This window comes from Lucilia sericata, unplaced genomic scaffold (assembly GCF_015586225.1).
Source record: "Lucilia sericata isolate MDLA Ls3-8-SP2 unplaced genomic scaffold, ASM1558622v1 Contig000928F_arrow, whole genome shotgun sequence".
NCBI lineage: Eukaryota > Metazoa > Arthropoda > Insecta > Diptera > Calliphoridae > Lucilia > Lucilia sericata.
In genome coordinates this window covers 7,590-79,678 of record NW_023994915.1, presented here as the reverse complement: position 1 = coordinate 79,678, position 72,089 = coordinate 7,590, and the positions used below count along the sequence as shown (strand labels likewise).

General features: G+C 30.9%; 3 protein-coding genes across 13 annotated transcripts; all 3 read right to left on the bottom strand.

Annotated features, from left to right (window-relative positions):
* Nucleotides 1-478: 478 nt before the first annotated feature.
* Nucleotides 479-1,699, bottom strand: LOC119609099 (general odorant-binding protein 99a). Its single transcript, XM_037963787.1, has 2 exons — nt 1,457-1,699; nt 479-1,196 (listed from the first exon to the last, which is right to left on the bottom strand). Exons 1-2 carry the CDS (start codon nt 1,496-1,498, stop codon nt 813-815), a joined length of 426 nt encoding a protein of 141 aa, XP_037819715.1. The 5' UTR covers nt 1,499-1,699; the 3' UTR covers nt 479-812.
* Nucleotides 1,700-12,351: 10,652 nt separating this feature from the next.
* LOC119609103 (phosphatidate phosphatase LPIN1) lies at nt 12,352-49,680 on the bottom strand. Of its 9 annotated transcripts, none has more exons than XM_037963796.1 (14): nt 49,171-49,680; nt 48,706-48,951; nt 32,478-33,241; nt 29,962-30,167; nt 29,107-29,241; nt 28,805-28,934; nt 27,615-28,738; nt 27,453-27,549; nt 24,705-24,833; nt 24,274-24,496; nt 23,976-24,202; nt 22,180-22,680; nt 21,948-22,051; nt 12,352-13,749 (listed from the first exon to the last, which is right to left on the bottom strand). In XM_037963796.1, the coding sequence occupies exons 3-14, from the start codon at nt 32,655-32,657 to the stop codon at nt 13,482-13,484; spliced, it is 3,324 nt and encodes a 1,107-aa protein (XP_037819724.1). In that variant the 5' UTR covers nt 32,658-33,241; nt 48,706-48,951; nt 49,171-49,680; the 3' UTR covers nt 12,352-13,481. The 9 variants fall into 9 exon arrangements, with proteins under 9 accessions (XP_037819724.1, XP_037819727.1, XP_037819718.1 ...); XM_037963790.1 differs by lacking the exon at nt 12,352-13,749 and adding an exon at nt 19,007-19,333; XM_037963791.1 differs by lacking the exon at nt 12,352-13,749 and adding an exon at nt 19,007-19,333 and having other exon boundaries at nt 48,718-48,951.
* Nucleotides 49,681-56,443: 6,763 nt separating this feature from the next.
* Nucleotides 56,444-62,472, bottom strand: LOC119609097 (PDZ domain-containing protein GIPC3). 3 transcript variants are annotated; one of them, XM_037963785.1, is made up of 2 exons: nt 62,450-62,472; nt 56,444-58,233 (listed from the first exon to the last, which is right to left on the bottom strand). In XM_037963785.1, the coding sequence occupies exon 2, from the start codon at nt 58,173-58,175 to the stop codon at nt 57,162-57,164; it is 1,014 nt and encodes a 337-aa protein (XP_037819713.1). In that variant the 5' UTR covers nt 58,176-58,233; nt 62,450-62,472; the 3' UTR covers nt 56,444-57,161. The 3 variants fall into 3 exon arrangements, with proteins under 3 accessions (XP_037819713.1, XP_037819711.1, XP_037819712.1); XM_037963783.1 differs by lacking the exon at nt 62,450-62,472 and adding an exon at nt 61,435-61,899; XM_037963784.1 differs by lacking the exon at nt 62,450-62,472 and adding an exon at nt 61,587-61,899.
* Between the last annotated feature and the right edge of the window lie 9,617 nt (nt 62,473-72,089).

Genomic DNA, 72,089 nt, shown 5'->3' with positions numbered 1-72,089 from the left:
TTATTGAGGTCTTCTTTCAATGAGAAACGCACAAGACACCTTAAACCCGAAATAGGCAGGATATATCGATGATGATAGTAGTAATAATAGTAGTAATAGGCAGACATGCAAGTCGGCTTGGGGTCCTCTCCAATCATTACTGTCGCAGTTGCAAATACAGTGAAAACGAAGAAGCCATTTAGAGAAACAATTTTCTTGACAGTCACTTCATATCCAAACTTGTTAAGATATTTGGGTGTATACTTAAAGACATCTTGAGATTTATCACGATTACAAGCTGGATCTAATACTATTCAATACTACATCTGACGAGTAGATTGGTCCTGTCAAAACGGAGTCCCTTCGACTCTTCTTGATTTCTGTAAAGTTTAGTACATAAATAGGTCCCCTTTCGAAAATCATCCTTATGCTCACTTAAGGATTTTAGATTTTACTCTTTAATAATTTATAAAACTAAATAAAAAATCTTTGAAATAAATTCTTTTATAGAGATTGCATTTTATTAATAATAAAATTAACGAAAGTTTTTAACACTTTAATATAAAAAAACATATTATAATAAAAAATGACGATTGCGGGACGTAAGAGATGATTCATTTAACCATTTATCATTGTTTATATCAATTATTATTTTCGTTTTTTTGCCAAAATCACAGAGATGGACGTCGATGATTAGGCATATAAATTGCAGTTGTGTTGTTTTGTTGTGATCCTATAGTTGTTACTAGCTAGATGTTGACAATTGAATCCATTTTAAATACATATGTAAAAAAAAATCTAAAGTTAAGTTTCAAATTAAAGAAACTCTTTCCTTAGTTCTTCTTCAAACTCTCCATAACCAAGGGCATATTCTTGCTGATGAAGCACTTGAAGCCACGGAATGCCCAGGCGCATGAATCGGATTTTTGTTCATTCTTATCGGCACACTTTTCAACATCAGCCTTAACTTCATCCTTGTTTTCTTTGCCGTGTCCTAGTTGAGCAATTAGATTTTCATTTTTGAAACCATCCTTGGGATCGAACAATTGGAATTTCTCGAAAATACATTCGATATAGCAGCGGGTGACTTCATCATCGGGGAAATCGAATTTCTTGTATTTTTCAATCAGTTCGGGTGAGACTTTCTTAGCTTCCATGCACTCTTTACGTGCCTTCATAAGATCTTCTTGATTACGAAGTTTGTATTCGGCGGAAACCTGTGAATGGTAATAGAAATGTTTAATAAAAATTTTGGATGAATAGAAATTTGAAATATTCAATAGAAATTCAAAATTTCTATAATAAATTCTAAAATTTCTCATAGAAATCTGAACCGTCTAACAGAATATTGAAATTTCTGATAGAAATTCTAATACAATTTCAAAATTTCATAAATTTCAAATCGAAATTCATAATTTCGTAAAGAAATTTCTAATTTTCAATTACACTTTTATTTCACTGCAAGGATTTCACTTACCAAAGCAAATAGTGCGAATAAAATTGCCAGAGAAGTCTTCATTTTGTTTTATAAATCTTTACTAAACGTTCGGATATAAGGAATAAATCACAAAATTTATTTGTACGCTTGGATTACTGTTTGTCTAAGCTTGATCCGTTTAAAACTGATGACAATTGTCACAATGATCTGGGTTTTTATAGTCTCTTTCTCTCGCTAACATTTAATGTTCTCGAATAAGATCTCTACAACACAAACACTTAGGTTATTGTAGTATAATTTAAATACTGTATATCAACACAATAATAATCATTTAACTGTGGGATAAGGGAGTACAATTTAGGTTCCTATAGTCATAAAAACACCCGCACTTAGAGGGGTTGGGTAAATAGTAATATGAACAAACAGTCGTTGGTATTATAATAATGTCATGTTAAAAAATTAATCTGTGTTTTGTTTGTTTGGGTCATCATTCGAGTACAATAAATCTTGTTTAAATGTGCTTTAAACTGATTTATTGAGGATCCATAACCAGAAATGACATACGATGGGGTCAATTTAATTATTGTCAAACAGTTAAAATATATATACTCCTTTCCAGATATTTGTTCCAAATTTGATGTCATCGCTATAGTCTAGTCTATATAGTCTAGTCTGTATAGTCTAGTTTATATAGTCTAGTCTATAATCTAGTCTAGTCTATATATGTAGTCTAGTTTTTACAGTCTAGTTTATATAGTCTAGTCTATATGGTCTAGTCTATATAGTCTAGTCTATATAGTCTAGTCTATATTGTCAAGTCTATAGTCTGGTCTATATACATAGTCTAGTATAGTAGTATATACATAGTCTAGTCTATAGTCTCGTCTATAATCTCATCTATAGTCTCGTCTGTAGTCTCGTCTGTAGTCTCGTCTATAGTCTCGTCTATAGTCTCGTCTATAGTCTCGTCTATAGTCTCGTCTACAGTCTCGTCTATAGTCTAGTCTATAGTCTAGTCTATAGTCTAGTCTATAGTCTAGTCTATAGTCTAGTCTATAGTCTAGTCTATAGTCTAGTCTATAGTCTAGTCTATAGTCTAGTCTATAGTCTAGTCTATAGTCTAGTCTATAGTCTAGTCTATAGTCTAGTCTATAGTCTAGTCTATAGTCTAGTCTATAGTCTAGTCTATAGTCTAGTCTATAGTCTAGTCTATAGTCTAGTCTATAGTCTAGTCTATAGTCTAGTCTATAGTCTAGTCTATAGTCTATAGTCTAGTCTATAGTCTAGTCTATAGTCTAGTCTATAGTCTAGTCTATAGTCTAGTCTATAGTCTAGTCTATAGTCTAGTCTATAGTCTAGTCTATAGTCTAGTCTATAGTCTAGTCTATAGTCTAGTCTATAGTCTAGTCTATAGTCTAGTCTATAGTCTAGTCTATAGTCTAGTCTATAGTCTAGTCTATAGTCTAGTCTATAGTCTAGTCTATAGTCTAGTCTATAGTCTAGTCTATAGTCTAGTCTATAGTCTAGTCTATAGTCTAGTCTATAGTCTAGTCTATAGTCTAGTCTATAGTCTAGTCTATAGTCTAGTCTATAGTCTAGTCTATAGTCTAGTCTATAGTCTAGTCTATAGTCTAGTCTATAGTCTAGTCTATAGTCTAGTCTATAGTCTAGTCTATAGTCTAGTCTATAGTCTAGTCTAGTCTATAGTCTAGTCTATAGTCTAGTCTATAGTCTAGTCTATAGTCTAGTCTATAGTCTAGTCTATAGTCTAGTCTATAGTCTAGTCTATAGTCTGTCTATAGTCTAGTCTATAGTCTAGTCTATAGTCTAGTCTCTAGTCTAGTCTATAGTCTAGTCTATAGTCTAGTCTATAGTCTAGTCTATAGTCTAGTCTATAGTCTAGTCTATAGTCTAGTCTATAGTCTAGTCTATAGTCTAGTCTATAGTCTAGTCTATAGTCTAGTCTATAGTCTAGTCTATAGTCTAGTCTATAGTCTAGTCTATAGTCTAGTCTATAGTCTAGTCTATAGTCTAGTCTATAGTCTAGTCTATAGTCTAGTCTATAGTCTAGTAGTCTATTATAGTCTAGTCTATAGTCTAGTCTATAGTCTAGTCTATAGTCTAGTCTATAGTCTAGTCTATAGTCTAGTTCTATAGTCTAGTCTATAGTCTAGTCCATAGTCTAGTCTATAGTTTTAGAGTTCAACAACTTTCTAAACTTACAGTCACGGTTGGACATTCAATTTATCCTAAATATTATGTCAAACCTAGCTGTATATAACAGTTATATTTAAGGTAACATTAATACGATATTATACCTGGATCATATCGGTACTATTAAATGTAAGATCTTGTTCTCAATATAAATTGAATTTTTTTTATATGTATGTAGGATGACATGTTTATCACACACAAATTTCGTTGTGTGTGATATTCAGATTCAGTTTTCTTAATTTGCCGGTATTTTCTATTGTTATTCTCATTTTTTTTGTAAACAGTTGAGTCCGCCACAGAATTACTTTTTTGTTGTCATTAATGTGGTATTGTAGTCTCTCTAATTGTCAAATTAGGAGCAGGAGAGAATGAATATTGTTTTAATTTATTTAATAATAAAAAACAACAAAAAATGCATTCATTTTTTAATTGCATAAAATTGCGTGAATATGTAGAAAACAAGATATTTAACGTTTAATGCCCCGTTTTTAATTGTTATGAAAAAAATCCATTAAAATGTAGGAAATTGCTGCGCTGATAGTGTATGTGTGTTATTTGAGTAAATTAGTGATGATCATTCCACGTCATATTAACTTAAACTTAAGTGGTATGATTTGTTCACAGGTGTGAAATTGTAGACCGATTTATATTTTAGATTTCAGCGTCTATAAGGATTTAGGTTTCTTCAAGAATTCAATTATGAATTTCACTTTAGAACTTGATAAGGGAATAAAGACAAAGTAGAATTAACTCTCTAATAAAATCGGAAAATTTTAAATGTTTCTTTATAAAGAGTTTCCAAACATATCAATTACAGTAACATTTTTGAATTTAACCTAAAATTTCAGAATTCAACTTCTTAATAACTTCTCGAAATTTCCAAAATAAATAATATATAGAAATCATACTTATCACATTTTTTAATTGTTTAAAAACTTTTATAATGCTACTATTAACATAAAGAAGTCATATATTCTACATAAATAAAATGCACAATAAATCCACTTTTTAAAAGTTTAGTTTATATAGAAAATGGTACTTTTCCTTAATCAAAACTGACTGAGAGCCAATATAAACATATAAAACTAAATAGTCTTTATAACGCACTTTAAGTTGTTTTGTACACACAAGCGAAAAAAAAACTTTCCACGGAAGATTCTTTTATTTCTTTATTAGTGGGAGTGATAGTTTGCAAAGCAGAGTTTAAAATAGGAATTACAGTGATAATGTCCTAAAATTTCAATAGATTTAAACGTTATTTATAGGTTATTTTTATAGATAGATGATATTAGATAGATGATAAGATAATAGATATTTAAACGAGTAGCTTAGATAGATAGATAGATAGATGATATAGATAGATAGTAGAGATAGATAGGATAGATAGATAGATAGATTAGATCGATAGATAGATGATAGATAGATAGATAGATAGTAGATAGATAGATAGTAGAGTGATTAGATTAGTAGATCGATAGATTAGATAGATAGTAGATAGATAGATAGATAGATAGATAGATGTAGATAGATAGATAGATAGATAGATAGATAGATAGATAGATAGATAGATAGATCTAGATAGATAGTAGATAGATAGATCGATAGATAGATAGATAGTCTCGATAGATAGATAGATCGCTCGCTCTGTCGCTCTCTCGCTCGCTCGCTCGCTCGCTCGCTCGCTCGCTCGCTCGCTCGCTCGCTCGCTCGCTCGCTGCTCGCTCGCTCGCTCGCTCGCTCGCTCGCTCGCTCGCTCCTCTGTCGCTCGCGCGCTCGCTCGCTCGCTCGCTCGCTCGCTCGTCGCTCGCTCGCTCGCTCGCTCGCTCGCTCTCGCTCGCTCTGTCGCTCGCTCGCTCGCTCGCTCGCTCGCTCGCTCGCTCGCTCGCTCGCTCGCTGCTCGCTCGCTCGCTCGCTCGCTCCTCGCTCGCTCGCTCGCTGGCTCGCTCGCTCGCTCGCTCGCTCGCTCTCGCTCGCTCGCTCGCTCGCTCGCTCGCTCGCTCTCGCTCGCTCCTCGCTCGCTCCCTCGCTCGCTCGCTCGCTCGCTCGCTCGCTCGCTCGCTCGCTCGCTCGCTCGCTCGCTCGCTCGCTCGCTCGCTCGCTCTCGCTCGCTCGATAGCCTCGCTGCCTCGCCCTGCTAGAACTGTACTAGAACTGAACTAGAACTGAACTAGAACTGAACTAGAACTGAACTAGAACTGAACTAGAACTGAACTAGAACTGAAGTAAGTGTCGGCGTTTGAAACTTGCATATTGGTTCAAAAGTTCATGCATACATATATATTTTCGGTAGGTGTTGTCTTTTCTAGAGTTTTTATTTAAACAAGTTTTGTCAATAAATTCTTTTAAAATTCTGTCAACATAATGTTTATTTCTGTATCGGATAGTAAGTAAAAATCAGAACTAGAACTGAACTAGAACTGTACTAGAACTGAACTAGAAATGAACTAGAACTGAACTAGAACTGAACTAGTACTGAACTAGAACTGAACTAGAACTGAACTAGAACTGAACTAGAACTGAACTAGAACTGAAGTAAGTGTCGGCGTTTGAAACTTGCATATTGGTTCAAAAGTTCATGCATACATATATATTTTCGGTAGGTGTTGTCTTTTCTAGAGTTTTTATTTAAACAAGTTTTGTCAATTAATTCTTTTAAAATTCTGTCAACATAATGTTTATTTTCTGTATCGGATAGTAAGTAAAAATCAGCAAAAATTAAATACATATATCTACAATCTCCAAAAAGTATTAGGGGAACATTAAAAAAATCAATTTTGAATTTTTTCCCTAACTAAAAGAATTTTCCCCATCTATAAGAATTAACAATAAATTCAGAACGTATAAAGGCTTGGTGGGATCGTCCGTCAAATAAATGTCTTGAATGATTGTTCAAATGGGATTGCTCGTACTCTCAGAAAGGCATACTCAGGTGACAGACAGCACCAATTTGACTTAAGCGCCTTCGGATCTTACAGTTATCATTGCAGGAGTGTTTATGATCCTGAATATGAGAGATCTAAGAGTGTAATGTGCAAATTTCCTATATAAATCGTTCGATGGGCGACCGTTGAGTTAGAAAGCGTTCCAAGTTTGTTTCGCATTAGTTTGCAGATAAGTGCAACACTCGGGGGTATTTATTTGTGTGGACCTGACAAAATGCACGTACCTACGTGAAGCCAGGTCACCTCTTGGGCAGAGTGATTTGAGGAACGTTAAAAATAGTCCTAGTTACATATGAGGAAATCTAGAAAAAAGTGCATTGATCCTATGCAGATTACAACCAACTCCTTGAAAAACTGCTGGTAATATTACACAAATTAAAGTTCATATATTATTATATTTATTTTAGCACCACCCTAATGAACATATGTACTTAAGTTACTTTTCTCAATTATGCGCTTCACAATAGGCGGTAATGTATATTAAATGCAATCAAGTTGGAAATTCAGATCGTAAAATTTTGATGTATATAACTTGTTAAGAAAACCAGATGCTTTAATGTAAATTTTTAAAAAGATTTGAAAGGTTTCAGATGATTCTATTATAGCAGGAGTTCAGCTTAGTTTTATCTTATAGAAATAAAATAGGTAAAGTAATTCTAATATTCATCGGAATATAATTCTTTTAGAAATCGTTTCAAATTGTTTCCATCCAGCAGGGTACACTTATTATTCGCGTATATCCCTATTAATATATATTTTATTTGTTGTAAACAATGTCCATTATTATTGCTGCCAGCCAAGCCTACTGTCAACTGGTACTTAAAACCAATCATAATAATAATAATACTCAAATGTACTTCGTTACTCATATTCAATTTAATTGAAATTATATAGAAAAGTTTTGATTTTTGACCCCCTTAAATCTGATACCTACTAGAATTTTCTTTTATTGTAGCGAAAATGAAATTAAAGACAAATTTTATTATTGTTATTATAAGCCATACGAGTTTGTTTATTTTGTATTTATTCATATTTAATAGTAAATTAAATGCAATTATTATTTAAAATATTTATTTTGGTTACTTTTGGTTTATTTATTTATTTTTTATGTTGCATACATTTATAATAAATTATTAAAGTTTGTAATGAAATGATAATGAGATCTAAATAAATATGATTTAAATATTTATTTAGATAAAGTAAATAAGTACTAAATTAAATTGGTTTAATGCGAAAAAAAAGTCTAGAGTCTATACAGACTATTCTATAGTCTAGCCAATAGTCTAGTCTGTAGTAAATCCTGTAATCTTGGTAATACTCTAGTCAAAAGTTTAGTTTATGGTCTAGTTAATAGTCTAGTATATGGTCTAGTCTATAGTCTAGTCTATAATGTAATATATAGTCTATTCTATAGTCTAGTCTAAAGTCCAATCTATAGTCAAGTCTATGGTCTAGTCAATAGTCTAGTCTATGTCTATAATCTAGTCAAGTCTAGTCTATAGTCTAGTCTATAGTCTAGTCTATAGTCTAGTCTATAGTCTAGTCTATAGTCTAGTCTATAGTCTAGTCTATAGTCTAGTCTATAGTCTAGTCTATAGTCTAGTCTAGTAGTCTATAGTCTAGTCTATAGTCTAGTCTATAGTCTAGTCTATAGTCTAGTCTATAGTCTAGTCTATAGTCTAGTCTATAGTCTAGTCTATAGTCTAGTCTATAGTCTAGTCTATAGTCTAGTCTATAGTCTAGTCTATAGTCCTAGTCTATAGTCTAGTCTATAGTCTAGTCTATAGTCTAGTCTATAGTCTAGTCTATAGTCTAGTCTATAGTCTAGTCTATAGTCTAGTCTATAGTCTAGTCTACAGTCTAGTCTAAGTCTAGTCTAGTCTAGTCTATAGTCTAGTCTATAGTCTAGTCTATAGTCTAGTCTATAGTCTAGTCTATAGTCTAGTCTATAGTCTAGTCTATAGTCTAGTCTATAGTCTAGTCTATAGTCTAGTCTATAGTCTAGTCTATAGTCTAGTCTATAGTCTAGTCTATAGTCTAGTCTATAGTCTAGTCTATAGTCTAGTCTATAGTCTAGTCTATAGTCTAGTCTATAGTCTAGTCTATAGTCTAGTCTATAGTCTAGTCTATAGTCTAGTCTATAGTCTAGTCTATAGTCTAGTCTATAGTCTAGTCTATAGTCTAGTCTATAGTCTAGTCTATAGTCTAGTCTATTCTAGTCTAGTCTATAGTCTAGTCTAGTCTAGTCTATAGTCTAGTCTATAGTCTAGAGAATAGTCTAGTTTTTAGTATAGAGAATAGTCTAGTTTTTAGTCTAGTCTATAGTCACTTCTATAGTCTAGTCTATGGTCTAGTCTTTAGTCTAGTCTTTAGTCTAGTCTTTAGTCTAGTCTTTAGTCTAGTCTTTAGTCTAGTCTTTAGTCTAGTCTATAGTCTAGCTTATAGTCTCGTCTATAGTCTAGTCCATAGTCTAGCCCATAGTCTAGCCCATAGTATAGTCCATGGAGTAGTCCATTGTCCATTCTATAGTATAGTCTGTTGTCTAGTCTATAGTCTAGTATACAGTCTAGTTTATAGTCTTGTATACAGTCTAGTTTATAGTCTAGCAGACAGTCTAGTCTATAGTCTCAAGTATAATCTATAGACTATAGTATAGTCTTGAATATAGTTTGGACTTACTATTTGGTCTAATCTATGCCTTTATATGTAGTCTATAGTCTGGTATATAGTATTGACTATAAACATGACTATAGTCAAGACTTTAGTTTCGACGATAAACTAGAATAGAGTTTTGTTTATCATATTTAGTATTTAATACAGTTTCTGTAGAAACTAACTGGCTAACAAAAAGGTCAAAATAATAAAGTTTCTATGCTAAGAAATCTGTACGCATATCGTAATAATGGTCCTTCCAACCAAATCGTACTAATGATCCTTCAAACCAGACTTTTATTAAAGGACCTTACATTATAATGTTATAAATGTATGTTTTCTTTTGTTTATTGTTTTATTTTGTTATAATATATTATTAATAGACTTACATACTATTGTTTAAGTTAAGCATAATTTACAACACAAATTTTGTATTGAATATAGCAGAAAAAATTTTTAAAAATTATTGTTTTAAAGGTTTTGCTCAGCAACATAAAAATAACGATAATTAAGTGTAAAACTTTTCAAAAAAGTTTTGATGGTGTGGTGTGGTTTGATTTTTGGTGCACAAAAAAAATATTTCTTATATTATAATTATTAAATTCTATCGGTTTTCGCTATTTTTTTAATACGCTAAGAATTACAGAACTCTGTATTGCGCTTCTTTTGAAAAAGTAAAATGTGTTCATTTTGGATTCATGTGGCATTTAGAATTGATCGCATTATTGTTATAATAATTTTGGCAAATTAAAAAAATCAGAATATTACCAGAAATATTCTTGGTAATAATAATTATTAAACGAAAAATATTCCAAAATGGAATATGACTGATCTTGAGAGAAATAAGCGCATATATATGATCGAATAAGCTTTTGTAACAAATAGCAAATTTCGTTAGTGATTAACCAATTGCTTTAATAAATTTGTAATTCGTGTCTCTGTTGTAATAATAAGCTTTGTAATAAATATTAGTATTTTTTTTTGTATAAATGCTTAACATTTATAAATTTTTATTATAGTAAAATCTTTTTAGTGGTGCCTAGATTGTAGAATACCAAAGCTGCTAAATGTAGAAAATTTCGATTCGAATTGAAATGCAAAATAGGAATGATTAAAAAGTTTCATATTAAAAAAATAGTTTTAAGGGAATGTCTCTTAATCGAATAAAATGTGTTTTACATAATGCACCACAACTGGAACCATTGTGGGAAACTGGTGCCAGTTCAATGTTTAGTTAGTCTATAGTCTAGTTCATAGCCTTGTTCATACTGCTAGTCCATGGTCTAGTCCAAAGTCTGGTACATCGTCTATAGTCCATTTTAAATCTAGACCATAATCTAGTAAATAATATAGTTTTTAATTTAGAAATCTAGTCTAATCTAGATTTTAGTTTATAGTCTAGTCAATAGTATAGCCTCGACTATAGTTTAGTGTATGGTACAGTTTAGTCTAATGTGTAACCTATATTCTGGTCTATAGTAATCTAGTCTGTAGTATAGTCTGTAGGCTAGACTATAGCCTAGTGGAAAGTCTAGTCGATGGTAAAGTCTATATTCAAGTATAATATATAGTCTGAACTACAGTATCCTAATCTATTCGAATGTGTACCTGTGTCTAGACTATATTCTAGTCTATAGTCTAGTCTGTAGTATAGATTATAATATAATCTAGTCTATAGTCTGGTCAATAGTCTATTATATAGTCTAGCCACTACTTTTATCTATAATATATTTTATAGTCTATAGTTTATCTATAGGTTAGTCTAATCTGTAGTCTTTACTATGATATATTCTATGGTCTATAATCTAATGATTAGTCTAGTCTTCATTCTAATCGGTAGTCTATAGTCTAGCCTAATCTAGTCTATAGTCTAGTAAATAGTCTAGACTATAGTCTAGCTTAATCTAGTCTATATTCTAGTCGATGGTTTAGTCTATATTCTAGTCTATACTCTAGTCTATAGTCTAGTCTATAGTCTAGCCTATAGTCTAGTCTATAGTCTAGTCTATAGTCTAGTCTATAGTCTAGTCTATAGTCTAGTCTATAGTTCTATAGTCTAGTCTATAGTCTAGTCTATAGTCTAGTCTATAGTCTAGTCTATAGTCTAGTCTATAGTCTAGTCTATAGTCTAGTCTATAGTCTAGTCTATAGTCTAGTCTATAGTCTAGTCTATAGTCTAGTCTATAGTCTAGTCTATAGTCTAGTCTATAGTCTAGTCTATAGTCTAGTCTATAGTCTAGTCTATAGTCTAGTCTATAGTCTAGTCTATAGTCTAGTCTATAGTCTAGTCTATAGTCTAGTCTATAGTCTAGTCTATAGTCTAGTCTATAGTCTAGTCCATAGTCTAGTCTATAGTCTAGTCTATAGTCTAGTCTATAGTCTAGTCTATAGTCTAGTCTATAGTCTAGTCTAGTCTATAGTCTAGTCTATAGTTTAGTCTTTAGTCTAGTCTATAGTCTAGTCTATAGTATAGTCTCTAGTCTAGTATATAGTCTAGTGAATAGCCTAGTCCATAATCAATAGCCAGTCTAATCTATGATCTAGAGTGTAGTCTATTCTATAGTATAGTCATTAGTTTAATCTATAGGCTTGTCTATAGTCTAGTCAATAGTCTGGTCTATATTGTAATCTATAGACTTGTTTATAGCCTAGTTAAGTCTGTAGTATAGCTTATTGTATAGTTCATAGTCTAGCCTAAAATTAATAGAATTACGTTTTCTAGTCTAGACTACAGATTGAAGTTCATGCCTTTAGATCAGTTGAGGATCAATAAATTGAAAACTTGTGTCAATTGAATTTAACAAAGCATCCATTTGTCCAATTAAAACAGGACATATTACGATTGGAATGTGTGTCAGACATGTTAATTCATTTTATTATATTTGAAAAAAAAAAAAACAATTACATACAATTTTCAGTAAAATTTATAACAAAAACTGTCTTTTACCTTGAACCCAATTATTTGCAAAACAACTTTTATGAGTAATTTTCTGTTTATTAGTTCCAATTTTATTTCTTATTATTTATTCTACATGTCATTAAACAAAAATTGTTTACCATTAAAAAATCTATTTAATCAATTTTAAATCCTAAAAACAATTTGGAAATTTTGCAATAATTACTCACTAATTTGTTTAATAACAATTAAATTTGCAAAAATAAGTCAACTAACAGGCAGGTCACACACCACAGTACGTTGCCGATATCGTTTTCATTAGTCAAATTGAAAATGTGGATGAAATACTAGGCGCTCAGAATTAGCTAGTAGATGTTGGTTACTTTATTTTTGTTTTACGGGCCGCCTTAAGACATGCTTTGAAATTATAGATAATTTAGTAATCAGCAATAACAGGGTGTAACATATTACAGTAATTATCAAGGTAAAGCCCTAAAGTATGCAGTTTATTATATACCATGATTATATTCATTGTAAAATGATCGCAAATGTGTAATTTTGAATCTTTAAATGTTTTGATAAAATTTTACTCAATTTAGTTGTAGAATTTTCAAAATTTCTTTTATAGTTTTCAATCTACTTTTGGTAAATAAATTTTATGCTCCATTCCTAAAAAGATTTTACTGTTTTTCCTTTAATTTTAAAAGTTTCTTCTTAGAAAAGTGATTTATATTAATAGTATTTTTGTTTTATGTGTTTTTTTTTATTAAGAATTTGTAACTTCATTTAATCCATTACTTATTCCGATCAAGTTATGAAGTGTAATTCTCTTGCAATTTTTATCTGGATTTTAAAAATATTTATTTTTAATGTTTTTTTTTTATATGTTCTAAGTTGTTGGAACTTTTATTTATTTCTTGTTGTTTTTAATTATTATTTTATATATTATATTGTTTTTGGTTTTTTGCATAGTTTTTCTTTTTATATAGTTTACTAATTAAACATACAAATTTAAGATTTGTTTACTAATATTTAAGTATACATATAATTAAAAATAAAAAAAATAAGAAATCACCTAAAAAAATGACTATAAATAATAAGGTATTACTAAATCAATTTCTAGAATTCGAAATTATAAGTTTGTTTTTAAAAAAAGAATTTTGCCTAAAATGAAAATCTCTCTAATGATGACAATGATAATATTAAAAATATTGATGATAGCTAATGACGTTGACAATAATAACAAAAAAAATTTAACTGCAATATTATTTAACACAAATATATGTAAAAAAAAGATAAAATAAATACTACTGTCATGAAAGAAAAAATGCGTTTTTAAATATATCTGTCTGCTTGTTGTTTAATTTTCTGGAATGGTTGTTAATGTTTTCGAGTGTGATCCATTTAAGGTGGTATTACTTTGATCATTTGTTGTGCTACCACCGCCAATACTACCATTCAGTGTTGTATTGGAACCTGTTGAAGTATTAATGCTATCGACTAAAGTCAAATCGATTTCGGGTATGGGATCACGCCAATAATTGAAATGTGAAAATTCAACCGCTGCTACCTCGTCGGGTTTAATGGGCGGAAATAGTTGATCGACAATGAAGGTCATGCTACAGTAGCTGTAAGTAAAAAAAAAAAAATAAAAATTTTTTACTTTTGTGGTTAGTTGTAGTTAGTAGCTACTTAGACTGAATAAATAATTTATACTATAATAGACTAGTACACTGCACCATAGACCTATAAAATATATCATACACTAGAGTATAGACTATTCTATTGACTAGAATATAGCGTAGACTATAGACTAGACCATAGAATAGACTATAGCCTAGACTATATAATAGACTATAGACTAGACTACTGATTATCCTATAGACTAAACTATAGACTAGACTATAGACTAGACTATAGACTAGACTATAGACTAGACTATAGACTAGACTATAGACTAGACTATAGACTAGACTATAGACTAGACTATAGACTAGACTATAGACTAGACCAGACTATAGGCTAGACTAGACTATAGACTAGACTATAGACTATAGACTAGACTAGACTAGACTACAGACTAGACTACAGACTAGACTATAGACTAGACTATAGACTAGACTATAGACTAGACTATAGACTAGACTATAGACTAGACTATAGACTAGACTATAGACTAGACTAGACTAGACTAGACTAGACTATAGACTAGACTATAGACTAGACTATAGACTAGACTATATACTAGACTAGACTATAGACTAGACTAGACTAGACTATAGACTAGACTAGACTATACACTAGACTAGACTATACACTAGACTATAGACTAGATAAGACTGTAGACTAGACTAGACTATAGACTAGACTAGACTTTAGACTAGACTAGACTACAGACTAGACTAGACTATAGACTAGACTATAGACTAGCACATAGACTAGACTAGTCTATAGATATAGACTAGCCTATATAGCACATAGACTACGCTATAGGCTAGACTATTCTATAGTCTACTCTATAGTCTAGTCTATAGTCTAGTATATAGTCTAGTCTATAGTCTAGTCAATAGTCTAGTCTATAGTCTAGTCTCTTCTATAGTCTCTACTATAGACTAGACTATAGACTAGACTATAGTCTAGTCTATAATATAGTCTATAGTCAAGTCTATAGTCTAGTCTCTTCTATAGACTCTACTATAGACTAGACTATAGACTAGTCTATAGTCTAGTCTATTGTCTAGTCTATAGTCTAGTTTAAAGTCTAGTTTATAGTCTAGTCTATAGTCTAGTCTGTAGTCTAGTCTGTAGTCTAGTCTATTCTATAGTCTATTCTGTAGTCTGGTCTATAGTCTATTCTATAATCAATTCTATACTATCTAGTCTATAGTCTAGTCTATAGTCTAGTCTATAGTCTAGTCTATAGTCTAGTCTATATTCTAGTCTATAGTATTGTCTATAGTCTAGTCTAGTCTATAGTCTAGTCTATATTCTAGTCTATAGTATTGTCTATAGTCTAGTCTATAGTCTAGTCTAAAGTCTAGTCTATAGTCTAGTCTATAGTCTAGTCTATAGTCTAGTCTATAGTCTAGTCTATAGTCTAGTCTAGTCTATAGTCTAGTCTATAGTCTAGTCTATAGTCTAGTCTATGTCTAGTCTATAGTCTAGTCTATAGTCTAGTCTATAGTCTAGTCTATAGTCTAGTCTATAGTCTATATAGTCTAGTCTATAGTCTGGTCTATAGTCTAGTCTATAGTCTAGTCTATAGTCTGGTCTATAGTCTAGTCTATAGTCTAGTCTATAGTCTAGTCTATAGTCTGGTCTATAGTCTGGTCTATAGTCTAGTCTATAGTCTAGTCTATAGTCTAGTCTATAGTCTAGTCTATAGTCTATTCTATAGTCTAGTCTATATTCTAGTCTATAGTATTGTCTATAGTCTAGTCTATAGTCTAGTCTATAGTCTAGTCTATAGTCTAGTCTATAGTCTAGTCAATAGTCTAGTCTATAGTCTAGTTCATAGTCTAGTCTATAGTCTAGTCTATAGTCTAGTCTATAGTCTAGTCAATAGTCTAGTCTATAGTCTAGTCTATAGTCTAGTCTATAGTCTAGTCTATAGTCTAGTCTATAGTCTAGTCTATAGTCTAGTCTATAGTCTAGTCTATAGTCTAGTCTATAGTCTGGTCTATAGTTAGTCTATAGGTCTGTCTCTAGTCTAAGTCTATAGTCTAGTCTATAGTCTAGCTATAGTCTAGTCTATAGTCTAGTTCTATAGTCTAGTCTATAGTCTAGTCTATAGTCTATCTATAGTCTAGTCTAGTCTAGTCTATAGTCTAGTCTATAGTCTAGTCTATAGTCTAGTCTATATCTAGTCTATAGTCTAGTCTATAGTCTAGTCTATAGTCTAGTCTATAGTCTAGTCTATAGTCTAGTCTATAGTCTAGTCTATAGTCTAGTCTATAGTCTAGTCTATAGTCTAGTCTATAGTCTAGTCTATAGTCTAGTCTATAGTCTAGTCTATAGTCTAGTCTATAGTCTAGTCTATAGTCTAGTCTATAGTCTAGTCTATCGTCTAGTCTATAGTCTAGTCTATAGTCTAGTCTATAGTCTAGTCTATAGTCTAGTCTATAGTCTAGTCTATAGTCTAGTCTATAGTCTAGTCTATAGTCTAGTCTATAGTCTAGTCTATAGTCTAGTCTATAGTCTAGTCTATAGTCTAGTCTATAGTCTAGTCTATAGTCTAGTCTATAGTCTAGTCTATAGTCTAGTCTATAGTCTAGTCTATAGTCTAGTCTATAGTCTAGTCTATAGTCTAGTCTATAGTCTAGTCTATAGTCTAGTCTATAGTCTAGTCTATAGTCTAGTCTATAGTCTAGTCTATAGTCTAGTCTATAGTCTAGTCTATAGTCTAGTCTATAGTCTAGTCTATAGTCTAGTCTATAGTCTAGTTTATAGTCTAGTCTATAGTCTAGTCTATAGTCTAGTCTATAGTCTAGTCTATAGTCTAGTCTATAGTCTAGTCTATAGTCTAGTCTATAGTCTAGTCTATAGTCTAGTCTATAGTCTAGTCTATAGTCTAGTCTATAGTCTAGTCTATAGTCTAGTCTATAGTCTAGTCCATAGTCTAGTCTATAGTCTAGTCTATAGTCTAGTCTATAGTATAGTCTATAGTCTAGTCTATAGTCTGGTCTATAGTCTATAGACTAGACTATAGACTAGACTATAGACTAGTCTATAGTCTAGTCTCTTCTATAGTCTCTACTATAGACTAGACTATAGACTAGTCTATAGTCTAGTCTATAGTCTAGTCTATAGTCTAGTTTAAAGTCTAGTTTATAGTCTAGTCTATAGTCTAGTCTGTAGTCTAGTCTGTAGTCTAGTCTATTATATAGTCTATTCTGTAGTCTGGTCTATAGTCTATTCTATAATCAATTCTATACTATCTAGTCTATAGTCTAGTCTATAGTCTAGTCTATAGTCTAGTCTATTGTCTAGTCTATAGTCTAGTCTATAGACTACTCTAGTCTATAGTCTAGTCTATAGACTACTCTAGTCTATAGTCTAGTCTACAGTCTAGTCTATAATCTAGTCTATAGTCTAGTCTATAGTCTAGTCTATAGTCTAGTCTATAGTCTAGTCTATCTATAGCCTAGTCTATAGTCTAGTCTATAGTCTAGTCTATAGTCTAGTCTATAGTCTAGTCTATAGTCTAGTCTATAGGCTAGTCTATAGTCTAGTCTATAGTCTAGTCTATAGTCTAGTCTAGTCTAGTCTATAGTCTAGTCTATAGTCTAGTCTATAGTCTAGTCTATAGTCTAGTCTATAGTCTATCTATAGTCTAGTCTATAGTCTAGTCTATAGTCTAGTCTATAGTCTAGTCTATAGTCTAGTCTATAGTCTAGTCTATAGTCTAGTCTATAGTCTAGTCTATAGTCTAGTCTATAGTCTAGTCTATAGTCTAGTCTATAGTCTATTCTGTAGTCTATTCTGTAGTCGGCACTATAGAATAGTCTATAGGCCAGACTATAGAGTAGAGTATAGACTACACAATAAAATCTTAAACTAATCATCAGTTGAAATGAAAAGAAACTGCTTCTTTGTTTCTTTAAATTTTTTTCGATGATTGCGAAACTGAAATTGGAAACTTAATCGAAATGCAGAATTAGGGTGTTATATACTGAACATAACATTAATTGAATAAACTATTTATAATAAAAAAAATGCAAACACACTAAAAGAACTACATGGAATAAGTACTTGGAAGTAAATTGCACTTTTTAACATTTAGAAGTAAGTGCAACATATTTTTAGGAGAATATTTTTTTATTTATGTAGCCTACTTTTAGGCGCCCAGAGGGTGCAAAATCACTATCGAAAATATTTTATCTAAAAACGACATATCGACACATTTTCTGTTCAATTAAATAAACCCTTTTTAAGATTTAATGTAGAAATATCGAAACAATTTGCTTTGGTTAAAGTCTACTTTTAGGCATAAACGAATAATAATAACACATTTCGAGTATAGCATATGTTTAGGATCTAAAAATAATTCGATTTTAATGCCTAGTTGAGGTTAACAAGGGCACTTGTATGTTTCAAATAAAAATAGAAAACATTACAACAGATTTTATACAATAATATATATTATACATAAAAATTGGCACAAAAACGTAATCTATATTAGTAAAAATTTCTTTACAACACATACATAATTAACTATACATACAGTTTTTTCATTTGTACTTATACGAAATAAAACCAAACAACACAATTTTGTATATTTTATTTGCCAAATATGAAATTAAAATAGTTTTCATTTATTTTTGTTTTTGCTTAATGACAAAAAAATATATACATATATAAAGAATTTAAGATAATTTTTAAAATTTCATCACATTTATTTTTTGTTAAATTATATTCAACTAAAGAAATATGGATTTACAAATTTAATATAAAACAAAAAAAGGTACTAAATGTAACGCCTTTTTTTATAAGGATTAACAATATTATAAAACTTAAAAGATTAAATAACTAAAAGTATAGTATGGATAGATTTTATAATTTTTTTTTTATAAAGATAACAATAACAATACTTTTTCTTTACTTAAAACTAAATAATAGATTTTTTAGTTGTTATAACATTAGAATAATGTTCTAAACACACACAACTATTTAATAGCTTAAATACACTTCAAAAAATATATGTAGTTTTTAAATTGTTTTGTTAATTTAAATGTAAAAAAAGCAATTCCATTGCATACAAATAACCAGGTAATAAATATCACAATTTAGTTGTCGAAAAAAGAAACACACTAGATATAAATATGTAGGTACATTATAATAAAAATGTACAAATTTCTTAGTTTTGTTCATAATTTGCTCGTTTTATCTCGTATTTAGCCTCAATTGACATAGAGTGAGGTATTGATAGGCACAGCTGCTGTAACGGGCGTTGTATTGCCATCATTTCCAATGGGGGTTTGTGAATTAACCGATGCTGTAAGACTTAATGATTCTGATACATCTACGACTATACCATCATCTTGATCGTCAGCATATTCATCACTGAAAATTTCATCATCACTTTCGGTATCACTAAATTTGAGTTCCTCCTCCTCTTCATCGTCATCGAAAATGTCCGTTTTATAATCGTAATCATCATTGTCCAATAAAGGAAAATGTTCATCTACTTCTAGTGATTGATTGATATAACCACTATAGATGTTGTGATGATTGTGTTGGGTTTAAACAAAAGAATTTTGAAAAAATAAAATAGGTACAAGATTTTTTTTGAGTTTATTTCTTTCGAAAAAAAAAAAATGGGGAAAACAAAATCTTAACAAATAGGAAATAACAAAAAAAAAGTTTAATGGAAATTAAATGTTTAAGGTGAAGTAAATCTTAATGGGAGCTTTAGTCGAGGCTAGATTATAGACTAGAACATAGACCAGAATGTAGGCTAGACTATAGATCAGACTATAGACGAGAATATAGACTACACTATTGACTAGACTATGGACTAAACTATAGACTAGGCTATGGGCTAGATTATAGAATAGACTACATACTAGGCTACAGACTAGACTATAGACTAGAAAATACCATAGACTTTACTTTAGACTGGGCTACAGATTAGATCACAGACCAATCCACAAAACAGACTAAACTATAGACTACAAACTAGACAAAAGACTCGACTAGTCTACAGTCTGTAGGCTGTAGACTACATTAAATACTAAACAATAGACTAGACTATATAATAAACTATAAACTAGACTATAGACTAGATTATAGTTTAGACTTTAGACTAGACTATATAGACTAGACTATAGACTAGACTATAGACTAGACTATAGACTAGACTATAGACTAGACTATAGACTAGACTATAGACTAGACTATAGACTAGACTATAGACTAGACTATAGACTAGACTATAGACTATACTATAGACTAGACTATAGACTAGACTATAGACTAGACTATAGACTAGACTATAGACTATACTATAGACTAGACTATAGACTAGACTATAGACTAGACTATAGACTAGACTATAGACTATACTATAGACTAGACTATAGACTAGACTATAGACTAGACTATAGACTAGACTATACTAGACTATAGACTAGACTATAGACTAGACTATAGACTAGACTATAGACTAGACTATAGACTAGACTATAGACTAGACTATAGACTAGACTATAGACTAGACTATAGACTAGACTATAGACTAGACTATAGACTAGACTATAGACTAGACTATAGACTAGACTATAGACTAGACTATAGACTAGACTATAGACTAGACTATAGACTAGACTATAGACTAGACTATAGACTAGACTATAGACTAGACTATAGACTAGACTATAGACTAGACTATAGACTAGACTATAGACTAGACTATAGACTAGACTATAGACTAGACTATAGACTAGACTATAGACTAGACTATAGACTAGACTATAGACTAGACTATAGACTAGACTATAGACTAGACTATAGACTAGACTATAGACTAGACTATAGACTAGACTATAGACTAGACTATAGACTAGACTATAGACTAGACTATAGACTAGACTATAGACTAGACTATAGACTAGACTATAGACTAGACTATAGACTAGACTATAGACTAGACTATAGACTAGACTATAGACTAGACTATAGACTATAGACTAGACTATAGACTAGACTATAGACTAGACTATAGACTAGACTATAGACTAGACTATAGACTAGACTATAGACTAGACTATAGACTAGACTATAGACTAGACTATAGACTAGACTACAGACTAGACTATAGACTAGACTACAGACTAGACTATAGACTAGACTATAGACTAGACTATAGACTAGACTGTAAACTATAGTCTCTAGACTAAGAACTATATAATAGGATAGACTATTCTATAAACTAGAGGGGACAATAGGTCACTCGATATGCTGGACTATATGCTAGACTATAGACTGGATTAAAGACTACACTATAGACTAGAATAAAGACTAAACTATAGACATTCTAAAAGACAGACTGTAGACTAAACTATTGACTAGACTATAGGCTGGGCTATAGGCTACACCATAGGCTGGACTATAGACTATAATATATACTAGACTATAGACTAGGCTATTAAATAGAATATAAACTAGGTAATATACTAGGCTATGAAGCGGGCTATAAACATTGATGTAACTTTCCAAACTTTCCAAGCTTTATTTCATCCTTAACTTTTAAAATCCATTAAACGTTTTTCAAATAACAAAAAAGCTTAATAACTAAAATGCAATTGTTTTCAGTTTGATTGTAAAGGATAAAGAAAGAGTTCAACAATTTGTTTATGATTATTACATACAAAGAATTTAAATGATTTAATTTGTTTCTATAAGTTATTCATAAGTTAAAACATACTGTAATTGATAATATTTTTTTAATATAGATTACGTTTTCATAATTGCCAATTAATAAAATAATGTATTTGTATAAATAAGTAGTGAGTTTTAATGGAAAAATGTAAAATGAGTTTCTTATCGTTTCAATTTGAACTTTTAAAATATGTATATTAATGTTGTTATTAAAAATAAACATACACCTCTTGCCATTTGTTTTATTAATAGGGGTTTTGTGTTTTCTGGGATTAAAAATTGTTCGGTGATATTTAGCTATACAAGTGATACGGTTTAATGCACAATACACCATTAACTATTCGATTTTTAATACAAATACTCGCAACATTAATCAATGAAGAGATATGTTTAGCTTAGTTTATCAGGGTAAAATAATAAAAAAGAGATAAAACAAATTGGTACTTACGAAGATTGGAATGTTTGTGTTAATTCATGTTTCAATTCTCCTTTAGTGTTAATGGTGAATATGCGTTTAATGGGTATACCAACGGCACGATAAGCCCAAACATCCTGTAAAAGAAGAATATTTGCAGGTAATGTATTACTAACTCAAAATTAGTTACTAGCTTTACTTTTAATACTTTTAAATTAGTTTTTAGTTTTCTATAAATTTTCTTAATAATAAATTTATTACTTACATTGATACGATTACCATAACCCGCATAGAATGGATCCTTATTAGGGAATAAATCTCTAATATCCGATAAACAGGCAATCTTAAATTGTTCCGGTTTACGTTCAATTACCTCACGATGGAATGCCGATATCAATGATGTAGGATTTAATAATAATGGACCATCGGGTAGTTTAACATCACCCTGGCGAATGGAACGTAAATATTCACGTGTTGCTCTTGACTGCCCAATAGCACGTGCCGATAAATACAATAGCTTGTAGCCATTTTGTTCAATTTTCGAGAATAGTTGAGCGACACCCAATTGAGCCCAATCCTTACCGACCATCGGTAGAATATGTCCCAAGACATCGGATTTGGTGATGGTACCATCGATGTCGGAAATTACAACTTTATCATTGTGTTTCCAGCGGAATAAGTAGCATTTGCAGCGTGTGGTACCTTGGTAGGCGGTGGTAACACTAAATTCTATTTCGTTCATGCCCTCTTTAAGGTTGAGTTTTTTCTGCAAAGGAAAGAGGAAAGAGAAGGGATTTTTATTTTTGATCGATAGATAGATAGATAGATAGATAGATAGATAGATAGATAGATAGATAGATAGATAGATCGATAGATCGATAGATAGATAGATAGATAGATAGATAGATAGATAGATAGATAGATAGATAGATAGATAGATAGATAGATAGATAGATAGATAGATAGATAGATAGATAGATAGATAGATAGATAGATAGATAGATAGATAGATAGATAGATAGATAGATAGATAGATAGATAGATAGATAGATAGATAGATAGATAGATAGATAGATAGATAGATAGATAGATAGATAGATAGATAGATAGATAGATAGATAGATAGATAGATAGATAGATAGATAGATAGATAGTTCAGTTCAGTTCCAGCTCAGTTCTAGTTCAATTCCAGTTCAGTTCTAGTTCTAGTTCAGTTCTAGTTCAGTTCTAGTTCAGTTCTAGTTCAGTTCTAGTTCAGTTCTAGTTCAGTTCTACTTCAGTTCTAGTTCAGTTCTAGTTCTGTTCTAGTTCAGTTCTAGTTCAGATCTAGTTCAGTTCTAGTTCAGTTCTAGTTCAGTTCTAGTTCAGTTCTAGTTCAGTTCTAGTTCAGTTCTAATTCAGTTCTAGTTCAGTTCTAGTTCAGTTCTAGTTCAGTTCTAGTTCAGTTCTAGTTCAGTTCTAGTTCAGTTCTAGTTCAGTTCTAGTTCAGTTCTAGTTCAGTTCTAGTTCAGTTCTAGTTCAGTTCTAGTTCAGTTCTAGTTCAGTTCTAGTTCAGTTCTAGTTCAGTTCTAGTTCAGTTCTAGTTCAGTTCTAATTCAGTTCTAGTACAGTTCTAGTTCAGTTCTAGTTCAGTTCTAGTTCAGTTCTAGTTCAGTTCTAGTTCAGTTCTAGTTCAGTTCTAGTTCAGTTCTAGTTCAGTTCTAGTTCAGTTCTAGTTCAGTTCTAGTTCAGTTCTAGTTCAGTTCTAGTTCAGTTCTAGTTCAGTTCTAGTTCAGTTCTAGTTCAGTTCTAGTTCAGTTCTAGTTCAGTTCTAGTTCAGTTCTAGTTCAGTTCAGTTCTAGTTCAGTTCTAGTTCAGTTCTAGTTCAGTTCTAGTTCAGTTCTAGTTCAGTTCTAGTTCAGTTCTAGTTCAGTTCAGTTCTAGTTCAGTTCTAGTTCAGTTCTAGTTCACTTCTAGTTCAGTTCTAGTTTAGTTCTAGTTCAGTACTACTTCAATTCTAGTTCAGTTCCAGTTAGTTAAACAAATAAACAGATATATAAATTTATCTCTTTTCCAACTTACAATAGACTCTGAACTTAAACGCAATGACTTCTTATAACGTTCCAATTTATTTTTATTATCTGACGATTCACTCTTCGACGAGGCCTGTGATAAATCTTCCATATTATCCATAAGGGCCGATGTATTTTCTGCATTCATAGTAGAATCAGTTTTACTTAAAGTACGATCACTAATATCGGGAGAATTGGGACGTGTTGTCTGGGTAGCTACAGCATTTTGATCATTTTCTAAAAGGAAACAAAACAAACGAAAATTAAAAACTAGATTTATAAAACTTAACACAAATCCTATAACATACCTTTTTCTTCTTGTTTCTCATCTAGTTTACCAGTCTTTGAGGCATTGTTGACAACACTAGCGGTGTTGTTGACATTTTGTGAACGTCTCCAGTACCACCAAGAACGTTTGGCTTGATTTTGGGTACCAGTAGGAGTGCCACCATCAACTTCAGCCTTATTAACAGCGGCCGCAGCAGCTACTGCATCTTGTTTAGCATTAACCATTAACTGGTCAACTGCATCCTTTATATTTGTTTTAAAAAATAAATTTTATTAATTTTGTTTAATAAAGTTTTATAAAATTATTTAATATTATTAGTTTTTTTTAAGCTTTTTTGATGATATTATTTTTATATGTTGGTGTATGAAAGACGACAGAGTGTGTGTGTGTGTATTTGTGTACTTCTTTTCCTTTTGAAAAATAGTTTACAACAAGACAAAACAAACTTACATTAGTTAAAGGCTTCTGGAATGTTATTATGGTCATGACAATTGGACATGCAGCCGCCCAGCTGTAGTATTTACCATTTAGGCGTACAACTAAATTAGGCGATGAGAAGATGCTGGGATTTTCACAGACCTAAGACATTGTACATAATAAGTGATGATTATAGTAGTAGAGTTGTTGTTGTTTTGTTCAAATGTTTTAAGTGTAATTAAGTTAATTATAATATTAATTGTTTTCATATGATTTTGTTGTTTTTAAGGAAACTAAGGCAGGTTATTAGTAAGTGTAACCAAAAAAGATATATTTTAATTAATAAGTTGGTATTATAAATTATTGTTTTTATTTGAAATTGATTTTAGTTTTATTTTATATTTGCTCGCAATCCCATTTTGAATTATCTTCATAAATTTTAATTGATAATAAAGATTTTTAAGTGAAATAAAACTTTTCAACTGTGTTCCTTACAAACGTTTTTTTTTAGTTCAAAATTATATAGTTCAGTTCTAGTTAAGTTATAGTTCTAGTTCAGTTCTAATTAAGTTCTAGTTCAGTTCTAGTTCAGTTCTAGTTCCAGTTCAGTTCTAGTTCAGTTCTAGTTCAGTTCTAGTTCAGTTCTAGTTCAGTTCTAGTTCAGTTCTAGTTCAGTTCTAGTTCAGTTCTAGTTCAGTTCTAGTTCAGTTCTAGTTCAGTTCTAGTTCAGTTCTAGTTCAGTTCTAGTTCAGTTCTAGTTCAGTTCTAGTTCAGTTCTACTTCAGTTCTAGTTCAGTTCTAGTTCAGTTCTAGTTCAGTTCTAGTTCAGTTCTAGTTCAGTTCTAGTTCAGTTCTAGTTCAGTTCTAGTTCAGTTCTAGTTCAGTTCTAGTTCAGTTTTAGTTCAGTTCTAGTTCAATTCTAGTTCAGTTCTAGTTCAGTTCTAGTTCAGTTCTAGTTCAGTTCTAGTTAAGTTCTAGTTAAGTTCTAGTTAAGTTCTAGTTAAGTTCCAGTTAAGTTCTAGTTAAGTTCTAGTTCAGTTCTAGTTCAGATCCAGTTCAGTTCCAGTTCAGTTCCAGTTCAGTTCTAGTTCAGTTCCAGTTCAGTTCTAGTTCAGTTCTAGTTCAATTCTAGTTCAGCTCTAGTTCAGTTCTAGTTCAGTTCTGGTTCAGTTCTAGTTAAGTTCTAGTTAAGTTCTAGTTAAGTTCTAGTTAAGTTCTAGTTCAGTTCTAGTTCAGTTCTAGTTCAGTTCTAGTTAAGTTCTAGTTAAGTTCTAGTTCAGGTCTAGTTCAGTTCTAGTTCTAGTTCAGTTCTAGTTCAGTTCTAGTTCAGATCTAGTTCATTTCTAGTTCAGTTCTAGTTCAGTTCTAGTTCAGTTCTAGTTCAGTTCTAGTTCAGTTCTAGTTCAGTTCTAGTTCAGTTCTAGTTCAGTTCTAGTTCAGTTCTAGTTCAGTTCTAGTTCAGTTCTAGTTCAGTTCTAGTTCAGTTCTAGTTCAGTTCTAGTTCAGTTCTAGTTCAGTTCTAGTTCAGTTCTAGTTCAGTTCTAGTGCTAGTTCAGTTATAGTTCTAGTTCAGTTCTAGTTCAGTTCTAGTTCAGTTCTAGTTCAGTTTTGGTTCAATTCTAGTTCAGTTCTAGTTCAGTTCTAGTTCAGTTCTAGTTCAGTTCTTGTTCAGTTTTTAGTTCAGTTCTAGTTCAGTTCTAGTTCAGTTCTAGTTCAGTTCTAGTTCAGTTCTAGTTCAGTTCTGTTCAGTTAGTTCAGTTCTAGTTCAGTTCTAGTTCAATTCTAGTTCAGTTCTAGTTCAGTTCTAGTTCAGTTCTAGTTCAGTTCTAGTTCAGTTCTAGTTCAGTTCTAGTTCAGTTCTAGTTCAGTTCTAGTTCAGTTCTAGTTCAGTTCTAGTTCAGTTCTAGTTCAGTTCTAGTTCAGTTCTAGTTCAGTTCTAGTTCAGTTCTAGTTCAGTTCTAGTTCAGTTCTAGTTCAATTCTAGTTCAGTTCTAGTTCAGTTCTAGTTCAGTTCTAGTTCAGTTCTAGTTCAGTTCTAGTTCAGTTCTAGTTCAGTTCTAGTTCAGTTCTAGTTCAGTTCTAGTTCAGTTCTAGTTCAGTTCTAGTTCAGTTCTAGTTCAGTTCTAGTTCAGTTCTAGTTCAGTTCTAGTTCAGTTCTAGTTCAGTTCTAGTTCAGTTCTAGTTCAGTTCTAGTTCAGTTCTAGTTCAGTTCTAGTTCAGTTCTAGTTCAGTTCTAGTTCAGTTCTAGTTCAGTTCTAGTTCAGTTCTAGTTAGTTCTAGTTAGTTCTAGTTCAGTTCTAGTTTAGTTCTAGTTCAGTTCTAGTTCAGTTCTAGTTAGTTCTAGTTAGTTCTAGTTCAGTTCTAGTTCAGTTCTAGTTCAGTTCTAGTTCAGTTCTAGTACAGTTCTAATTTGTATGTTATTTTGGCAAAAACAATTAACATAAAGTAAAGCAAAAATGAATTGAGACAAAAATTTTTGAAAATTATATTTTAAAAACTAAAATGTAAAAATTTTCTAAAATTTTGTTAATTTTTTTTTAAAACCTTAAAAAAGGACTTTTTTGAAAATATTAACATAAAATGAAAAGCACATAAAATAAAGCGAAAATAAAAAATTTAAAAGCAGAGTGTAAACAGTGTTTTACTTTGTAAAGAAAAATACAGTGATAGCAAATAATAAATAACATGCCATTAGTATTTTAAGCAGAAAAAGAAAACAAAACTAATATGAGAAATGCTTTATAAAACGCTTTATAAAAATTAGGTTAATAAAAAACTTACATCTTTATATTTAATGCAGTGGCGTTCAAATTCCTCATCCGAAGGATCGCCTTTTTCCTGAAGACCACACAAGGACATGGCCACGAAATCTAAGTATCTAATAAAACATGTATGGAGTAATTAAAGTAATTGCAATGTTAGCTTAAGGAGGTATAAACTTACTTGCCCTCTTGCAGTTTGCCATCTTCATAATCAGAATCTAAACTTTTCTGACCCTCCAAAGAACTGGGCGAATGCGGCAAGGAGGTGCCATTACCACTCTCACGATCATCCTCATTGCAGTGTAGAGCAGGTATGGCTGGTGAAGTTTCTTTGGAAGAAGCTGAGGGGAAATACATGGCCATCATTTCCGGATCCATGGTTTCGGTATCCAAATCCGATAAATAGACACCACCATCTGTGGCATTTTTACGCAATTTATTATTATTTTTCATGAAATTGAACATATTGCTAAGCATTGAATTGCGCTTAGCCTGGGCCTGGGCAGCCTGATTGTCCGACTGATCTTTGGGCTCGGGTGTGGGTAATTCACCCCATTTCCAGGAGGCTGAGTTAGACATTAAATCACTATCGGTTTCTTTTTCACGCATGGAAATCTCCAATTCACTATCACTTTGTATGGGTGTAGAAGGGCGGCCAGCACCACGTCCAGCACCCAAGGGACCATTACCACCCGATGAGGTAACTTCAGTATCCGAAAAGAAATGTATATCCAAATCGGGTATACGTGTTGTGCTGGGTGTAACCGGCGACGTTTGACAAGTCTCCGAAATGGGACTTTCATCACCGCCCATGGCGGTTACCAAACCAGCTGAAACTTGTTCACCCGATTTGGGTGAGGCTTCATCATTCGATGAATTGGTGGTATTATTTGAGATCGATATAGAACTAGTATCAGCATCTTCGGCCTGTTTGTTGTTGTCATCGTTTGTGACGCCATTATCTTGGGGCGTATTACTGCCCACCGAACTACTGGAAGAGGATTTACGTTGGGCATTTTTCTTTTTCATTTGTGACTTCTTGCGGCGTTTCTTTTTACTCTTTGATTCATCCTTAATGCTGTTGTTATTAGAATTGATTAAATCTAATGGTTGCTGCTGCTGATTAGCTGCGCTAGTAATGGAAATGGAGGGTGGTGGTGTTTTAGTTTGTTCGGGAGTTTGGGGTGTTAGGGTGGTATCTATGTTTGTTGTTGATTGATTAGTAGTTTCCGGTAATATAGTTGTGTCTTCTTTGGCAACAAATTCTATAGGTTTATCTTCAGTTTGAGTGCTATTACTCCAGTCCTGGAAAATTTTTAAGGAAATAGTTAAATTATATGTAAATTATATTCATAACAGGTTAAGTTATACCTTATCTTTATCTAATGCATCAAATTGAAAGATTTCTTCATGTTCTGCCCATTCTTGTCTTAATTTTTGAGTGGTATACTCATTAATTTTCTTGCTCAAATTGGGTCTTTCCAAGACATTATCAGTATGTCTGCAAAAAATATGAAATTATTGAAAATTGAACTTTTAACTTAGAGTGTTTTGCTTATATAACATTAACCGCACAAACATTTATTTTATTTTAAACAATTAAACATGCTGTAGATAAATTAAATAAAAAAAATAAAATGCTAAATTTTTACATTTCATGTTTTTTTTACTACCTTCTGTGACTGTAATCAGAAACTTGATTTTCAAATTTATCTGAGGTTTCATCTTCCTTCGGGGACTCCTTGGAAAAATCTATGGAATTACGTCTAGGCAATGGTAATGGCAACTGTAGTTCATCACTAGCTTTTCTAGTTTGTTAAAATGATGAATTTGAAAATAAATAAATAAAAAAAATATTCAAATAAAATAATAATTAAACCAAAAAAAATTAAAAAAAAAAAAATCATTTCATTTCAACTACTAATTATATTAATCATACAAAATTTCTTTATTTAACAATCTAATTTTCAATAAAAAAAAGATTAAAATTAATAAAAGAAAAAAATTATTTAAAATTGTGATTATGAAAATGTGGTGTTATGTGTTTAAAGTTCAAAGTGCTACTAAAACATCGAACAATTATTATTATTTGAATAATATTATTAAAAGAAAACAAGCCAAAGTACTAAATTCACAAAAAAAAAAAACTTAATAACTACACCCTCCTTTATTAAAAAGAAAACAATTGTTTTTTATCTTTAAAGTTATAAATGACATAATTTTTAATAAAAAAAATAACACGTACTCTTAGTACAATATTACAATTATTGTGTATAAAGTACTCTACCAACAACAAAAAGTACTTCCAGAAAGTTCTATTTATAAAACAACAATTTTTTAATTATTCCCGTTTTGTTTCAATTGTTTAATTTAAATTAATTTTTAAAGGAGGGCATATAAAAAATATTGCAACCTCTACTAATATGTGCCGCATTTTTTTTGATTTTAAAATAATTTAAAATCTTGTGTGAACAACTACATTTTGAAATTGATTATAAAAACTATTTGTTTAAATTAAACAAACTTACTTTTCTTTGTTCTCATTATCATTTTCAATCTTATTGCTGTTTAAATATTTTTCAGGAAAATGATTTGATGGTATTGGCGATGTGGCCAAGTTATCGGGTAATTCTTCAACATCTTCTTCGGGGCATTCTTCTACAAAAAAAGCTTCACCAGATTCTCCCAATTTCATGTGAATATCTACGGGTTCTCCATTGATTTCAATGTCCACCTAAAACAGAAATGGAATTACAAGATTAAACAATGATATTTTCTTTTGCATTCTTCCTAGCAGTTTTAGTTCCATTCTAATTAAGTTCTAGTTCAATTCTAGTTCAGTTCTAGTTCAAGTTCTAGTTCAGTTCTAGTTCAGTTCTAGTTCAGTTCTAGTTCAGTTCTAGTTCAGTTCTAGTTCAGTTCTAGTTAACTTCTAGTTCAGTTCTAGTTCAGTTCTAGTTCAGTTCTAGTTCAGTTCTAGTTCAGTTCTAGTTCAGTTCTAGTTCAGTTCTAGTTCAGTTCTAGTTCAGTTCAGTTCTAGTTCAGTTCCAGTTCAGTTCTAGTTCAGTTCTAGTTCAGTTCTAGTTCAGTACTAGTTCAATTCTAGTTCAGTTCTAGTTCAGTTCTACTTCAGTTCTAGTTCAGTTCTAGTTCAGTTCTAGGTAAGCTCTAGTTCAGTTCTAGTCAGTTCTAGTTCAGTTCTAGTTCAGTTCTAGTTCAGTTCTAGTTCAGTTCTAGTTCAGTTCTAGTTCAGTTCTAGTTCAGTTCTAGTTCAGTTCTAGTTCAGTTCTAGTTCAGTTCTAGTTCAGTTCTAGTTCAGTTCTAGTTCAGTTCTAGTTCAGTTCTAGTTCAGTTCTAGTTCTAGTTCAGTTCTAGTTCAGTTCTAGTTCAGTTCTAGTTCAGTTCTAGTTCAGTTCTAGTTCGGTTGTAGTAGTTCTAGTTCAGTTCTAGTTCAGTTTAGTTCAGTTCTAGTTCAGTTCTAGTTCAGTTCTAGTTCAGTTCTAGTTCAGTTCTAGTTCAGTTCTAGTTCAGTTCTAGTTCAGTTTAGTCAGTTCTAGTTCAGTTCTAGTTCAGTTCTAGTTCAGTTCTAGTCAGTTCTAGTTCAGTTCTAGTTCAGTTCTAGTTCAGTTAGTAGTTCAGTTCTAGTTCAGTTCTAGTTCAGTTCTAGTTCAGTTCTAGTTCAGTTCTAGTTCAGTTTTAGTTCAGTTCTAGTTCAGTTATAGTTCAGTTCTAGTTCAGTTCTTAGTTCAGTTTCTAGTTCAGTTCTAGTTCAGTTCTAGTCGTCTAGTTCAGTTCTAGTTCAGTTCTAGTTCAGTTCTAGTTCAGTTCTAGTTAAGTTCTAGTCAGTTCTAGTCAGTTCTAGTTCAGTTCTAGTTCAGTTCTAGTTCAGTTCTAGTTCAGTTCTAGTTCAGTTCTAGTTCAGTTCTAGTTCAGTTCTAGTCAGTTCTAGTTCAGTTCTAGTTCAGTTCTAGTTCAGTTCTAGTTCAGTTCTAGTTCAGTTCTAGTTCAGTTCTAGTTCAGTTCTAGTTCAGTTCTAGTTCAGTTCTAGTTCAGTTATAGTTCAGTTCTAGGTTCAGTTCTTAGTTCAGTTTAGTTCAGTTCTAGTTCAGTTCTAGTTCAGTTCTAGTTCAGTTCTAGTTCAGTTATAGTTCAGTTCTAGTTCAGTTCTAGTTCAGTTTCTAGTTCAGTTCTAGTTTCAGTTCTAGTTCAGTTCTAGTTCAGTTCTAGTTCAGTTCTAGTTCAGTTCTAGTTCAGTTCTAGTTCAGTTCTAGTTCAGTTCTAGTTCAGTTCTAGTTCAGTTCTAGTTCAGTTCTAGTTCAGTTCTAGTTCAGTTCTAGTTCAGTTCTAGTTCAGTTCTAGTTCAATTCTAGTTCAGTTCTAGTTCAGTTCTAGTTCAGTTCTAGTTCAGTTCTAGTTCAGTTCTAGTTCAGTTCTAGTTCAGTTCTAGTTCAGTTCTAGTTCAGTTCTAGTTCAGTGCTAGTTCAGTTCTAGTTCAATTCTAGTTCAGTTCTAGTTTAGTTCTTGACCTATTCTATCCAATTTGAGTTTAGTTCTTGTCCAGATCTAGCTCAGTTCGAGTTCAGTTTTAGTTCAGATCTAGTTGAGTTTAAATTCAGTTCTAGTTAAGTTCAAAAACAGTTCTATATCACTTCTACATCAATTCTAAGTATTTCAGTTCTAGTTCATCTGAATAACAGAGTCCTAAACTATACAATAAAATGGAATATTGTTAAAAAAAAAAGAAATTTCATATTTGGCATTGCAATTGATTTTTGAAATATCAATTTAGCTATCAGTAAATAAAATATTGAGACAAGATTCAGGTTCTTTTCCATTTGACGTATGTACAAGTACAAGAAAACAAAAATAGCTACGGTTTAATAAGCTTATCACATAATTAAAGATTAAAAATAATTCCAATTACATACATACAAATATTCTATTAATAAAAAATCTATGAACTTTAATCTATGACTGTTTCTTCAACCTTTAACTATTAATCATTCCAAATTATTATTATATATTGTAAACTAAATATACTTACCACTTTCTCACGACTCCTTAGAACACCCAATTTACCGAAACGTACATGAAATGGTGAACATTGGAATTCACCATCTGGCTGTTCTACCACAATCACATCAATGGCCCCCGTTAATGTGGCTCCATTGATTTCACTATAGAATTCTCGAAAATTACTGAAAACTTTCACTAAACTATTCATTTTGAAATTCGCGAATAATTTGTTATTCCTCCAAAAAACAAAAGTGTTTCTGGTTACTTGGCTAAGTTGTTTGTGGACTGTTTGCTGGACAGTCAATTAGAGAATGAATAGCAAGCACACTACAATGGATTTTGTTAGTAGTATTAAAAATATATATCAGCCCGTTTTGTTGTTGTTCTTTTTATTTGCGATTTTCCTGGTTATCAGTTTAAATGACGGTAACTGTTATATTTTTTTGTTTAATTGTATTTTGTTGAAAAAAATTCGATTCTTTACTTTTTATATTATACAACGTTGGCGTAGCCGTTGTTGTTTGTGTAGAAATTCCTTATTCTGTGTTCAAATTTTCTTTTATGATCGGGACAGGGGTAAAGGGTGGTTTATAACCTATTCAATTGTTGCTGTTATTGGTTTTTCTTTAAAGAAAGTTTTTATTTCTTGGCCATTTTATTGTGTGTGTGTGTGCTGTGAGGTTTTATTTGCCTTCTGAAGCGCCTTCTTTATTCAAACAAATGTTAACAGGTTATCAGCAAATTGATTAATATTATTTTTTTATTATTATTTTGCCCAGTCAGTTGAGTTATCTGCAATTGAAAAAAATGTTAAAGAAATAAATAGAGTAATAATACACATAAATCATAAAATAATTAGCCGAATTGATAAAATTCTTTCGTATATTTGCCATTTCGGTTTAGATGATGTAAATCTGCTATCAAATAACTATGTATTTTATGACTCTGGCAGCGTTAGATATAAATTCTTAAGGCTTTATGAGTCATTTGTGAGTTTTTTTAGTTAAGTTTTAGTTTACTTCTAGTTTAGTTCTAGTTTAAGCTCTAGTTCAGTTCTAATTCAGTTCTAGTTTAGTTCTAGTTTAAGCTCTAGTTCAGTTCTAATTCAGTTCTAGTTTAGTTCTAGTTTAGTTCTAGTTCAGTTCTAGTTCAGTTCTAGTTCAGTTCTAGTTCAGTTCTAGTTCATTTCTAGTTCAGTTCTAGTTCAGTTCTAGTTCAGTTCTAGTTAAGTTCTAGTTCAGTTCTAGTTCAGTTCTAGTTCAGTTCTAGTTCATTTAGTTCAATTCTAGTTCAGTTCTAGTTCAGTTCTAGTTCAGTTCTAGTTCAGTTCTAGTTCAGTTCTAGTTCAGATCTAGTTCAGTTCTAGTTCAGTTCTAGTTCAGTTCTAGTTCAGTTTCTAGTTACAGTTCTAGTTCAGTTCTAGTTCAGTTCTAGTTCAGTTCTAGTTCAGTTCTAGTTCAAGTTCTAGTTCAGTTCTAGTTCAGTTCTACTTCAGTTCTAGTTCAGTTCTAGTTCAGTTCTAGTTCAGTTCTAGTTCAGTTCTAGTTCAGTTCTAGTTCAGTTCTAGTTCAGTTCTAGTTCAGTTCTAGTACAGTTCTAGTTCAGTCTAGTTCAGTTCTAGTCAGTTCTAGTTCAGTTCTAGTCAGTTCTAGTTCAGTTCTAGTTCAGTTCTAGTTCAGTTCTAGTTCAGTTCTAGTTCAGTTCTAGTTCAGTTCTAGTTCAGTTCAGTTCTAGTTCAGTTCTAGTTCAGTTCTAGTTCAGTTCTAGTTCAGTTCTAGTTCAGTTCTAGTTCAGTTCTAGTTCAGTTCTAGTTCAGTTCTAGTTCAGTTCTAGTTCAGTTCTAGTTCAGTTCTAGTTCAGTTCTAGTTCAGTTCTAGTTCAGTTCTAGTTCAGTTCTAGTTCAGTTCTAGTTCAGTTCTAGTTCAGTTCTAGTTCAGTTCTAGTTCAGTTCTAGTTCAGTTCTAGTTCAGTTCTAGTTCAGTTCTAGTTCAGTTCTAGTTCAGTTCTAGTTCAGTTCTTAGTTCAGTTCTAGTTCAGTTCTAGTTCAGTTCTAGTTCAGTTCTAGTTCAGTTCTAGTTCAGTTCTAGTTCAGTTCTAGTTCAGTTCTAGTTCAGTTCTAGTTCAGTTCTAGTTCAGTTCTAGTTCAGTTCTAGTTCAGTTCTAGTTCTAGTTCAGTTCTAGTTCAGTTCTAGTTCAGTTCTAGTTCAGTTCTAGTTCAGTTCTAGTTCAGTTCTAGTTCAGTTCTAGTTCAGTTCTAGTTCAGTTCTAGTTCAGTTCTAGTTCAGTTCTATTTCAGTTCTATTTCAGTTCTAGTTCAGTTCTAGTTTAGTTCAGTTCTTGTTCAGTTCTAGTTCAGTTCTAGTTCAATTCTAATTCCGTTCTAGTTCAGTTCTAGTTCGGTTCTAGTTCAGTTCTAGTTCAGTTCTAGTTCAGTTCTAGTTCAGTTCTAGTTCAGTTCTAGTTCAGTTCTAGTTCAGTTCTAGTTCAGTTCTAGTTCAGTTCTAGTTCAGTTCTAGTTCAGTTCTAGTTCAGTTCTAGTTCAGTTCTAGTTCAGTTCTAGTTCAGTTCTAGTTCAGTTCTAGTTCAGTTCTAGTTCAGTTCTAGTTCAGTTCTAGTTCAGTTCTAGTTCAGTTCTAGTTCAGTTCTAGTTCAGTTCTAGTTCAGTTCTAGTTCAGTTCTAGTTCAGTTCTAGTTCAGTTCTAGTTCAGTTCTAGTTCAGTTCTAGTTCAGTTCTAGTTCAATTCTAATTCCGTTCTAGTTCAGTTCTAGTTCGGTTGTAGTTCAGTTCTAGTTCAGTTCTAATTCAGTTCTAGTTCAGTTCTAGTTCAGTTCTAGTTCAGTTCTAGTTCAGTTCTAGTTCAGTTCTAGTTCAGTTCTAGTTCAGTTCTAGTTCAGTTCTAGTTCAGTTCTAGTTCAGTTCTAGTTCAGTTCTAGTTCAGTTCTAGTTCAGTTCTAGTTCAGTTCTAGTTCAGTTCTAGTTCAGTTCTAGTTCAGTTCTAGTTCAGTTCTAGTTCAGTTCTAGTTCAGTTCTAGTTCAGTTCTAGTTCAATAAATTCAATAAATTAAAAAAAAAAACGCTTTTTTATGACTTATACTTTGATACGTTTTTTTATTTTTTTATAAAAAATAATCACGTGCCAAGCTGCCTTACACCAGCTGAACATTTTCAAATATTTATTACGTATTATTGTATTTAAAATGTTTTTGAAAATAAAAATTTATTTAACGACAAAGATTTGTGCCAAATTTGTCTAATTCTCTTTACTCTCACTTAAATTAAAAAGTCTTTTAAAGGTTATTTTGAAATGATGTCCATGTTTTATTTGACCTATTTTACACGTTTTAGTCATTAACAAATGATGAGATAATTAATATAATATATTATTTTTGTTTCTTTTTAGGTCTGAAAGAAAATTATCTGGGGAAAAGAAAATTCCCTAAATAATTTTGGGAAAATGAGATCGATTCATTACAGACTTTTAGGCGCTTTAGTAATGTGGTTATTAGAATTTTTGATCAAATTGAAAAATTTATTAAATATAGTAGAACAGTTATAACTTTTTATAATTATTTATAATAATTACAATAATTTAGTATAAAATGCATACAAATTATGATAAATTTCTCAAACAACCCACGTATTTCAACCCATGCATTTATTTTATAGTATTTTCATGAAAAGTCTAAAGGTGAATATTCTTTTATATATACAGATATCTAAAAATATGTATTTTAAATAAATTAAGCAAAAAAAAAAAGAAAAACATTTTTTGGCAATGATCATGAATGAAAAAAAGAAAAAAACAAGTAACAAAACAAATATTTACTATATTTGTTTAAATCATATGAAAATCACAAATAACAAGATTTTTCAAAATTTGAAATGGAAAATTTTCACAAAATAAAAATTACATTATTTTTCAAAAAAAAAAAAAAAAGATAAGAAGATTGATTTATTTTTAATAAAACCCTGTCCTTTTTCAAACAATATCTTTATTCATGTCTAGTAATTTTAAGACGATTATTATTTGCATGAGAATTTGTTTTTCAAATAAAATTTTACTTTCGTAAGTGAAATTTAAATGAAATACAACGTAAGTGGGTGGTGGTGGTTGCTTGAGTTATTGTTGGTTTAAACGTGCTGATTATTTATTTGAATGAATAATTGTACATGGATGCGTATTAAGAAACATCTAGTAGTTAGCAGCTATTGTTTTGAATTTGATTACGAACAAAAGGAACAATTTCAAATAGTTTTCCACAATCAATGTGTCACATAATGGGAAACCATAGGAATGAATGCAGCAAACAATTTCACAAGAAATAACATTCAACATTTTAATCCATTTGTTTACACGTGTTTTTAAAGGAAAAAATTTAAATTTAACATTCAACTTTAGTAAAATTCTGGAGGAAGTAATGTTGGAAATGTTTACTTCTTAAAGGCAGATAGATAGATAGATAGATAGATAGATAGATAGATAGATAGATAGATAGATAGATAGATAGATATATAGATAGATAGATAGATAGATAGATAGATAGATAGATAGATAGATAGATAGATAGATAGATAGATAGATGGATGGATGGATGGATGGATAGATAGATAGATAGATAGATAGATAGATAGATAGATAGATAGATAGATAGATAGATAGATAGATAGATAGATAGATAGATAGATAGATAGATAGATAGATAGATAGATAGATAGATAGATAGATAGATAGATAGATAGATAGATAGATAGATAGATAGATAGATAGATAGATAGATAGATAGATAGATAGATAGATAGATAGATAGATAGATAGATAGATAGATAGATAGATAGATAGATAGATAGATAGATAGATAGATAGATAGATAGATAGATAGATAGATAGATAGATAGATAGATAGATAGATAGATACATACATAGTTTAGTTCAAGTTCGGTTCTAATTCAGTTCTAGTTCAGTTCTAGTTCGGTTCTAGTTCAGTTATAGTTCAGTTCTAGTTCAGTTGTAGTTCAGCTTTAGTTCAGTTCTAGTTCAGTTCTAGTTTAGTTCTAGTTTAATTCTAGTTTAATTCTAGTTCAGTTCTAGTTCAATATAGTTCTAGTACAGTTCTAGTTTAGTTCTAGTTCAGTTCTAGTTCAGTTCTAGTTCAGTTCTAGTTCAGTTCTAGTTCAGTTCTAGTTCAGTTCTAGTTCAGTTCTAGTTCAGTTTTAGTTCAGTTCTAGTTCAGTTCTAGTTCAGTTCTAGTTCAGTTCTAGTCAGTTCTAGTTCAGTTCTAGTTCAGTTCTAGTTCAGTTCTAGTTCAGTTCTAGTTCAGTTCTAGTTCAGTTCTAGTTCAGTTCTAGTTCAGTTCTAGTTCAGTTCTAGTTCAGTTCTAGTTCAGTTCTAGTTCAGTTCTAGTTCAGTTCTAGTTCAGTTCTAGTTCAGTTCTAGTTCAGTTCTAGTTCAGTTCTAGTTCAGTTCTAGTTCAGTTCTAGTTCAGTTCTAGTTCTAGTTCAGTTCTAGTTCAGTTCTAGTTCAGTTCTAGTTCAGTTCTAGTTCAGTTCTAGTTCAGTTCTAGTTCAGTTCTAGTTCAGTTCTAGTTCAGTTCTAGTTCAGTTCTAGTTCAGTTCTAGTTCAGTTCTAGTTCAGTTCTAGTTCAGTTCTAGTTCAGTTCTAGTTCAGTTCTAGTTCAGTTCTAGTTCAGTTCTAGTTCAGTTCTAGTTCAGTTCTAGTTCAGTTCTAGTTCAGTTCTAGTTCAGTTCTAGTTCAGTTCTAGTTCAGTTCTAGTTCAGTTCTAGTTCTAGTTCAGTTCTAGTTCAGTTCTAGTTCAGTTCTAGTTCAGTTCTAGTTCAGTTCTAGTTCAGTTCTAGTTCAGTTCTAGTTCAGTTCTAGTTCAGTTCTAGTTCAGTTCTAGTTCAGTTCTAGTTCAGTTCTAGTTCAGTTCTAGTTCAGTTCTAGTTCAGTTCTAGTTCAGTTCTAGTTCAGTTCTAGTTCAGTTCTAGTTCAGATCTTGTTCAGTATTCGTTCAATTCTAGTTCAGATCTTGTTCAGTTCTCATTCAATTCTAGTTTTAGTTCAGTTTAAATTCTAGTTTAGTTCTAGTTTAGTTCTAGTTCAGTTCTAGTTCAGGTACTTTAAAGATCAATCAAAGGCAACCAATCACGTGATTCTTTAACCAAAAACATTTTTAAGGAAATATGAACCGTAGATTACTATTTTAAAGCAATAATTTATATAAAATAGTTCCTCTATTTTAATTAATACATCAAAAATATGTTAAAATTTAAAGAATTTTTTTAAAAATTAGTAAAAACTGAATAAAAAGTTAATAGGTTTTTATTTCTGTGTGTGTGGTTTAGTTCCGCATACTGCTATTAAGCCAAGTGGTTTTGTTTATTATTTAATTATTTATTTATTTAAATATATATTTTGCTGATTGTTTTTATTATTTGTTTTTGTATTTCAACTTCGGATCGTACGTTTTTTTTTCAAACAAACCAAAAAACCATCAACAAAAGCAAACTGCCAGTTTGTTGTTATTGTCTGAAAATGTGTGTACTTATAACTGAATATCGCGTGTTATGCGTTACGATATCACGCCATTTGGATATCTTCAATGCCGTTAAATGGCAAGATCATTAAACAACACTAAAGAAAAACAAACTGGCTAAAAATTATGTCTCCAAATAACTTTCACTGGAGCAGAAAATGTTGTAAGAGTTTAAATTTTAAAATTAGCTTTAATGATCTTTTTCTACCGCAGTAAAGAAATGTTGTGTTCTCTTTTAATTGGAAATTAAATGAATTTATTGATTTAATAGCAAATTACTTTATTGAAATTTACAACTTTAAATAAGAATTTCCTAAATGGTTTAGGGAAAACACCTGATCTTATCAATTCCTGTTTTATTGAGAGATATCATCGAATGACGTTCTTTTATTTACATGATTAGCAAAATCTATAAAGTTATTGATTACAATTAATCTAATGTTTACATTATTATTTAATAAATATTACTTATTTGCAATAAAACTGAATTATAAATTATTTACTTTTGTTATTGAGAGAAGGCATCGATTTTAAATACACAGGGAATATCGTATGATTATGATCAGCAAACGCAGGATTTGGTTAGAGCAACTAATTTCTATAACTACTAAATAAAGACTAGAATAGACTGTTGACTAGACTACAGACTAGACTATAAACTAAACTACAGGCTAGACTATAGACTAGACTACAGGCTAGACTATAAACTAGACTACAGGCTAGACTATAAACTGGACTACAGGCTAGACTATAGACTAGACTATAGACTAGACTATGGACTAGACTATACTATAGACTAGACTATAGACTAGACTATGGACTAGACTATACTATAGACTAGACTATAGACTAGACTATGGACTAGACTATACTATAGACTAGACTATAGACTAGAACATCGACTAGACTATAGACTAGACTATGGACTAGACTATAGACTAGACTATAGACTAGACTACAGGCTAGACTATAGACTAGACTACAGGCTAGACTATAGACTAAACTATAGACTAGACTATAGACTAGACTATGGACTAGACTATAGACTAGACTATAGACTAGACTATAGACTAGACTATAGACTAGACTATAGACTAGACTATAGACTAGACTATAGACTAGACTATAGACTAGACTATAGACTAGACTATAGACTAGACTAGACTAGACTATAGACTAGACTATAGACTAGACTATAGACTAGACTATAGACTAGACTATAGACTAGACTATAGACTAGACTATAGACTAGACTATCGACTCGACTATAGACTAGACTATAGACTAATAGATGACTATAGACTAGGACTATAGGACTAGACTATAGACTAGCACTATATGAACTAGGCACTATAGACTAGACTATAGATAGACTTATAGACTAGAACTATAGACTAGACTATAGACTAGGACTATAGACTAGATCACTAGACTTAGACTATAGACTAGACTATAGACTAGACTATAGACTAGATATAGACTCGACTATAGACTAGACTATCGACTAGACTATAGACTAGACTAAGACTAGACTATAGACTAGACTATAGACTAGACTATAGACAGACTATAGACTAGACTATAGACTAGGACTATAGACTAGGACTATAGACTAGACTATTGACTGACATAGACTAGACTAGTATAGACTAGATCGATGACCGATTTGTCACTTTATCAATAGAAAAATTATCTAAGATTTAGTTCTTTAAAAAGTGTATGGTAGCACAAAGTCAATCAACAGAAATTGGGCACTATGCCGCCACTGACCGCCGTAGTAAAAGTCTAAATTCGGCTAAAGTTTTAAGCCGGAAACTGTTGTAATGTAAACTGAGACGATTTTAAGCAGCTGCTGAGTATTACTTCAATATTCAACTATTAGTCGGCTTTTAGTTGCCGCCACATACATTCGTAGTTAAACGCCGTCGGTTGCAGTTTCGATCGTCTTCGCTCTGTTAAAAGTGAAAATTCGCCAAAAGGGATTTGAACTATTTTCCTGATAGAAGGACCTCGTTAAATCGACTATAATGTACATAATGACTTAGAAATATATACATTTTATAAAATTATATAATTTAAAAACAGTTTAACGAATTAATTTACTAATATTATGACATTTAGTGTAAAAATCCGCAATATCCAAAACCTTATTAAAAATTCTTAATAAAATTATACAAACGTATACCATAAACGTATATCATAAATTTATTATAAATTACAATTACATTTTGTATTTGTTTCCCTATAATTTCTTACAATTATTTTATTAAAAATTCTATAAAACAGCAATTAGCATTCTGACTAAACTTAATTTCAAACTAAAAAACTTTTCATTTTGCCTTGAAAATTGTTCAATATTCTGCTCTCTCAAAAAGTGTTTGTTGAAAAAAAGGTATTTAAATTTAAACGTTATCTCAGGCCTACAACAGTTGTTTGATTATAACACTATATTCTATCTATTATTTAATTTATTTAGAATATATGAGTTTTTTACGTAAAAATTTCAATACACAGATGTTGTTAAATGACAATTTGTAGAGATTTATTTATTGCTGACTATAGCATGATGACGCTAAAAAAATCTGTTTAGTTTTCTTTATATTTTTTAGATTTTTTTGCGCTGCATTTGTTTTCTTTTTTTTTTGCCCCGGTTTTGATTTGGCAAACTGACGCAAAACGTGAACCCACCACGATCAAGACCAATAACACAGTATTGTCGTAAATAAAAATTTGCTCGAGTGTTTTAAATAAATGAATATTTTAATTCAATTTTTGTATTTTGTTAGTGTGTATTAAAGAAGAAAGGAAATAGGTTTTTTTATAAAACGTGAAATTTTAAAATATGTTTTAACTATAATTAAACCAAAATAATTTTGTTTAATTTTGAATCTTAAAACTAGTTTTCTTTTAGCTAGAGTTTTAGTTAAGAGTTCATTTAAATACCACTACCTTCAAATTTTTAATTTAAATCTTTTTATTTAAGTAGTTTTGCCATTTGTTTATTTCTTTAAGTTCTCTTCTTATTTATTTGTTTTGTTTTATTATTTTGTCTTGTTTTCTTGTAAATTTCGTTTGGTTTTAAAAAGTCTCATTTGTCCTTGAAATCTTTAAGAAAAATTAAATGTGTTTCTTTTACATGTAATTGTTAAGATTTATTATTAAACATTTTTAGTCTATAGTCTAGTCTATAGTGTAGTCTATAGTCTAGTCTATAGCCTAGGTTATAGTCTGGTCTATAGTCTAGTCTATAGTCTAGTCTATAGTCTAGTCTATAGTCTAGTCTATAGTCTAGTCTATAGTCTAGTCTATAGTCTAGTCAATAGTCTAGTCTATAGTCTAGTCAATAGTCTAGTCTAGTCTATAGTCTAGTCTATAGTCTAGTCTATAGTCTAGTCTATAGTCTAGTCTATAGTCTAGTCTATAGTCTAGTCTATAGTCTAGTCTATAGTCTAGTCTATAGTCTAGTCTATAGTCTAGTCAATAGTCTAGTCAATAGTCTAGTCTATAGTATAGTCTATAGTCTAGTCTATAGTCTAGTCCATAGTCTAGTCTATAGTCTAGTCAATAGTCTAGTCTATAGTCTAGTCTATAGTCTAGTCTATAGTCTAGTCTATAGTCTAGTCTATAGTCTAGTCTATAGTCTAGTCTAGTTAGTCTATAGTCTAGTCTATAGTCTAGTCTATAGTCTAGTCTATAGTCTAGTCTATAGTCTAGTCTATAGTCTAGTCTATAGTGTAGTCTATAGTCTAGTCTATAGTGTAGTCTATAGTCTAGTATATAGTTTAGTCTATAGTCTAGTCTATAGTCTAGTCTATAGTGTAGTCTATAGTCTAGTATATAGTTTAGTCTATAGTCTAGTCTAGTCTAGTCTATAGTCTAGTCTATAGTCTAGTCTATAGTCTAGTCTATAGTCTAGTCTATAGTCTAGTCTATAGTCTAGAATATAGTCTAGAATATAGTCTAGTCTATAGTCTAGTCTATAGTCTAGTCTATAGTCTAGTCTATAGTCTAGTCTATAGTCTAGTCTATAGTCTAGTCTATAGTCTAGTCTATAGTCTAGTCTATAGTCTAGTCTATCGTCTAGTCGATAGTCTAGTCTATTAGTCTATAGTCTAGTCTATAGTCTAGTCTATAGTCTAGTCTATAGTCTAGTCTATAGTGTAGTCTATAGTCTAGTCTATAGGTCTAGTCTAGTCTATAGTCTAGTCTATAGTCTATAGTCTAGTCTATAGTCTAGTCTATAGTCTAGTCTATAGTCTAGTCTAGTCTAGTCTATAGTGTAGTCTATAGTCTAGTCTATAGTCTAGTCTATAGTCTAGTCTATAGTGTAGTCTATAGACTAGTCTATCGTGTAGTCTATAGTCTAGTCTATAGTCTAGTCTATAGTCTAGTCTATAGTCTAGTATATAGTCTAGTCTATAGTCTAGTATATAGTTCTAGTCTATAGTCTAGTCTATAGTCTAGTCTATAGTCTAGTCTATAGTCTAGTCATAGTCTAGTCTATCGTCTATCTATAGTCTAGTCTATAGTCTAGTCTATAATCTAGTCTATAGTCTAGTCTATAGTCTAGTCTATAGTCTAGTCTATAGTCTAGTCTATAGTCTAGTCTATAGTCTAGTCTATAGTCTAGTCTATAGTCTAGTCTATAGTCTAGTCTATAGTCTAGTCTATAGTCTAGTCTATAGTCTAGTCTATAGTCTAGTCTATAGTCTAGTCTATAGTCTAGTCTATAGTCTAGTCTATAGTCTAGTCTATAGTCTAGTCTATAGTCTAGTCTATAGTCTAGTCTATAGTCTAGTCTATAGTCTAGTCTAGTCTATAGTCTAGTCTATAGTCTAGTCTATAGTCTAGTCTATAGTCTAGTCTATAGTCTAGTCTATAGTCTAGTCTATAGTCTAGTCTATAGTCTAGTCTATAGTCTAGTCTAGTCTATAGTCTAGTCTAGTCTATAGTCTAGTCTATAGTCTAGTCTAGTCTATAGTCTAGTCTATAGTCTAGTCTATAGTCTAATCTATAGTCTAGTCTATAGTCTAGTCTATAGTCTAGTCTATAGTCTAGTCTATAGTCTAGTCTATAGTCTAGTCTATAGTCTAGTCTATAGTCTAGTCTATAGTCTATAGTCTAGTCTATGTCTAGTCTATAGTCTAGTCTATAGTCTAGTCTATAGTCTAGTCTATAGTCTAGTCTATAGTCTAGTCTATAGTCTAGTCTATAGTCTAGTCTATAGTGTAGTCTATAGACTAGTCTATAGTGTAGTCTATAGACTAGTCTACAGTCTAGTCTATAGTCTAATCTATAGTCTAGTCTATAGTCTAGTCTATAGTCTAGTCTATAGTCTAGTCTATAGTCTAGTCTATAGTCTAGTCTATAGTCTAGTCTATAGTCTAGTCTATAGTCTAGTCTATAGTCTAGTCTATAGTCTAGTCTATAGTCTAGTCTATAGTCTAGTCTATAGTCTAGTCTATAGTCTAGTCTATAGTGTAGTCTATAGACTAGTCTATAGTCTAGTCTATAGTCTAGTCTATAGTCTACTCTATAGTCTAGTCTATAGTCTAGTCTATAGTCTAGTCTATAGTCTAGTCTATCTAGTCTATAGTCTAGTCTAGTCTAGTCTAGTCTATAATCTAGTCTATAGTCTAGTCTATAGTCTAGTCTATAATCTAGTCTATAATCTAGTCCATAGTATGGACTATAGTTTAGTTTATAGCCTAGACCGTAGTCTAGTCTATAGTCTGGACTATAGTTTAGACTATAGTCTGGATTAAAGTTTAGTCTGTATATAATTTAGTCTGTAGTTTGGACTGTAGACTAGTTTGTAGTCTGGGTTATAGTCTAGACTATAGTCTAGATTGTAGTACAGTCTATATTCCGGACTATAGTCTAGTTTATCATCACGTTGCAATAGTCAACTTGTATTGCAAAAACCGCAATTCATTCTAAATTACGATGGCGTGAAGTTAACAAATAATTATTAACAAATTATTGTTGTTGTGTGTGAAATTTATCAAATTTGTAATTACATACACTTTCTTTGTGTAGAAAATTACATAATTAAAGAAAAGAAAAAAAACGTTATAATTTGGAAAAATTTGTGGTTAAGTACAAGTTAAAATTTGAATGAATGACGTTTACTTTGGTTGAAATAGGATTTTTTATGAAACAAAGAATGTTTATTTAAATAAATATTATTTTTATTTTGTTTATATTAAAATAGAAAATTAAATGACTTGCAAGAAAAAAATTTCTTTGTTTTGAATTATCATTTTATTAACACTTAGTTATCAAATACCGGGACGTCTGCATCTAGAGTTATAGGCGTTAATTAAGGAGCTAAAAATAATTTTTGATTGTGAATTTGAAATTCTTTGTTTGAAAAGTCGCATAATTTTACAAACCAAACTTGTTTAAATTTATAACCAATGTTTTAACAAAGTTCAATTAACTACTTCATTACAACAAATACATAGCTCGCACTACCCTCAAAATGAATTATTAACTAAACTGTATTTATTAATATTAATTTATTTTGTTATAAATAAAAAAATAACAATTCAACATTTTTTTCTTTGCAATTGTATAGACTCTTACACGCACTCATTTTTTATATAAAATGTACATTGAACTTAAACATTCGCTAGCTACAAGTAGATAATTTATTTTATTTATTATTATTATTTTAATATTATATTGATACCCCTACATTCAATAACTTTATAAAGAAAAAGAAGAAAAGCAATCAAAACGTAATATTATATAGAAAAATATAAACATTAAACGAAACGCAACAACAATTTTCTTTATTGCGATTAATGAGTCAGTAAGAAAATAATATAATATTATTATTAATTTTTTTTGTTTTACAAAAAAAAAAAAAAAAAATACAAATAAAAAATCGCATGATATGAAATATAATCAAACAATACAATTGTACTTTTTCCCTTGTATTTTTTTAATTTTTTCAAATAATTTGACATAGAAAACCTTGAAGAAATAAACAATTTATTTACTCGTTAAAGGTTTTTAATATTATTATAGTTTAGTTAAGTATAATGATAAGAGTTCATTAAGTTAACATATACCTTTGTGCTTTTTTAAACTAGGGTTAAAAGTTTTGGAAGAAAAAACGACAAGGATGCAATTCTTATAACTAAATTTTGGAAAAATAATCTCTAGTAGCTAATGCGATATGTGTTCAATTAATATAAACATATGAACATAGAGACGGACATACAAATAAGGTTTCAAAATATATAGTAAAATTAATTTGTAATAATTACAAACGAAATGCAAATCGTATAACGAATCCTTTTTAAGGCCGATAAAACTTTAATTGTTAAAAAATAACTCAAAAGTGTACATTTTTATTCAAGAGATCAATTTGTGACCTAAACATTTGAAAATGATTCGAGTTCGTGTTATTTGTTACGATCTGCCAGCACAATGAAAAATATTGATCTTCAAGGCGGGGATTTTTGCTAGTGGTCCCACTGAAATCATGAAGAGTTCTTTGGAAACCATAGATGCCATAAACAAATTAAATTTCCTTCTCACAAAGGTGAAGGATACAATTACGGTTGATGAAAACCAAGTCTAGTTATCCTATCTCTATCTATCTTCTATCTATCTATCTATCGAATCTACTATCTAGCGAGCTATCTATCTAGCTATCTAGCTTCTTCTATCGATTAGGATTATCATCTATCTACTAGCTACATCTATCTAGCATCTAGCTATCCGCTATCATCGATCAGCTAGCTAGGAGATCTAGCTTCTAGGGCTAGCTATCTACGAGCTATCGACATCGAGCGATCATCAGAGCGAGCTAGACTATCTACAGCGAGCGAGCGAGCGAGCGAGCGAGCGAGCGAGCGAGCGAGCGAGAGAGCGAGCGAGCGAGCGAGCGAGCGAGCGAGCGAGCGAGAGAGCGAGCGAGCGAGCGAGCGAGCGAGCGAGCGAGCGAGGAGCGAGCGAGCGAGCGAGCGAGCGAGCGAGCGAGCGAGCGAGCGAGCGAGCGAGCGAGCGAGCGAGCGAGCGAGCGAGCGAGCGAGCGAGCGAGCGAGCGAGCGAGCGAGCGAGCGGGCGAGAGCGAGCGAGCGAGCGAGCGAGCGAGCGAGCGAGCGAGCGAGCGAGCGAGGCGCGAGCGAGCGAGCGAGCGAGCGAGCGAGCGAGAGACGAGCGAGCGAGCGAGCGAGCGAGCGAGCGAGCGAGCGAGCGAGCGAGCGAGCGAGCGAGCGAGCGAGCGAGCGAGCGAAGCGAGCGAGCGAGCGAGCGAGCGAGCGAGCGAGCGAGCGAGCGAGCGAGAGCGAGCGAGCGAGCGAGCGAGCGAGCGAGCAGCTATTCTACTATCTATCTATCTATCTATCTATCTATCTATCTAAGCTATCTATCTACCTATCTACCTATCTAGCTATCTATCATCTATCTAATCTATCTAGCTATCTATCTATCTTATCTATGCTATCCTATCTATCTATCTATCTATATATTCTATCTTAGATATCTATCTATCTATCTATCTATCTATCTATCTATCTATCTATCTATCTATCTATCTATCTATCTATCCTATCGATCTATCTATCATCTATCTATCTATCTATCTATCTAGCTATCTATCTATCTATCTATCTATCTATCTATCTATCTATCTATCTATCTATCTATCTATCTATCTATCTATCTATCTATCTATCTATCTATCTATCTATCTATCTATCTATCTATCTAGCTATCTATCTAGCTATCTATCTATCTATCTATCTATCTAGCCACTCCCACAAACCGCTTCATTTCAAAAATATTGGGCAAGTTTGCCCTAGTCTACAGAAAATTTACCAGTCTCTTAAAAAACAATGTCTCGGATTTGAATGAATAAAAATTCTTTAATTCTAAACTAGCAGGTTATGCTTTCTTAATCTGTATATTAAAAATGAATGGCAAATGCCAAAATTTATTATACAGTTTCTTTGGCAAATTTAAATTAATTTAAATGTTAACGGATATTTAAAGTCTGGCAGACAGACAAAACACAAAAAAACTACCATTAAATGAATAGCAAAATTATCAAATAAAACAATTTACATACACATAAATACGTAGAGAAAAAAAAAATAATTTAATGAACTGCATAAACAGAAAATAAAATACGTAAACAACAACACAATACAAATGAAACTTAGAGAAAATCAAACATTCACAGATGTTGTTGCTGGGGGCCTTAAAAGATCGAAAGAGAAGAGGTTCGTTCAATTAATTTACATAAAAACAAACGAAAAAACACTGAGAATAACAACAAAAATAAAACACTCATACTCAAATAAATGACGTTAAACACAACAATGCAAATATGCAGTTTGCAATGGAGATACAAACAACTAATGTTTCTTCTTTAACAGCTGAAATGTAGTTGATGTTGTTGTTGTTATTGGAGGTGTTTTTTTTTTTTTTTTTTGAAGTGTTAAGAATACAGGGAAAGGGGAATAGTAGAAAAAAAAACAATATTTCTTTTTAATAAACAAACGTGTATCCAAAGTCCAATCATATGTTTTTAGTGTAGACATTTGCAAATGTGAATAAAAAAAGATGAATAATAGCAAAAGAAATTTAAAATGAAATTGATGATTATTAAAGAAGAAAGTATAATAAAAATTAGACAATTTTCTAAAGAATTTCTAGAGATTTTTTTTTTTTAAATTTAATTAATAAAATATTTATGTATGTACCTATGTTTTTACCTTCCGTTTAAAAAAAAATAGCTGCTGCGTGCAATTGGATTAGTTTTCTTTGTTGCAATTTACTTTTTTTTATAGAAAAACTAGCGAGTTGCTTTTATTTTATTAAAAATTTATTATTAACAGTTTTTTCTTTAACACTTTTTAAAAAACTCACTCTATTTCACTATTTCACAATGTATTTTCTTTATGTTACTTAAAACTTTGCTAAAAAACTGTGTTTTTTTAATTACAACACTTTTTTTACAAATTTTATTTTATTATATGTTTTTAGTGTAGACATTTGCAAATGTGAATAAAAAAGATGAATAATAGCAAAAGAAATTTAAAATGAAATTGATGATTATTAAAGAAGAAAGTATAATAAAAATTAGACAATTTTCTAAAGAATTTCTAGAGATTTTTTTTTTTTAAATTTAATTAATAAAATATTTATGTATGTACCTATGTTTTTACCTTCCGTTTAAAAAAAAATAGCTGCTGCGTGCAATTGGATTAGTTTTCTTTGTTGCAATTTACTTTTTTTTATAGAAAAACTAGCGAGTTGCTTTTATTTTATTAAAAATTTATTATTAACAGTTTTTTCTTTAACACTTTTTAAAAAACTCACTCTATTTCACTATTTCACAATGTATTTTCTTTATGTTACTTAAAACTTTGCTAAAAAACTGTGTTTTTTTAATTACAACACTTTTTTTACAAATTTTATTAGTTTTTTATAAAAATCTATAAATAATTTGTGTAATTAACTTGTTTTTTTCCTTTACTGCTTTTAGTTTTTATTTATGGTTTAATAGGGGTTATTTTTTTCTTTTTATTTTAAATTTTTCTTTATTTTAGGGGTTTTTCCCTATAGTATTTTTTGGGTTCTTTGTTTTCTAAAAAAAATTGTTTCTTGTAGTTGCTCCGACAAGTGCGATTATTAAACTAAAACTTGCGCGTTGACGACCTCGAATGTTATAAGAAAAATAATACAGTCAGCCGGAGCCAGAGTCAGCCAACGAACGAGCCAACCATAGCAAAATTCAATAAAAAACACAACAACAAATACACCACACATTATACCACAACAAAAAACAAAACAAGAAAAAAATGTTTTAATCAAATTATTTTACTACTACTAACAGCTGAACAAATGAGTAATAAATACTTTTAGTAGCGCACTCTCTATCTTTGGAGCTCACTCTCTCTCTTGTTGGGGGGTTTTGCAAAAATTCAAACCAATAATTTGTAAACAAAAAAAAGCTTCCCATAATTTTTTTTTGAAATTCTCTTATTAAATGTAACTACCCAGCGGTAAATGAAACAAAGTACTTAGATAATATTCGATGACATCAGTATGACGTTCTAAGCGAGCAATCTAAGTACTTAGAGTGCAATATATGCGTAATCCAACATATCATGCACTTTAATTATAACATAGATTACGATTTAAGCAGAGAGTTAGCTGCCTTTTTCATGTTGTTTTTTGTTTTTATTTCTTTAAAAAAAAACTTAACTAAAGTACCGTTTTATTTTTCTTTTGTATACTACATACATGAAAAGAAGAATATTTTTGTTTCAGTTTAAAGTTGATCTTTTGTAAGTGACGTTGTGTTTTGTTAAAAAAGTTATTTTATTGTAAAAATTTAAAATAATTGTGGTGATCTAAATGGCAGAAACGGACTTAAAAATTGGGGTAAATGTACTTCATATATTCTAGTTTTAATACTGACAATTTCCTCTTGATTATTTACAGGATCTCTAAAGGAAGATTACCGAAAGTTTCAAAAGAAAATTAAGATTCATTTCATTTATCTTATCTTTTATTTTTTAATTATATTTTTATTGAATTAACTATAATACATGTTTATTATTTGATGATCATTTTTAAATAAACTTGCATAATTTTAAAATAAATATAAAAAATATATATTTTTTCTATAACATAATCGGAAGACATGGTACTTTAACTTACAAATGCAAATAGGATTGTAATCTACATACATTACATTCTTATTTGCAAGCGTTTATAGGCGTCTCATTAACTTCGCTTAGAACTCCACACATAATGTAAGTGAAATATTAATTTATCTTAATGATATTGTGGCTTACATTATAAGCGAGAGCACATCGATGAGGCAGCCTAGGACACTTTTATGTTAAATCTAAGTGGAAGAATAAGTTAAAGCATCACCACTGACTGCCACGAAATATCACTTAGATAAGCGAGTACATAATGTGTATTTTTACCGCTGGGTATGTACTCTTAATGATCATTATCATAAGCAACTACTCACATTTAAAGCTTTTTTTGTTGATAAACTAATGTAAACCTTCATACATACCTATGTACGTAATTAAGTGCGAACCAAAGAAAAAACAAAAAATTAAAACAAGTTTTTCTTGTAAAACAACTTTTCACTATTTCCAATACACACACAAACTGTTATACATAATTCTTTTTTATGTTTTCTTTCATATATGAGAAATCTAAAGTTGTTTTGATCTTTTTAAAGAACGTCTGATTAACTACAACAAAACCAATAACAACAGCCAATATGTCTTTATTTTGATTTTTCTAAGACTGGGGGTGTGTTCGATTTTGTATTAGTGTACTCTATTCCACTTATGCGTTTCTTGTGATATTTGTCTATAGTCTAGCCTACATTCTATATTTTAGTCCGTAAATTAGCCTATAGTCTAGTCTAAAGTTCAATCTATAGTTTAGTCTAAATTCTAGTCTATACTCTAGTTCTCGTCTATAGTCTAGTCTATAGTTTGGACTATAGTCCAGTCTATAATCTAGTCAATAGTCTAGTCTATAGCCCAGTCTATAGTCTAGTCTATAGTCTAGTCTATAGTCTAGTCTATAGTCTTGACTAAGCATAATCTTTTCTATATTACAGTCTATATTCTAGTTTATAGTCTTGTTTATAGTGTAGTCTATAGTCTAGTCTTTAGTTAAGTCAATTGTCCAGTCTAGTCTATAGTTTAGTCAACTGTCTAACCTAGAGTCTAGTCTATAGTCTAATCTATATTTGCCTATAGTCTAGTCTATAGTCTAGTCTATAGTCTAGTCTATAGTCTAGTCTAGTCTAGTCTATAGTCTAGTCTATAGTCTAGTCTATAGTCTAGTCTATAGTCTAGTCTATAGTCTAGTCTATAGTCTAGTCTATAGTCTAGTCTATAGTCTAGTCTATAGTCTAGTCTATAGTCTAGTCTATAGTCTAGTCTATAGTCTAGTCTATAGTCTAGTCTATAGTCTAGTCTATAGTCTAGTCTATAGTCTAGTCTATAGTCTAGTCTATAGTCTAGTCTATAGTCTAGTCTATAGTCTAGTCTAGTCTATAGTCTAGTCTATAGTCTAGTCTAGGTCTAATAGTCTAGTCTAGTCTATAGTCTAGTCTATAGTCTAGTCTATAGTCTAGTCTAGTAGTCTAGTCTATAGTCTAGTCTATAGTCTAGTCTATAGTCTAGTCTATAGTCTAGTCTATAGTCTAGTCTATAGGTCTAGTCTATAGTCTAGTCTATAGTCTAGTCTATAGTCTAGTCTATAGTCTAGTCTATAGTCTAGTCTATAGTCTAGTCTATAGTCTAGTCTATAGTCTAATCTATAGTCTAGTCTATAGTCTAGTTATAGTCTAGTATAGTCTAGTCTATAGTCTAGTCTATAGTCTAGTCTATAGTCTATTCTATAGTCTAGTCTATAGTCTAGTCTATAGTCTAGTCTATAATCTAGTCTATAGTCTAGTCTATAATCTAGTCTATAGTCTAGTCTATAGTCTAGTCTATAGTCTTGTCTATAGTCTAGTCTATAGTCTAGTCTATAGTCTAGTCTATAGTCTAGTCATAGTCTAGTCTATAGTCTAGTCTATAGTCTAGTCTATAGTCTAGTCTATAGTCTAGTCTATAGTCTAGTCTATAGTCCAGTCCATAGTCTAGTCTATAGTCTAGTCTATAGTCTAGTTTATAGTCTAGTCTATAGTCTAGTCTATAGTCTAGTCTATAGTCTAGTCTATAGTCTAGTCTATAGTCTAGTCTATAATCTTGTCTATAGACTAGTCTATAGTTTAGTCTATATTCTAGTCTATAGTTTAGTCTATATTCTAGTCTATAGTCTAGTCTATAGTTTAGTCTATATTCTAGTATATAGTCTAGTCTATAGTCTAGACAATAGTCTAGTCTATAGTCTAGTCTATAGTCTAGTCTATAGTCTAGTCTATAGTCTAGTATATAGTCTAGTCTATAGTCTAGTCTATAGTCTAGTCTATAGTCTAGTCTATAGTCTAGTCTATAGTCTAGTCTATAGTCTAGTCTATAGTCTAGTCTATAGTCTAGTCTATAGTCTAGTCTATAGTCTAGTCTATAGTCTAGTCTATAGTCTAGTCTATAGTCTAGTCTATAGTCTAGTCTATAGTCTAGTCTACAGTCTAGTCTACAGTCTAGTCTACAGTCTAATCTATAGTCTAGTCTATAGTCTAGTCTACGATCTACCCATCAAGCTAACAATATTAGAAGAGCATCATACCTACATCGAACTAAAAATTTCTGATATTTCATTTCAAGACATAACTCTTTGCCTCCCAAACTAACTCATGAGTCATGACTAATATAATATATTTTCTTCTGGCGAAAAACGTGAATATTAATGTACATATTTTCCTAAACAATCCGAAATATTTTGAGTATTTTTTTTTTGTAAAATTATTACTCATACCTACTATATTATAGTTTTATAACCTAAATTATTTATGGTAAAAATATTAAATTTTATTTATACTATATGTAGGTACACTTGAAAATATGCGCTGCTGGGAAGAAAAATAGTTGTCGAACAATAAAGAAAATAGAAGAACCATTTTTTTTATCAATGAAAGCAAAATAATCATAAACAACTGGTAAAGAAAATCAGTTCAGAAGAAAAATAGACAGAAAAACTAAATATATGTATATTTGTATGGTCGGTCGAAAAAACAAGGTCAGACAGTCTATAAGGAAGAAAATGTATAATATATAAAACAGCTATGCAAAATTTAAAAAAGAAAATACACTTGAAAGTGTGGGGAAATGTTATTTAAATTTGTAGGATGTTTACGAAATTTTAGATAATTAAGAGACCCCTAGTGGTAATGTAATTGTTAATACGTGGGGAACATTCATGATTACAATAATAGTGGAAGATTTGAAGAGGCAACAAGAAATGTTTTCATTTTGTATGCGTAGGATTTGTTTATAATAAAGTATGAAATATATACATAAATCTTCTACGAATCAGGGGCCGTATTTGTTATTGAATGATAACAAAAAGAAAATTCGATATGAACTATTGAAAACTTAATGATAATTCCTATCGAAAAAGTAATTTAGATAAGAAAATGTGATTTCTTGTTTGTAAGCTAATGTTATAACCTGAAATATTCTATAGGCTGAACTTTAGTCTAGTCCTGTCTGCAGTCAAGTCTGTACTCTAGCCTAAAGTCTAGTCTAAAGTCTTGTTTACAATCAAGTCTAAAGTCTAGTTTATAATCTAGGTATAGTCTAGTTTAGTCTATAGTTCAGTCTATAGGCTAGTCTATAGTCCTGTCTACAGACTAGTCTATAGTCTATTCATTTCAATAGTCTAATCTATAATGTAGTCTATAGTCTAGTCTATAGTCTAGTCTATAGTCTATAGTCTAGTCTATAGTCTAGTCTATAGTCTAGTCTATAGTCTAGTCTATAGTCTAGTCTATAGTCTAGTCTATAGTCTAGTCTATAGTCTAGTCTATAGTCTAGTCTATAGTCTAGTCTATAGTCTAGTCTATAGTCTAGTCTATAGTCTAGTCTATAGTCTTGTCTATAGTCTAGTCTATAGTCTAGTCTATAGTCTAGTCTGTAGTCTAGTCTATAGTCTAGTGTATAGTCTAGTCTATAGTCTAGTCTATAGTCTAGTCTATAGTCTAGTTTATAGTCTAGTCTATAGTCTTGTCTATAGTCTAGTCTATAGTCTAGTCTATAGTCTAGTCTATATCTAGTCTATAGTCTAGTCTATAGTCTAGTCTATAGTCTAGTCAATAGTCTAGTCTATAGTCTAGTCTATAGTCTAGTCTATAGTCTAGTCTATATTCTAGTCTATAGTCTAGTCTATAGTCTAGTCTATAGTCTAGTCAATAGTCTAGTCTATAGTCTAGTCTATAGTCTAGTCTATAGTCTAGTCTATAGTCTAGCCTATAGTCTAGTCTATAGTCTAGTCTTATAGGCTAGTCTATAGTCTAGTCTATAGTCTAGTCTATAGTCTATAGTCTAGTCTATAGTCTAGTCTATAGTCTAGTCTATAGTCTAGTCCATAGTCTAGTCTATAGTCTAGTCCATAGTCTAGTCTATAGTCTAGTCTATAGTCTAGTCTTATAGTCTAGTCTATAGTTTAGTCTATAGTCTAGTCTATAGTCTAGTCTAGCTAGTCTAGTCTATAGTCTAGTCTATAGTCTAGTCTATAGTCTAGTCTATAGTCTAGTCTATAGTCTAGTCTATAGTCTAGTCTATAGTCTAGTCTATAGTCTAGTCTATAGTCTAGTCTAGTCTAGTCTATAGTCTAGTCTATAGTCTAGTCTATAGTCTAGTCTATAGTCTAGTCTATAGTCTAGTCTATAGTCTAGTCTATAGTCTAGTCTATAGTCTAGTCTATAGTCTAGTCTATAGTCTAGTCTATAGTCTAGTCTATAGTCTAGTCTATAGTCTAGTCTATAGTCAAGTCTATAGTCAAGTCTATAGTCTAGTCTATAGTCTAGTCTATAGTCTAGCCTATAGTCTAGTCTATAGTCTAGTCTATAGTCTAGTCTATAGTCTAGCCTATAGTCTAGTCTATAGTCTAGTCTATAGTCTAGTCTATAGTCTAGTCTATAGTCTAGCCTATAGTCTAGTCTATAGTTTAGTCTATAGTCTAGTGTATAGTCTAGTCTATAGTCTAGTCTATAGTTTAGTCTTTAGTCTAGTGTATAGTCTAGTCTATAGTCTAGTCTATAGTCTAGTGTATAGTCTAGTCTATAGTCTAGTCTATAGTCTAGTCTATAGTCTAGTCTATAGTCTAGTGTATAGTCTAGTCTATAGTCTAGTCTATAGTCTAGCCTATAGTCTAGTCTATAGTCTAGCCTATAGTCTAGTCTATAGTCTAGTCTATAGTCTAGTCTATAGTCTAGTCTATAGTCTAGTCTATAGTCTAGTCTATAGTCTAGTCTATAGTCTAGTCCATAGTCTAGTCTATAGTCTAGTCTATAGTCTAGTCTATAGTCTAGTCTATAGTCTAGTCTATAGTCTAGTCTATAGTCTAGTCTATAGTCTAGTCTATAGTCTAGTCTATAGTCTAGTCTATAGTCTAGTCTATAGTCTAGTCTATAGTCTAGTCTATAGTCTAGTCTATAGTCTAGTCAATTGTCTAGTATATAGTCTAGCCTAGTCTATAGTTTAGTCTATAGCCTAGTCCATGATTTTTCCAAAATTTTGAATATATTTCGATGCTTTTTATATAATTATATAGACAATATGTATAGCAAACGAAAGCTATTTGAAAGCCCTTTTATATGGTACTAGAAACAGGACTATGTGCTTGAATTATAAACAAAAATATGAAGGAAACTATAGGTTTTAAGGGATTTTTTTCTTAAAAATATGTATTTTTATAAAAAATCTGCTAAAGAAAATAAAAAAAAAACTTACCAAAATAATAATAAACAATTAAAGCCGTTAATAAATTGTCAGTTTACATATTTTCAAATGTTTATTTAAAAAAAAAAATCAGCGTGTAAAATATTTTGCTATACAAGTAAAAATTTTGAATTAAAAATTTAAGACAAATAGTAATAAACATAAAAAATATTATGTATTTTAAAATTAAATTAAACCAAAAATAAAAAATTTGAAAGACATAAAAACTGATTTTACATTTAACATAAAATTTTATAAAATAAAATAAAAATATTAATACAAATTAATTAAATGTTTAAAATTATAAATTATAATAAATATTGGCAAATGAAGAGGAAAAAAATAATAAAAATAAAGTTATTAATAAAAATACTATTAAAAGTATTTTGATTGTTTAGCAATATATTAATAATAACTATGAGAGTTTAACAACGGTCAAGAAGTATTTGTTATTTTTTTTGTTTAAAATAAAAAATAATTAATTTTATTAGTTAAATTGCAAATGCTCAAGAACGTTTAAAAAAAGGCCTCATCATGTTAAATTTTGTTTAAAATAAATTGAGCAGAATGTTTAAACAATTTTATTTTTATAATAATTTCTTTAATAATATTTGTCTTTTTTTTTGAGAAAGTGTTTTGAAAAGATTTTTCTAAAGAATTTATCTCTCTACCTTTAAACATCATCATTCCTATAAATATAAACAGTTTTTTTTTTTTGTTAAAAAGCATAAATTAATTTATGAATATTTTTGCAACAATTTTAATTCTATTCTTTTTTTTAAATATTACAAATTTTTGGCGGCCTTTTTACGTCTGGCATCTGTTATAGCACCCCAAAGTTCTATGATGAAATCATCGGTAAAACCAAATGATTCTAAATCGGAATTATCAATGGCCTCGGCAAAATCCATGGAATTTGTTTTATCACTACCCAGATCCCAGATTTGGGTGGCCAATTCGGTATCATTGATGCCCATAAATGATTCGAGTAAATTATTTATGGCCTCTATACCCGCCTGCGTTGAATCATCGAATTTTTCCTCTATTTCCACATTACCATTGGCCTTAAAACGTAAAGTCTCTTTGCCACTGCCATAACCACCACGTCCCGAGGTTATGCGTGATTGTGAACGGGGTCCTATACCCTGAAAGCCGCTCTTCATGGGCTCCACCAAACGCAAGGTAAATGTAGAGCCGGTGGGTATTTCCTTCAGCAATCTGGCCACCTCATAGTGACGTTTACCCACCATAGTAACACCATTTAATTTCTCTATATGATCTCCCACCAATATATGTTCAATGCGATCGATTACCGAGCCCTCTTTAATGCGCTTAATAAATGCAAAACCAGCACCATTATCGGTAATTGTTAGACCCAAAGCATCTTCTGATTTCAAAATTTCAATTTCCTTGGGCTGTCCTTTACGATGGGCAAATATGAAATCATCTAAACCTATCTGGCCGCCCAGCAATTTCGACATATCCACCTTGTGTGAGTTGAGGGTACAGAATAAGATTTCATCGGCTGGTATCTCATAACATTCGGCAATTTTCTTATATAGTTCTCTTACACTAGCAAAACCGGTTATTAACCCGGTAGGACTGCCATGGGCCAATTGACAGTGAAATACTAATTGTGGTTTTGTGACATTTGATTCGGGCATATTTTGATTGGCAACTTTACCACTGTGTCCATTCATTGAATTCTGTTTGCCATTGGCTAAGGTACCGTTATTATTGTCATATAAAGCCGTATTGGAGTCGGGTATTTTGGGTATTTTCTTGGCGAATAGTGGCATTATTATTTATGTGTAAGTTTTAACGAAATTTCACGTAGTTTTTTGTCAATTTTTAAATCTGTTTCGGAGAGAATATTTCTTTTATTGAGTTTGAGTTCTTCAAATATTTATTAAATTTTATTTACATTATTCGTAGGGGTGTAACCAAATGTGGATGAAATTGTTAGTTTTCATTATGTATGTATGTATGTATGTTTTAATGTTTAAATGTAAACCACAGCCATGTGCAAATATTTAGTACCATAAACCAGAAAAGATAATATATATTTAAATCTGACCTCTATATTCTATAAGTCTCACTTTTTTAATACCTTCAACTTTGCGAGAATAGTATAAGTAAGTTTTTCATATCAAGTATATATAATTTGCAATCTTATCATAGATATAGCGATGTCCGTCTGTCTGTCCATATATTTGATGAAATCAAATTTCTGTAAACTCTTTAGAATTCAAACCTGATACCATTCTATTAGACATAATTTCAAGAATTTTCCTTTAAAATCAGCAAAATCGTTCAATAAATATTCAAAATTCTGAAAAAGATAACAGGTATATCAAAAGAAAGATATTTCAGAGAGCTTTCATTCTAAAAACACATACAACCAATACATATGAAGTCCAAGAAATCGTATGCAATACATGACACCAAGTATATGGATCTGTATTTGGTTGGATCAGAATAAAGTCCGAATAAATTTAATGCGTTTGACGCCAACATTGGTTGAATTAAGTCATATTATTCCGATTACTTTATTCGACTGCTATTTGTTTGGATTAATCTACATCATTTTCAGTAAAATGGGTTTTACTTCAGAACAAGGCAGATATGAAGTTATCATCACAAATTAAGAAGACTATTGTCTAGACTATAATCGACTATTGTATTGTGCAGGCTATTGTTCAGTCTATTGTCCAGATCACAGTCCAGACAATGTCCAGACTATAGTGCCGATAATAGTCCAAACTATAGTCCAGACTTTTGTCCAAACTATAGCCTAGTATATTGTCCGGACTAATGTCCAGACTATAGTCCAAACTATTGTCCACACTATAATCCAAACTATTGCGCAGATTGTAGTCCATACTATAGTCCAAGATATAGTGCAGACTATAGCCCAGGCTATAGACTCATGTCCAGACTATATTCTAAACTATTGTCTACACTACTATTGTCCAACCTAAAGTCGAGACTATAGATTAAACTATAGTCCAGACCATAGTCCAGTCTATTGTCCAGACTAGTGTCCAGACTATAGTTCAGACTTTTGCCCAGACTGCAGATGAGACTATTGTCCAGACTGTTGTCCATACTATATTCCCGACTATTCTCCACACTCTAGTCCAGACTATTGTGCAGACTATATTCCACACTATTGACCATACTATTGTCCACACTATAGTCCACACTATAGACCAGATTATAGTCCAGACTATAGACCAGATTATATTCCAGACTATAGTCTAGGCTACAGTCCAGACTATTGTCCAGAAAAGTTCAGATTATTGTCCATACCATAGTGCAGACTTTATTCCAGACTATAGCCAAGGCTAATGTCCAGACTATTGTCCACACTATAGTCGATATTATTGTCCAAACATAGACCAGATTATAGTCCAGACTATAGTCTAGATGACTGACTACAGTCCAGACTATTGTCCAGACTATAGTCCAGACTATTGTCCAGAAATGTCCAGATTATTGTTCACACATAGACCAGATTATAGTCAAGACTATAGTCTAGACAACAGTCCAGAATATTGCCCGCACATAGACCAGATTATAGTAGAGACTACAGTCTCTGGTCCAGACTATTGTCCACACATAGACCAGATTATAGTCCAGACTATAGTCCAGGCTATAGTCGAGACGACAGTCCAGACTATTGTCCAGAATATAGTCCAAACTATTGTCCAGACCAAACTACTGCCGGGATTTATACCAGACTATTGCTCACACTTTAGACCAGCGTATACATAGTCCAGGCTATTGACTAGGTATATTACAGGCTATTGTCCAAACTATTGTCCACACTATTGCCCAGATTATAGTACAGACTATTGACCAGATATATTCCTGACTAAAGTCTAGACAATAGTCTATTGTCCAGACTATTATCCAGATTATAGTCCAAACTATTATCTACACTATAGTTCAGACTATTGTCCACACTATAGTCCAAACTATTGTCCACACTATAGTCTAGATTATAGTGCAAACTATTAACCATATTTATTTCCAGACTATTATCCAAACTATAGACCAAACTACTGTTCGGACTATAGTCTATACTATTGCACACACTATAAATCAGACTATTGTCCAGGCTATTGTTCACACTATAGATCAGACTATTGTCCAGGCTATAGCCTAGACTATTGACCAGCCTATTGTCCAGGCTATATTCCATATCATCTAAACTCAAGACCAGATTATAGTACATAAATTAGATCACAGTATAGACCAAACTACAATTACATTATATCAGATATAATCAGACTATAGTCAAGACTATGGTTTAGATTACTGTACAGAATATAGTCTAGATAGTACATTACAGAATACCATTCTATTGAATGGTGATCATTATTCCGAGAAATTAGGATAGGTTCCACCTATGTCTCTTTGTTTAAACTATTACGAATTTTAAATAAATCATAGACAAACTAGTCCCGGTCCATACAGTAATCACAAGCCGTAGCTGATCGTTTAAAAGTCTGATTAGAGCCGTTTAACTTTAACAGTTATACAAAGTCCAGAGCCAAGAATCTTTAACAGTTGAAGTAAAGAGGCTAAGTATATACATTTAATTAATAGTAGATCTTCTGATGGAGGTAAAATATTGAAAAATATTTGTCAATGATCACTAGATCTTTGTCAGTTCCGTTTCCTTTATAGTATATATCAAAAAGTCTATAAGTGTTTTTAAGTTTCAGGTACATTCAATTATCGATTGTTATCGTTGAAAAAAAAAACCAAACACTTTATTTTACAGATTAAATTTATATTTATAATATTGTTTTGAGTCATTTTGTTTAAAATTTGTTTTAAATTTTTAAAATATTATTTATTTTGTATTTGTTTATACAAAACTTAACAAATTTTTTTAATCAATTAAATTAAATGACGGTCATGATGAAGATGATTAATAATTAATAATAAGATTATGATAAAAATGTGGACAAGTTCAAAACATTGAATTAGTATAAAATTTGTGATAATAAAGTGAGGTTAGGTAATGTTTAAGATTTTATTATTTACATTATATTTATTGTTATGGTTATTTAAGTTGTTTTTTTTTTGTTTTTGCTACACTTTTAAAAATATTTTTGTTAACAATTTTAATTTAAAAGAAATCCACTAAACCAAGAAATTAACCGTAATAATAACTTTTGTTTAAATTTAGCACTCACGATGTTTTATTACTACTTTTGTTTTTAAAAAAAATTTCTATAAATTAAATTTGATTGAATACAGGCGATATTTTGAGTAGAAATTCTTTGTGTATTTTATCACATTCGGAAAACGTTGTCGACGACAATATAGAAATTGTTAAAAGATAAGATTTCAAAATTTAGACAAGAAGAATATTATTATTATTATTATTTTTTCAATGTGTGTGGTTGATAAGAATTATTTGTTGTTGTTATTTGTTTAAATTATTTCCAAGTTAGATAGCGTATATAGAGTTGATAACAATTTCTTTGGATATTCCCGTTTATATTACGTTACGTACCGTCTTCTTACAACACAAATTTAATACTGAATTGTTTTAGGAAGGTGCACACCGGGCAGCCACACACTCTAAAGCCTAAAGAGCCTCAACTAGGGTGATGAAAAAGTCGAAGTGCAAGCACTTTAAATTCTATTTTTGGTCTGACATTACAACATAATTTAGACAACCACTAGAGAAAATTTCTTAATAAAAAATGTTTAAGTTGATAATAAGCAAAACGCACATTTTAAGCACAAGAACATTTTATAATAAAATATGCTTTTATTTAACATAAAACGGAAATGCAATTGAGGGAAAGTAGGTACCAGCAGCATAAGTTTTTTCTAGCTATTTGTAGAAAACACTCCCTAGTTATTTAATATTTGTAAATGAAATGAACATTTCTTTAGAATTTAATTGATAAACTATATTTTAGTTAAAATGTTTTCTAAATATTTGCACACTTATTTTTTTGCCGTTTTAGCGTGTTTTTTTAAACGCTTCACTCTACATCAACTTATATTTTGTTTAAACGCAATTAATTTGATAAAAAAGAATCACCAGAAATTTTTAATGAAATAATAAAATTTAGATTTTTTATAAATTTAAAAAAAATTTGATTTTATTTATGAATAAAAATTTGTCAAATAAATTTGTTTGGAAAAAAATGTGTATAAAGAAAACATGATTAATACATACACTGAGAGAAATTTCATAATAAATGGTATTTCAAAGTAAAATTTAAAGGAAATTTTCGAAAATTACCTTTTTAAAGGAAATTTTCGTAAATTTACCTTCTTAAAGGAAGATTTTGTAAATTTATCGTCTTAAAGAAAAATTTCGAAAAATTACCTTTTCAAAGGAAATTTTCGAAAAATTACCTTTTCAAAGGAAATTTACGAAAAATTACCTTTTTAAAGGAAATTTACGAAAAATTATCTTTAAAAGGAAATTTTCCAAAAAAAAGCCCTTTTAAAAGAAATTTAAAAAAAAAATTCCTCTTTAAAGAAAATTTTCAAAAAAAATTTCCTCTTTAAAAGTAATTAAAAAAAATACCTTTTAAAGATAATTTTCCAAAAATTACCTTTTTAAAGGAAATTTTCCAAAAATTACCTTTTTAAAGGAAATTTTCGTAAATATACCTTTTTAAGGATATTTTCGTAAATTTACCAATTTTTAAGATAATTTTGAAAAATTACCTTTTCAAAGGAAATTTCCGAAAAATTACCTTTTACCTTTTTAAAGGAAATTTTCGTAAAATTACCTTTTCAAAGGAAATTTTCAAAAATTATCTTTCAAAGGAAATTTTTGAAAAATTACCTTTACGAAGGAAAATTTTGAAAAATTACCTTTTCAAAGGAAATTTTTGAAAAATTACCTTTTTTTAAAGAAAACTTTGAAAAATTAGATTTTCAAAGGAAATTTTCGAAAAATTATCTTTTTAAAAAATTACATTTTCTAAGGAAATTTTTGAAAAATTACCTTTTCTAAGGAAATTTACGAAAAATTACCTTTTTTAAAGGAAATTTTCGTAAAATTTCCTCTTTGAAAAATTTCCTTTACACGATTTTTTTTGCAAAATTTTCATTTTGAAGAAAATTTTCTTTATTAGACGAGTCTATAGTTTTGATTTAAGATCAGTCATTAATCTTGAATAGAGATAAATGTATAATCTTGTCTATACATCAGTCTGTAGTCTTGTCTATAGATCAGACTATAGTCTTGACTATAAATCAGTCCATAGTTTTGACTATAGATAAGTTTATAGTCCTGACTATAGATTAGTTTATTGTTTTAACAGTAGATACGTCTACAGTATTGACTACAGATCGGTCTATTATAGTATAGATCAGTCAGTTTTTACTATAGATGATCCTCTTGACTATAGATCAGTATATAGTCTTGACTAAAGATCAGTCTATAGTCTTGACTATAGATCAGTCTATAGTCTTGACGTATTGTCTTCACTATAGATAGGTCTATAGTCTTGACTATAGATCAGTCTATAGTCTTGAATATAGATCAGTCTATAGTCTGACTATAGATCAGTCTATAGTCTTGAATATAGATCAGTCTATAGTCTTGACTATAGATCAGTCTATAGTCTTGACTATAGATCAGTCTATAGTCTTGACTATAGATCAGTCTATAGTCTTGACTATAGATCAGTCTATAGTCTTGACTATAGATCAGTCTATAGTCTTGACTATAGATCAGTCTATAGTCTTGACTATAGATCAGTCTATAGTCTTGACTATAGATCAGTCTATAGTCTTGACTATAGATCAGTCTATAGTCTTGACTATAGTCTTATAGATCAGTCTATAGTCTTGACTATAGATCAGTCTATAGTCTTGACTATAGATCAGTCTATAGTCTTGACTATAGATCAGTCTATAGTCTTGACTATAGATCAGTCTATAGTCTTGACTATAGATCAGTCTATAGTCTTGACTTTAGATCAGTCTATAGTCTTGACTATAGATCAGTCTATAGTCTTGACTTTAGATCAGTCTATAGTCTTGACTATAGATCAGTCTATAGTCTTGACTATAGATCAGTCTGTAGTCTTGACTATAGATCAGTCTATAGTCTTGACTATAGATCAGTCTATAGTCTTGACTATAGATCAGTCTATAGTCTTGACTATAGATCAGTCTTTAGTCTTGACTATAGATCAGTCTATAGTCTTGACTATAGATCAGTGTATAGTCTTGACTATAGATCAGTCTATAGTCTTGACTATAGATCAGTCTATTGTCTTGACTATAGATCAGTCTATAGTCTTGACTATAGATTAGAATATAGTCTTCACTATAGATCAATCTATAGTACTGACTATAGATCTGTCTATAGTGTTGACTATAGATTTGTCTATAGTCTTGACTACAGATCAGTCTGTAGTGTTTTCTATAGATCAATTTATAGTCTTGACTATCGGCTTACTGTCTTGTCTTCCTTTTTATAGAAAATTTTCAGAATTTTTTTTTTATATGAATTTTTTACAAAATGTGGTTTTAATTCCCTCATTTTTAAAGTCCTTGCAGAATTGCAGTACTAATGCATTCATATTATAAGAATATCGATTTCTTAATTGGCATAATTCCAAAGAAAATCCTTAATATTTTTCTTCAAATTTGCCAAAAATATGTACCGCAAAATACTACACTTTCTAAGTACAAGTAATTTGAACATTCCAAAAACAACTATTCGTAAATAATAATCATTGTTATACCCCCAATTTAGTAATTTAAAACAAATTTAACCTACATTGTGGCAATGAATGAGTGAAAAACAGACATAAAAAAATCTAATAGAATAACAAATTTAACTTAAATATTTAACGTAAAGTAAAAACATAAATAAATAAACAAATAAATATATACAAAATAAAAAATAAAAACAATCTACATAAATAATAAATAAACATGTGACCCTGTATATAAGAGACCAGCAGCTCAAAAACGAGACTTTTAGACAGTTTATTGATCTTTCTATCTTTTTTTAGAAGATCAAGGAATATAAAAGAACAACAATAGAATATTTGAATATATAAAAATAATTATTAGAATTAATAGAGCTTAATTATTTAAATAATGTGGAATGTTGTGATAGATTCGACACTCTTCTATTACTACGGGATCATTTGTCAACAAAAGTTTTTTAGTATTGTCAAATGGACAGATTCTTATGGACTAATTTGAGATCGTACAAATATAGAGACAAAAAATTAGTTTACTTAATTAAACAAATCAGTCGATAGATCATATACTGACCAATAACCAAGACTAAAGACTAGGATGATCAAGAGCCAAGACTACCGACTATAAGACTATAGACTGATCTATAGTCAAGACTATAGACTGATCTATAGCCAAGACTATAGACTGATCTATAGCCAAGACTATAGACTGATCTATAGCCAAGACTATGGACTGAGATATAGTCAAGACTATAGACTGATCTATAGTCAAGACTTTAGACTGATCTATAGTCAAGACTTTAGACTAATCTATAGTCAAGACTATAGACTGATCTATAGTCAAGACTATAGACTGATCTATAGTCAAGACTATAGACGGATCTATAGTCAAGACTATAGACGGATCTATAGTCAAGACTATAGACGGATCTATAGTCAAGACTATAGACGGATCTATAGTCAAGACTATAGACGGATCTATAGTCAAGACTATAGACGGATCTATAGTCAAGACTATAGACGGATCTATAGTCAAGACTATAGTCGGATCTATAGTCAAGACTTTAGACTGATCTATATTCAAGACTTTAGACTGATCTATAGTCAAGACTTTAGACGGATCTATAGTCAAGACTATAGACGGATCTATAGTCAAGACTTTAGACTGATCTATAGTCAAGACTTTAGACTGATCTATAGTCAAGACATTAGGCTGATCTATAGTTAAGACTACGGACTGATCTATAGTCAAGACTATAGACTGATCTATAGTCAAGACTATAGACTGATCTATAGTCAAGACTATAGACGGATCTATAGTCAAGACTATAGACTGATCTATAGTCAAGACTAGAGACTGATCTATAGTCAAGACTAGAGACTGATCTATAGTCAAGACTAGAGACTGATCTATAGTCAAGACTATAGACTGATATATAGTCAAGACTATAGACGGATCTTTAGTCAAGACTATAGACGAATCTATAGTCAAGACTATAGACGAATCTATAGTCAAGACTATAGACCGATCTATAGTCAAGACTATAGACGGATCTATAGTCAAGACTATAGACGGATCTATAGTCAAGAGTATGGTCTAATTTATAATCAAGACTATAGACTAATCTATAGTCAAGACTATAATCAACTTTTCCGCATAATAATAAAAACTACAAAATACCACATAAATATACACATTTTAGAAACTAACACAAAATATTTGCACAAATAAATTGCGTTTTATTTTTAAAAAAGATGTCTCCCTTTGTTTCCCCTTCCCAATGATCATTTGATTTTGTTACTTTTTTAACAATTGAATCTTATCAAAGAAAATTAGCATGTAAAAACTTTAAATTCACATAATTTTGCATTAAGTTTATGGTTGTTTTTTTTGCGTTCTTTCGAACTCACGCGTTTTTTAATTCTCCTTTCTATTTATTTATTAAAGTTCAAAAGTATTTGTTAGTTATATTCTACTAACAACAATGTTGTTTGGCCTTGAAGAAAATAGTGCGAAATATTCTGAACTAATCTAAAAAAATTCATCCATTGATCATAAATAATCACGAGTATATATTTTGGTATTTGTGTCTGTGACAAATACTTGTATGGGTGAGTAAATTGATCACCCATCATGCGTAGTTTAATTTGTTGTTGTATCGAACCACGTGTTTTTGTTGTATATTTTTTATTAATTTTGTTATTGTTTATTTGTGAAAATAAATTTAAGGGGCCTGATTTTTTTTCTCGTTGGAATTTTGACGTAAAGCGAGATCTTTCTATATGTGAGAGAAGACAGTATTTTGTTTATGTCAACAAGTCTCAATGGCGCCTTGCAAACATATTGAGAGAGAATTATTTAAATGTTTTTATTTTGACCGGTATAAATAAATTGAGTAAATTTTTTGGCATATTTCAGCTAATTAATCTCATTCTGGCGGTTCATATATGAACTAGTTTAAATGATCTTTACATATGAACTTAAAACTATAAGCTTCGTTAGTTAAAGTAGACTATAGAATGATCTATAGTCAAGACTATACACCGATGTATAGTCAAGACTATAGACCGACATATAGTCAAGACTACAGACTGAAATATGGTCAATACTATAGACTGATCTAGTCAATACTATAGAATGGCCTAAAGTCAATTAAATAGACTGATTTCAAGAAACTAGACTGATCTATAGGAAAGATTATAGACTGATCTATAGTCAAGACTATAGACAGATCTATAGCCAAGACTGATCAATAGTCAAGACTATAGACTGATCAATAATCAAGACTATAGACTGATCAATAAGCAAGACTATAGATTAATCTATAGTCAAGACTATAGACTAATCTATAGTCAAGACTATAGACTGATCTATAGTCTAGACTATAGACTATAGACTGATCTATAGTCTAGACTATAGACTAATCTATAGTCAAGACTATAGACAGATCTATAGTCAAGACTATAGACTGATCCATAGTCAAGACTATAGACTGATCCATAGTCAAGACTATAGACTGATTTATAGTCAAAACTGTAGATTGATCCATAGTCAAGACTAAAGACTGATGTATAGTCAAGACTATAGACAGACCTATAGTCAAGACCATAGACAGACCTATAGTATGACTATAGACTGATCTGTAGTCAAGACTATAGACAGACCTATAGTCAAGACTATAGACTGATATATAGTCAAGACTATAGACTGATATATAGTCAAGACTATAGACTGATCTATAGTCAAGACATTAGACTGATCTTTAGTCAAGACTATAGACTGATCTATAGTCAAGACTGTAGACTGATCTATAGTCAAGACTATAGACTGATCTATAGTCAAGACTATAGACTGATCTATAGTCAAGACTACAGACTGATCTATAGTCAAGACTATAGACTGATCTATAGTCAAGACTATAGACTGATCTATAGTCAAGACTATAGACTGATCTATAGTCAAGACTATAGACTGATCTATAGTCAAGACTATAGACTGATCTATAGTCAAGACTATAGACTGATCTATAGTCAAGACTATAGACTGATCTATAGTCAAGACTATAGACTGATCTATAGTCAAAACTATAGACTGATCTATAGTCAAGGCTATAGACTGATCTATAGTCAAGACTATAAACTGATCTATAGTCAAGACTATAGACTGATCTATAGTCTTGACTATAGACTGATCTATAGTCTTGACTATAGACTGATCTGTAGTCAAGACTATAGACTGATCTATAGTCTTGACTATAGACTGATCTGTAGTCAAGACTATAGACTGATCTGTAGTCAAGACTATAGACTGATCTATAGTCTTGATTATAGATTGATCTGTAGTCAAGACTATAGACTGATCTATAGGCAAGACTATAGACTGATCTATAGTCAAGACTCTAAACTGATCTATAGTTAAGACTATAGACTGATCTATGATCAAGAATATAGACTGATCAATAGTCAAGACTATAGACTGATCTATAGCCATGACAGAGCTATAGTCAAGACTATAGACTGATCTATGGTCAAGACTATAGTATAAACTGATTTATGTACTGATCAATATACCTCATGATAATAATATCCCATCTGATACTAAAAATCTAGAAGTTTTTTATTATTTTGAATATCATTTTTAAAATCATATTTGCTGAAACGTCTGCAAAACAGAATACATATGGTGCGTAAATGGTGGTAGTGTTCGAAAAGCTCTTAAATTTTAATTGATCTCTCGTTTTTACAGGTAAATATGTATGTACCTATATTGACTATTAAAAATATCGCCTGATGTTTTATTTCATTTGAACAGCTTTTTTTAAAAAAAAGGAAAAAATAAATAATACAAACGCTTAATCATGAGAAAAATGAATGTATATACATATGTATATACAACAAGTTTTGTGACGAAATCAGTAAACAATAGGCCTGCTCCTCAATTTTGAAAAATTCAAAAAATAAAAAATGTTAAAAAGTTTTCCAATTTTACAAGAACTACTCATATAATAAGCCTGCCTCAAAGCAGTTAATTGTTGATTTTAAAGAACGTAACAGATATAGCCAAACTACAGTATGTAGTCAATTTTTTAAAGCAGGTCTAATGTTAGTTACATATAAACTGTGTAAATAAATAATTCAAACTAAATATGTATGGGATATTTTTTAATCTATGTGAGAAATATACACACCATGTATATTGGTTTTAAAAATTTATTTACAATATTATTCTCAATGAAATTATTAGTTATTTAAAATAAAATATCATTAATTTGCATTTGTTTACTTTAGTATTTATTTACTAAATGTTGATATGCTTCCGTGTTGTGGTTTTAATTTTGTGATTGGTTGAAAATTGTGGGCTTGTTGCTGCGATGTTGTTGTACTTTTGGCTTCGCTCTTTTATGCTGTTCTACGGAGGACAGACATTGTTATGACAGACCGGGAGGTATGTAAAATGTTGTAATATCAACTTTTCGTATACTTACATATATACTCGTGTGTGTGAGTCTATCTGACGCGACATTTACTTTGTGGTGTAAACAATTTATTGTTGTTATTTTATATTGTTTTTGTTTTCTTCAAGGTGAAATTCTATAACGCGTGAATATGTTTTTTTTGTAGTGTTATATCGGATAAACAAATTTTGAAAAACATTACAATGAAATTAACCGATTGGGGACTAACAGACTAGTCATGACTATAGATCAGTCTATAGTCTTGACTATAGATCAGTCTATAGCCTTGACTATAAATCAGACTATAGTCTTGACTATAGATCAGTCTATAGTCTTGGCTATAGATCATTCTATAGTCTTGGCTATAGATCAGTCTATAGTCTTGGCTATAGATCAGTCTACAGACTTTACTATAGATCAGTCTATTGTCTTGAGTATAGAACAGTCTATAGTCTTCACTGTAGCTCAGTCTAGAGTCATGACTATAGATCAGTCTATATTCTTGACTATTGATCAGTCTATATTCTTGAATATAGATCAGTCTATATTCTTGAATATAGATCAGTCTATAGTCTTGACTATAGATCAGTCTATAGTCTTGACTATAGATCAGTCTATAGTCTTGACTATAGATCAGTCTATAGTCTTGACTATAGATCAGTCTATAGTCTTGACTATAGATCAGTCTATAGTCTTGACTATAGTCTATAGTCTTGACTATAGAACAGTCTATAGTCTTGACTATAGATCAGTCTATAGTCTTGACTATAGATCAGTCTATAGTGTTGACTACAGATTAGTCTATAGTCTTGACTATAGATCAGTCTATAGTCTTGACTATAGATCAGTCTATAGTCTTGACTATAGTCTATAGTCTTGACTACAGATCAGTCTATAGTCTTGACTATAGATCAGTCTATAGTCTTGACTATAGATCAGTCTATAGTGTTGACTGCAGATCAGTCTATAGTCTTGACTATAGATCAGTCTATAGTCTTGACTATAGATCAGGCTATAGTCTTGACTATAGATCAGTCTATAGTCTTGACTATAGATCAGTCTATAGTCTTGACTATAGATAAGTCTATAGTCTTGACTATAGATCAGTCTACAGTCTTGACTATAGATCAGTCTATAGTCTTGACTATAGATCAGTCTATAGTCTTGACTATAGATCAGTCTATAGTCTTGACTATAGATCAGTCTATAGTCTTGACTATAGATCAATCTATAGTCTTGACTATAGATCAATCTATAGTCTTGACTATAGATCAGTCTATAGACTTGACTATAGATCAGTTTATAGTCTTGACTATAGATCAGTCTTGACTATAGGTTAGCCTATAGTCTTGACTATAGTCATGACTATAGATCAGTCTATAATCTTGACTATAGATCAGTATATAATCTTGACTATAGACCAGTCTATAGTCTTGACTATAGACCAGTCTATAGTCTTGACTATAGACCAGTCTATAGTCTTGACTATAGACCAGTCTATAGTCTTAACTATAGATCAGTCTATAGTCTTGACTATAGATCAGTCTATAATCTTGACTATAGATAAGTCTATAGTCTTGACTATAGATCTGTCTATAGTCTTGACTATACATTAGTCTATAGTCTTGACTATAGATAAGTATATAGAGTAATCTATAGGCTCGACTATAGATCAATCTATGCGCTCTAGAAGCTTGACTATAGATCAATATATAGGCTTGACTATAGATCAGTCTATAGCCTTGTCTACAATCAAGATTATATATGTTTATGTCTTTAGTCTTTACTATTGATCAGTATATAGTCTACTTTTTTATTGTAATTTCGCATTTCCATCCCATAATGGGTTAATAAAACAGTTTTTAAAGACAACGACAAAAAAATAATTAAATTAAAATTATGCATACTTTTTTTCAGCAAAAAGTAAATTAGTGTGTCTCAGCGGATAGTGTTGTTTATAATGGGTCGTTTGGGTATTAGTTTAACGACTTGTTTATCAAATTTTGTAAAGAGAAAAACTAGAAACTTAAATGTAAAATTTACA

Bases quoted from the DNA above. Each gene is read 5' to 3' on its own strand.
- LOC119609097 (XM_037963785.1), bottom strand. From the start codon at position 58,175: ATGCCACTATTCGCCAAGAAAATACCCAAAATACCCGACTCCAATACG.
- LOC119609103 (XM_037963794.1), bottom strand. From the start codon at position 32,657: ATGAATAGTTTAGTGAAAGTTTTCAGTAATTTTCGAGAATTCTATAGT. The intron at 28,935-29,106 runs GTAGTAAAAAAA...TATTTTTTGCAG, and splicing joins TCTGATTACAGTCACAGAAG to ACATACTGATAATGTCTTGG. The intron at 24,834-27,452 runs GTAAGTTTTTTA...ACAATGTCTTAG, and splicing joins ACTGCATTAAATATAAAGAT to GTCTGTGAAAATCCCAGCAT.
- LOC119609099 (XM_037963787.1), bottom strand. From the start codon at position 1,498: ATGAAGACTTCTCTGGCAATTTTATTCGCACTATTTGCTTTG. The intron at 1,197-1,456 runs GTAAGTGAAATC...TACCATTCACAG, and splicing joins TATTCGCACTATTTGCTTTG to GTTTCCGCCGAATACAAACT.